The 72089-nt window shown below is 44.4% G+C and overlaps 1 protein-coding gene and 1 pseudogene across 1 annotated transcript; both read left to right on the top strand.

Moving 5' to 3' along the window:
- The first annotated feature begins 20683 nt into the window (after positions 1 to 20683).
- On the top strand, positions 20684 to 54189 carry SDC1 (syndecan 1). Its single transcript, XM_034766570.1, has 5 exons — positions 20684 to 20874; positions 48383 to 48464; positions 50016 to 50524; positions 50827 to 50950; positions 51776 to 54189. Exons 1-5 carry the CDS (start codon positions 20818 to 20820, stop codon positions 51940 to 51942), a joined length of 939 nt encoding a protein of 312 aa, XP_034622461.1. The 5' UTR covers positions 20684 to 20817; the 3' UTR covers positions 51943 to 54189.
- LOC117875676 lies at positions 32849 to 32902 on the top strand (annotated as a pseudogene).
- Positions 54190 to 72089: the final 17900 nt, after the last annotated feature.

Raw genomic sequence — 72089 nt, 5'->3', positions numbered from 1 at the left:
TATTGAATTCAAGGTTCTTCCTTCATATATTTCAGTTGTCAGCTTCTGGGACTTAATCACCTAGGCTCAAAGGAATAGATACAGTTTAAAAGAAAAAAAAAAGTGCCATTTGCGTAACAAGCAAGTGCCTTTTCAAAATTAAAAGTTCGTTTGACAGAATATACATACTATTGACAGGCTATTGTAATCACACTTTTTTGAATACTGGTGAAACTCAAGAACTTTTCCAACTGATCACTCAATTTGACGTAGAATTATGAACATTTTCTACATAGCATGATAATCAGAGTCTTCCACAGCTTTATATAACTTATATGGAGACTACTTAGGTCTGTTGGTTAAAAGTATTGAAGAATAAAAGTGAGATTCATACTAAACATAACTGTTTGTTAGGAGTTCTTTTCAAGGACCAAAACATAAATGATGTTGGTAAAATGCTTGGCAATTGATATTTTATAGAACCCTTGCTCAAGCACTGTAGTGTTTCTTTGAGAATAATGCTGGATGAAATGTATTGTCCAATGAATCCATCCATCTTTCACTTTGAAAATCCCACTGTTCTTAGACTGAAGTACTTACTGTACAGGATCTCTCTTAACTAGTATCCAATACTATGATGATGAACACCATAGTAAAAGCCCATAAACAAGAAAACTAGCACGAAAAGGTTCTGCTTCTGTTTGTGTATAAAGGTACTTAACCTAAAGTATTTCAGCCTGCGATTTTAAGTCTCTGGTTTATTACTAAGATTTAGAGGACACCATAGACAGTTTGCTCAGTTTTTTAGCTTTGCTCTGGTAATGGTGTTATGTACTGTTTAGGTTTTTTGAGTGATTGTCACATGGATTCCAGTTCTGGTGCACATGCAAGCTGATTCTCTTTGGCTAGTGCTGCCCAGTGGGCCCACAGCTGCACCCTACATGTTCTCCTGCTCCTTCAGCTGAGGGCATAAAGGTTAGAGCAGACCCAGCTGTCCCTCAGTTCCTTCTTACCACCCCTGGCAGCAAAGTGGAACCTCTGCAGTGTCCGCTTACTCTGCACACACTGCAATCTCGTTAGGCAGGTAGTGCAGTTAGAAGGGCTTTTTTGGTTTATTTGTATACACCTGGTTGGGAGGGGCAGCAGCTGCTTGATAATCCTTGTACTGGGCCACAAGCCAATATGATTGAAACAATCCCCAAGATTTAAAACTTGCCCCTCTTGTGAGGCTGCTATCCCACTTAGTGATGGGCACTCCAGCTGCCTTTTTAGTCTCTGCAAGGGATACATCCCTGACGGATGCTCAGATGTATCACTCCTCCAAGAGGACACAAAGTGAGGGCAGCCCACTTCAAGCTCTTTCTAGTGGCATCTTGAAGACCTGAGGCAAAGGATCGTGCCAAGCCTGTTCACTGATTTTTGACTAATTCTGAAAGCTGCATCTCTACACTGAGGTCCTGGGCTCGTTCTTCCTCAAAGATGAAACCTCTTAACTATTGACTCTGACAGAGCAGTCAAGACCCCTGCCAACCAGTCATCAGAAAGGATTAGAAGAAGCAAGACTTCCAGAGCAAGACTAGTCATAGGTCACCACCTTCAGTCCCTAGTCAATTGAGACAAAAGATCTATTCTGTCAGGACCACTTAGTAATGCTACCATTGAACCAATGAGCTTTCCTGCTCAAGGGAGGAGTGGGATTCGAGGACAGCATACAAGGTAGCTATGGTGTAGGGCGGTGCTGGTAGCCTGTGATATAGAGGAAATCAGACTAGATGATCTAGTGGTCTCATCTCGCCTTAAACTCTATGACCGTGACTCTAGCTCCCTGCTTGGAAAAAGTATATTCATTTTCTTTCTTCCCTTCAAAACAGCACTGGTTTCTCCAATCCATACATCTCACTCTCCTTAAGAGCTGAGAATGGGGAAGAACACCTGCAGAAAATGGAAGACCAATTGATCCAACTGCAATATCTTCCTCCTTCCCTGATGAGACAGTCATCTCTTCTACTACTAGGCAGCCACATGACTTTAAAATTTTCCAAGACCTCTTCTGATGCATGGCAGTCACAGTGGAAATTCTGGTGGAGGGTAGTGCAAGAAAAATATAAGTCACTGAACGTTCTTTGAGTGCTGGTCCCTCGAGCTGCACATGAGTGTGCACGCGTGCCATGCGCCTGAATCTGTAAATTCTAACAAGCTGTGTCCGTTAGCCTTCACATGCACAGTAGTTCTTCTCATGCCTCGGACCAAAGGCATAAGAGCAGTGTGGGCTGACACCTCTCCAGTTTCTTCTTACCACTGCATGGCCTGAGTCAGAATACCTGTGTCCACAGATTTCTCCAGTTTTCATCCTTAAGTCTGTAAATGCGTACATGGCTAGCTTCATAGTTTTTATAATCGTATAATTAGAGTTTGCAGTATAAGGAATTTTTTCCCTGTAACAGGGACTCCCTCCACCCAGACTGGGACTATGCCCAGAGTCCTAGGATTCAAGAACTGCCTCCCCTGCTCTCGCTCAGTCTCTGTGAGCAACAATCACCAATGTTGTCTCTGTTGCTTGGGGGAGATGCACATTGCTGCAAAGTGCAGCATCTGCCACTCATTTCCACCAAGAACACATGAATCTCATGAGCTTCGATTAAGGAAACACTTTATGGAGAAGGCTATGAGGCCTCATTGATTCAAGATGGGGAGATTACCCCCACCCATACATCAGCCCAATCAGACAAGCAAGCGCTTCTCCAAGCACAAGCTTAGGAGAGGAGTCTACATCTGGGCTCTTCTTTCCGGGAGTGTAGGAGGCACACTCGTGGTCGTAAGGACAGATCCCTGTCCAGATCTGCACGTAAAAGAAGGGATCCCTCCCTGAGCCCATCCATACCAGGTGAGCCTTTGTGTGTGGATCTGATGAGTCCAGGACTGCAAAAGACCCCCCAGGCTGGAGGGTAAAGCAGGTTGCTGTTTTAAAAAAAAAAAAAAAAAATCACACAAAAAAACCCAGGATCCATTAGTGGCTCTGGCTCCAAAACATGAGGACTGACACCTGCCAGCTCCATCCAGAAGTGTTGAACTGATACTTCCCTAGTACCAGATGGTCCTTCAAAGAACTGCCCAGCTACAACTTCCTGGGATACATTGGAACCATCGGTCCCAACCGTTGGAACACCTTTAACACCAGGTTGTATGGACATCTACACTACACTAGGGGACATTTTCCTCCTTTACCCTCAGTGGCCTCTGCTCTCCAGCCCAGACCTCCTGAGGGACATTGCCACACTGGAGGATGAAATTGCATCAGTGACACTAGAACTATCCCCTCTCCAACCCTTGGGCAGGAGCATCCACCCATCAGTACCATCAGACCCACCAATGGGGAGAGAGCAGTTCTCAGACTCAGGTGAGTCAGATGCCCCAGTCAGTCCATCTCCTCTTAGAAAGCTGAGTCCTGATGGTCAAAGAGATCTGAATGCCTTCCCCAGATATGCCTTCCCCAAGGACCAAGGGTACCCAGTGCAGTCGGGTCCCTCCTCCCCATCCAGCTGCTGCCTTATTGGGGGTCCCTGGAACCTCTATGAGATGCCCTGGATCCATTCATGAGTCATACCACACCTCTGCCTTATTGGGGGTCCCTGGAACCTCTATGAGATGCCCTGGATCCATTCATGAGTCATACCACACCTCTCTTATTTGGCGCCCACCAGATCTGTTGAAATATGAGAAGGAAGACGTTAACCTGGATCTCACGAGAATCGTCCTCCTCATCTCTGGATGAAACTGTCACTCCATCCTCACCATCTCCGCCAGATGAGCACAGTCAGTACCAGGAGCTGCTTCAGACAATAGTTAATGACCTCTACATACCATTGGAGGAGGTCCGAGACTTCCAACACTGGATCCTGGATATTTTGCAGTCTACAGGTCCATGCACAATGGCACTCCCAGTTAATGAGGCCAGCATGGAGCCAGCCAAAGTGATCTGGCATACTCCCACCCTATGTACCCCCTACTACTAAAAGGGCTAAGAGAGGTTATTTTATCACCGACAAAGGGGCTTAATGTCTTTTCTCCCACCCAACTTTCTGATTCTATAAGCAGCCACACAGACAGCTAGATTGCAGCATTCCAAGACCATGCTGGCTGACCAGGACACAAAGGTTGGACCTTTTGGGAAGACAGGTCATTTCTTCTACAAGCCTACAATGCTGTATCACTATCAGGTTTTGTTAGCAAAATATGACTTTAACAGATATTCCAGTCTGTCCAAATTTAAGGAAAAGCTTCCCCTGACAACAGAGATCCAATTTCACACTTTAATAGAAAAGGACCTGAGGATCAGCTGGGCGTGCTCTGCCCTTGGACAGGGGACACAAGGACATCCAGGGTGAAGGTGCAGTCCAAATGGATACTATGAGCCGAAAACAATCTGATCTCACATACATGTAACACTTGCATGTCAGAATTGGAATCCATGTGGACAATGTACCTCGAAAACCCCCAGTTTCTGTAAGGTAAGCAACCATCCTGTGATGAGGCTTATTCCCCACCATCTGCAAGGCAAGGGAAAGAATCCCAATTAATCATGTGCTGCAGCTGGGGGGTGATAAATAATTGCCTCGTGGCCAGAAGAGGTGGAACTCAGTTGCAGGGAGACTGCAGAGGAGACAGGTCTTCCTGGAGGAGAGATGTCCTGGGATAGGGTTTAACAGACAGGAAACAACATAGGAAGAACTCTACAGGAGCAGGTTAGGCCGCCTGCAGGGGAAGCCTTGAGGTAGGGACAACAAGATGGAGCCTGAGAGGTATTAAGGGGTATTTGGAGATTGTTTGTGTTGCCCTGAAAGGGATTTAGCCTTTCATTTGACTTGGCCAGAGAGCCAAATTACAGAATACTCCGAGGGGGAGCTGGGAGCAGATGAAGGGTGGGAAAGGCCATTGCAGGGATAAAGGAGAGCCCACGAGGGAGTGCCAGAAACAAGAACCCTGTGCAATAGTGTGACTAGAGATGAGGGGTGCCCAGGAGTTGAGAACACACTACTGCATATCCTTTTTCAGCACTGCAATTGTATTTATTATTTTACAACACTCATGACCGTGCTTAAGACATTCTTCCTCCAACAGGACTTCCAATTATTTGTAGTGCTTGGTTCACAGGTGCAATGTGGAAATTATAGGTTCTTCTGGCTGGGTGAAAAAGGGGCAGAGGATTCATTTCTCCCCTAGTTTCCATGAAGAGCCCCCAGCAGTCAAAAAAATCGAACAATGTTGAGAATTACTAAGAAAGGGATAGATAATAAGACAGAAAATATCATATTGCCTCTTTATAAATCCATGGTACACCCACATCTTGAATACTGTATGCAGGTGTGATTGCCCCATCTCAAAAAAGATATATTGGAATTGAAAAAGGTTCGGAAAAGGGCAACAAAAATGATTAGGGGTATGAAACGGCTGCATATGAGGAGATATTGACTGGGACTTTTCAGCTTGGAAAAGAGATAACTAAGGGGGTATATGATAGGGGTCTATAAAATCATGAGTGGGTGGAAAAAGTAAATAAGGAAGTGTTATTTACTCATAACACAAGAACTAGGGATCACCAAATGAAACTAATAGGCAGCAGGTTTAAAACAAATGAAAGGAAGTATTCCCCACACACACACACAATGCACAGTCAGTCTGTAGAACTCTTTGCCACAGGATGTTGTGAAGGCCAAGACTAACAGGGTCCAAAAAAGAACTAGATAAGTTCATGGAGGATAGGTCCATCAATAGCCATTAGCCAGAATGCGCAGGGATGGTGTCTCTGTTTGCCAGAAGCTGGGAATGGGCAACAGGGGATGGATCACTTGATGATTACCTGTTCTGTTCATTCCCTGTTGGGCACCTGGCATTGGCCATTGTCGGAAGACAGGATACTGGGCTAGATGGACCTTTGGTCTGACCCAGTATGGCCATTCTTATGCATACAGCTCAGCTGTTTGGACAATATTGATTTATTTGACTGCTTTCAGCTGAAACCTTAATGGAAGTTACCCCAGTTATAGACAGTGTTACAAATTCCACTTATCTGAATGTCTATGTAGGCTTAGAAGGATTAGATTTTTATTGGAAAATGTCAGCAAATGTCGATTTCACTGTACACACACAAACCCATGAACAAATATTTCCATCCATAATAGAAATTTACATAGACAAAGAAAAATGCTGCTCGAGAACTTATTTGTATATTTTGTCATGTGATGTTGACATTTTGTGTTTTAAAGGTTAAGTCTTTAACTTGTTGAATCTCAGTGTTGACTGTAATTAAATAATTGTCTGACACCCTAATTTTCTGAACATTTACACACATGAAAATGTAAATCAATAAAAATAAATGCTTAAAATTTAGTTTTGTGCAACTGTAAAAATTCAATAAAAATTAAAAATGCTTAAAAATAAATGATTTCTGCCAAGCCTGTTTAAGTAGTTCTTAGAGAAATGTTTATAGTCATCTGGAATGCAGCTGTCTTTACATGTTGAGCATTTGACCAGTAAAATCTCACTAAGAGTCATTCTTAGGTGCCTTTGCTGCCTCCAGATTATATCCACACAAGCAATTAAAACGTGATGTGCCAAAGTATTACATCAGTGATACAGCGGAAAATAACTGTGCAATTATTTAATAATGCACAGAAACACTACTGTCTTCAGTTGGCCTACAGAGGGAATTTTAGGTAAACAGATTTAGTTATTATTTAAATTGGAATTTAGCCAGGATCAGTTTTAATACTCTTACACTTGCAAGAAGTGCCATAATTTTAGAAGTAGATATTATGGTGGAGCAGTCACATAAAACCCATAGTTAAGGTTGTGTCAGAGAGCGGAGTTTAACGGGTTATTACTTAACTTGGAATTTAGCAAGGATGCCAGGTTTAGCACTTCTACTGTTGTACAAAGAGCCACAGCATTTTCAGCAAGCACAAGTGATCAGAACCTTGGTTTTAGATCTCATCATGGGTCTCCTAAAGAAACTGATCTTGGACTCATTTTAGGGTTTTGTTTTGTTTTGTTTCTTCTCATCCTTTACTCCTGCTGTTTATTGATGGTTATTCCCAAAGTCTGGTAAAGCATAATGTTTATGCATGTTCTCTTCCTAATTATCCTAAATGATGACTTACCATAATTATCATACTTCATTTATAATTTGGAAGGCACCTACTCATTTCCTTTACATAGTATTGCATGGTCTGTGTGGTAATACAGTGGTAATACAGTTTTACTTATATCTTGCCCCAGGGCTGTAGAAATTGTATCCCAGCCCTTTGCTGTCATCCTAATGTTGATTCAGATACCGCACATTTGGGCCCCCACCCATCCAGTTTTAGGGAAGTTTTTCTTTGTCAGCTGCTCTGCTTTTTATTAATGCCTGAATTCTGTCACAGCATCCGTTCCTTCTGTAAGGATACCTGAAACGTTAAAAGCTAGTCCTGTTCTATCTGATCAACTTCGTTATGGTTGAGAGGAAAGCAGTATAAGAGAGTTTCCTACACTGTAGTCAACACGTCACCGATGGTGTGGAGAGCACTTCTAGGAGATCCCTGCGGAATCTGCTTTCATAAGGGTAAGGTAACCATCAGTCACCAGAAAGGGATAGTTGCCATTAACTATGGGCCTAATCCTGGCAAGAGCTGAACACCTCCTATACCCATGAAAGTCACTGGCACTCAGCACCTTTCAAGATTGATGCATGAACACTGCCCTGATATTACTACTTCATCTCACCAAGCACTCAGGTTGCCACTGAGACTGGTAAAGTGGGAGGGGGGAATCTTGCAAGTATCAAAAGGTTTGAGCCCCACTAATATAATGTATAAAAGGAGAGGAAAACAATTTTGAAATAAAGCAACACTTTGTACCGAGACAGTGGCCCAGATTCTGCGCACACATGCATACCTGCTAACTCTAGGCGTGTGAGTCATCCCATTGAAATAAATGGGGCAAATTGGATGTAACCTCAAGAACACATCAGTTTGTGGGACTGGGAGGTGCTGGAGTCTTGGTCAGTGTTTTAATTATGAATCTTATTTTCTAAAGATTTATAATTGTCATAAAAACATGCTCCAGGCTGAAATGTAGCTTACGTAGTTTCTGTATAAAAGGAATTTTTATTTGCATGTTCATAAACAAAATATACACCCACTCCATTTGGCTGCCATGAAAGCACTGACACATTTCTGGAACTGTTGAATTGTTTGTGTTTCTGTGGCTTAAAAAATAAAGGTTGGTTTGTTTATTATTTAAATCTAGAATTTTGCCTTTGTTCAGCTAGTTCTTAGTCGGTAGGTACTACAATTATTAGAGCCATAGACCTATCAATCAATAAGTCAAATATATTTGCATTTATATAGAGTATTTGATAAGGTTAGGTGTTTGTTACAGCTCTTGCTAATCCCCCCAAAATGGAATAATTAATTAATTATTTGTACTAGAAGTGCCTAGGAGCCTGAGTCATGGAGCAGGACCCCATACTGCTAGGAGCTCTACAAACAATGAACAAAAGAATGGACCCTGCCCCAAAGCGTTTACAATCTAAGTAATAATTAATCATTACTATCTTGCACCCTAAGGCCCCAATCCTGCAATCGGTTCCCATACAGACATCAGTGAAGTCACTAGGCCTCCATACTGATGCAGGGATGTGCCCACACAAATCCAGTTATAAGGTCAGGGTTGCATAGTACTTTTTATCTAAGAATCACAAAGTGAATATATGCTGTTGTCCCTATGTTACAGATAGGGAAACTGAGGCACAGATACCTGAAGTTTCTTGCCCCAAGGTTGCACAGTTGCTGAGTCAGGAACAGAACCCAGGACTCCTATGATCTACCCTTAGCTAATTAATGACAGAAGCACTGCCCTATTTACTATATAGGATCAGTAGGGGCTAAACCCTCAGCCCAGCACCCAGCTGGACACTGAACAGATGCATGAGGGGAGGGGCAGATGGTAGAGAACTGTTGAGCCACCCTCTGAAGACTACTGAAGTAGGCCTCCACAGCCCCAGTGTGCCTGCCTTCTGCTCAGTGAAGCCCCTAGCAGCACTGCACCTTCTGTGCAATATTACAGCCTCCTCGCTGCAAAGCTGAATTGTGCTGTTTCATTGCCTGTGCAAATCCCAGTTTGCACTCAAATTTATTTAGAGCAGGGGTTCCCAAACTTGGTTCATGGCTTGTTCAGGGTAAGCCCCTGATGGGCTGCGAGATGCTTTGTTTACCTGATTGTCCACAGGTACTGCCGCTCGCAGCTCCCAGTGGCCGCAGGTCCCTGTTCCTGGCCAATGGGAGCTGCGGGAAGCGGCGTGGGCTGGGCTGACACTTCCCGCAGCTCCTATTGGCTGGGAACAGCGAACCACAGCCACTGGGAGCTGCGAGCGGCCGTACCTGCGGACGCTCAGGTAAACAAAGCGTCTCATGGCCCGCCAGGGGCTTACCCTGAACGAGCCACGAACCAAGTTTGGGAACCTCTGATTTAGAGGGATTATGACCCCAAAGGCTTGGTGATCATAAAGAGCAGGCAGATATTAAGGACTCGAGGAATTGCTCAGATCTATTTGATCAATTATTGGTGCATCAAAAATACACTAAATAGACTGGAAGGGGCCCCTTGGGCAATAAAACAATTAAAATGGCTTTCCATAAAGTGCTTTAATATTACCTCTTGGGTAAATCATACCTGGCTTCAACATTAGTGCCCAAGTACTCATAGGTCAGTGTGCCAACATGCAGTCTAACAGGGTAACCAATGGTCAGCATAATGGCAAAAGGCCTGACTAGGAAAGACACAAACAGTTCCAGAGGAGAGTTGGTCCTCTCTCATGGCTAATGCACACAGAGCCAGATCCAAAGCCCACTGAAGTCAATGGGAAGACCCTCGCCTTACTCATGTTCACTGCAACACCTCTGAAATCCAGCCACATTACAATTATTTATAGAGTATTATATGGGTGTGGAGTGCAGCTGGTCTTCTGTCAAGGAAGTTCTACTGGAATAGGAAGAGAACTGTTTGGCTAATGACATGGGAGCATATCAAAAAGTCACAACTATAATGGGGTTCAAAAAAGAATGAGGTAAGTTCCTGGAGGCTAGGTCCATCAATAGCTATTAGCCAAGATGATCAGGGACACAAGATGGTCTGGGTGGCCCTAGTCTCTGATTGCCAGAAGCTGGGACTAGATGACGGGATGGATCACTTGATGATTACCTGTTCTGTTCATTTCCTCTGAAAGCACCTGGCATTGGCCACTGTCAGATGACAGGATAATGGGCTAGATGGACCATTGGTCTGACCCAGTATGGCTGTTCTTATCTTCTTTATCACTAGTCTATGTGTCTCTGTACATATGTGATTTTCAGTGTTCACCCAGAAACTTCTTCAGTGCTGAAGGTCTCATCAGCAGGACCCAGACAAAGTCAATGGATACGTCTGAATTATCTTCCTCAGAAGAAGATACAGAATTGACACTGTCAGGATCTGAACTCATAGTATTTAAGGAGCTTAGTTAAGATACAGCTGAGGCTTAGCTCAGTTCACTATGTGTAAACTGAGAAGACTCTTGTGGGGTTTTACAAGACATCTGTGCTTTGAACAAGAACAAAATTTTCACCATTTTCCACCAGGAAAAAAGGAACAATATTCCACCCTAGAGCTAACTACACATTCAAACCCAGGGGAAAAACCAAACAAACCTGTTTTGCACTCCCAGGAAGTGAAAGACAAGCAAGAGACAGATGGAATTGCTCAAAGAAGGCATGACTCATTGCAAAGAGGGCTGGACAAAACAAGCCAAGGCAGGTATCACTATGGATAGGTCTATACTCCCAGCACAGGTAGACAGACTCACTCTAGCTGGCCTCAAGATAGTGTGCTAAAAATAGCTGTGTGGCCATTGCAGTTCTGGCAGAGACTCAAGCTAGAGATGCAAGCTCTAGCCTACGTGGCCCCCGTAGGCTAGCCTGAGTCTCCACGGAAGCCACAATATCCACCCAGCTATTTTTAGCACAGTGGCTCAAGCCTTGCTAGTGTGAGTCTGTCTACCCAGGCTGGGAGGCTTTCTCCCAACTGCATCATAGACATACCCTATGAAACCATAGTGGGGGGTTTCAGGTGATCTTACCCTAAATTGTGGTCTGCTGTTGAAGGAGTCAGGACTAGTTATATTGACATTACTGCACAATACACAAAAGGACCTCATTGTGCATCATTGCACAAGAGGACATTGTTGATTAACTGAATGACAGCTGCCAAGGCATTACAAAATGCAGAGAGTGCTTAATAGTCTATCTGGTAATCCCATCCCTAGCACATAGCTACAACAGAGCCTTGTTGGCCTGCTAAACTCAGGGTTGTGAGTTCAATCCTTGAGGGGGCTATTTAGGGAACTGGGGTAAAAATCTGTCTGGGGATTGGTCCTGCTTTGAGCAGGGGGTTGGACTAGATGACCTCCTGAGGTCCCTTCCAACCCTGATATTCTATGATTTGAGAACTGTGATAGCTGCAGTCCCCTAAGAACCAGCTCCAGAACTATTTTTTAACATCCACTTTACTAGAAAGACCATAGCAGAAAGTAACTACAGATCTTTTCCAGCTGGATAATGCAATCTAACTTCTAGTGATTGGCAACTTCTCAAGATTCATTGATAAAGATTAGTTGCTGACCACTACATCAAATGGAGTCATTGATAAGATAAAATCCTGGTTTAATCAATATGGAATCCCACTACAAGTCTTCTCTGATAACGGTTCTCAGTTTTCATCAGTGAATTTTAGAAAGTTTGCAAATACCTACAATTTCACCCATGTTGCATCCAGTCCCTGGTTTCCATGGAGCAATGGGGAAGCAGAATGCACAATATAATCAGTGACACAACTTTTTACAAAATCCACAGCTCCTTATCTGGCCCTGCTAGCATCCAGTCAACTTCTCTGACCAATTAATTCCACACGGCTGAGTAGCTGGTGGGTAGAAAGTTACGTCTGTGTCCCCTTCAGTGTTAGACTCTCATTGGCCTGACTTCTTGAAACAACAGAGGAAATAAGAAAAATATCAAAGCCATCTTATGAGAAATTTTGACAGACCCCCACAGAATCAAACTATAGCTGAATTGATAGACACATTTGAGTATAAGACTCTCAAGAAAAAGCACAGTACAAGCAGAGGCAAATAGCTCGTCATCTTACCAGAAATTGCAGGCTTGATGCAGAAAGTACTGTGTGAAATTCTACAGCATGTGTCATGCAGGAGGTCTGACGCCTGGTCCCTTCTGGACTTAAAGTCTATCAGTCTTACCTTGCTCAAGTGCCTGAGGTATCATCCATCAAAACCCGGTTGTTTCACCAGCTGAAGCATTCAGATCTCTTCCTATGATCAATGCCTCACCAACTCATGTACAGCAACCCACATGTCCTCCAGACTCCATCTGCAAGAGGACATACCCAGCTGGAGAAAGACAGCCCTCCTTGTTTCTAAAAGATTATATCAGACCTTGAGAAATCAAATAATTAAGTTTAGCAGCTGAGATCCAGATCCATAAAAGGACAGGTGCCTAAGTCCAAAATTTAGGCGCCACTGAGTTCCTCAAAACTCCTGCTCAGCTGCTACATAAACTTGTAGGTGCCTATTATCCCTTGACACCTAAATTTTTACTCTAAAAGTCCTCCGGGTGCTTCAGTTTCTGCCTCTGGGCATGCACACTTCTGCCTCACTCCAAGTATGGGTATGCCCATCTCACACCTAAGTCCGAGCAGGATCCTCAAAGCAGTGCAGAAAGTCATTCTCCTGTGGGGCCTGATCCAGTAGGTGTGTTCAGGGCATGCCTACCAGATCAGGGCCCATTCAAAATCCAGCTGCAGGAGAAACCACCTCCCTTATCGTTTGTAGGCCAGCAATAAACCAGGATGTAGGAGACCAAGGTTCAATTCTCCCGTCTACCTAATGGGGACAAAAGATGTGCACAGAGGTTTTCTTCCCTGACCACTGAGCTATGGGATAGTTCGATGTATGTGAAGAGGCTGGAGAGGAGGTCTCTCAGTCACTCCTGTTGAAGCTGTTCCACTTCAGATAAATACTTAAACAGTCAGTGGGCTGGAGATAGAGTGAGCATGATTCTACAGTCTGGTGGTTAGAGCACCCATATAGGAGACCCAGCGTCCAGTCCCTCACCTCCAATCACTATTTAATTATTTATAAAAATGGAACAACCTCAACAGGAAAGGCAGAGCCCCAGATCAGAATACCCCAGAGTCCAGGCACGCTCCGGGGAAGTGGGAGACCTCAGTTCAAATATTTTCTCCCATCAGGCAGATGGGGAAATTGAACCCCTGTTTCCCACCTGCTGCATGAGTGTTGGGCTAAGTTATATTTTTATATATATATATATATATATATAAAACTTCCTCCTTCATTAGTTGCAGAAAACATCTTTTAGACACTTGATACCAGGAGAGACTTCATGGCTGTCGATCCCAGAGGGAGGTGCCTATGTCCAACCCAGATATAGATGCCTAAATACCAGAGGGGGATTCGTGCTTAGGACACACCCTCACATCAGTATCTCCCATTGGCCAGCTCTGGGGGCTCCCCACCAAGCATGCTGGTTTTGGTGGATCCCATTCTAAGGCTATCATCTCTCCCCACTCACTGTACAGGGAGCATGGGTGCCTAACTCAGGCTTTGTGGATCCCAATGGTTTTCTAGACATCCAAGTCCCTTTGTGCATCTGTGCCCCAGTGTTTTACTGAGGCAGAATAGTCCCCTGAGAAAATACCAAAGGTTTGGGCAGGCTCCTTCCTAGCCTTGTTTGTTTATATTTTGTGTTGATGGTTAATGACTGGTTGGATTAGTGTTTTATTGCTGTTGACTTCAAAAGGGAGGATGTGGTTTTTGTGGTTGCCCCAAGCCACAAGAGAGGCCACTAGGGGGCCCGAAAAGGAGAAGTATAGAAGCTCAAGGCTAGCAAAAAATAAAATTTGCTCAGCTATAAACGCTCACCCTGATCTCCTGAGTCTCTTTATTCAACAGCTGCTACCCACACCAGTCCCAGCCCCCTCTCACTCCATCCTACCCCACCCCCACAATTCTCCCAGTGCTCCAGCCCACCCAAACTCTGGGTCATAGGAGACCACCTTCGAGCACACCATCTTGTGGCCCGTTAGGTGCGCTGCCCTCAGCTCCCTCTGGGTTCTTTCAATCATTTACTCAGACCTGAGCACTTCAGTTACCCCTGTTCGTGGGGGTCTGATGTATTAACTCTGACAGAGTGCAAACACCTCTTCTTTAGCCCCTCAAGTCCCAGCCCTTGTGGCAGGGCCCCCAGGGGGAATGATTGTAAAAGACAGGAGCGGGGTCAGTCCCCAGAGCAAGGCAAGGGCCAGGGGCAAGCATAGCAAGGTGTGCGGGGAAGTCAGTCCTTGAGTGAGGCAGGGGCTGGGGCAAGCACAGTGCGGTGGGGTGGGAGGATGGGTCTCCAGAGTGAGGCAGAGGCCAGAGACAAGCACAGCAAGACAGGGTGGGGGATAGGTCCCTGGAGCAAGGCAGGGGCTGGGGGGCAAGCACAGAGGGGCAGGGGGTGGAGGCATACAGTATCCACACACCCCCGCCCCCGCCGGGGCAGTGTGGAGCCGGTACCTACCTCTCTCCGCTGGAGCCAGGTCCTTGGGAGCCAGTTCTCTCTCTCTCCAGCTGAGCTTCAGCTCCTCTAGGCAGCAGCAGCTGCTCTTCCTGCCCTCATGGTGGGGAGGCTGATTGCGGTTACCCCTGTGACCAGACATTGCCAGGTCCACTTTTCAGCCTAACTTTCCAGTCGAAAACTGGACAACTGGCAACAGGGGAGCCGGAATGTGGGGCAGCGGGCAGCGGGCCATGGTCCCTTCATTTCCCCCTGCCTTAAGGGTGAGCAGCAGGGGGAGGCAGCGGAGAGGAGCAAGCGGTGGGGAGGGCCTCGGAGGGAGCAGAGTAAGGGCGGGGCCTCAGAGTGGGAGGGGCAGAGCAGGGGGTGGGGCCATGGTCCAGGCACCGATTCCCCCGCTCCTCCTCCCCCGTTCCAGGGTGCTTTTGGCACTCCTGCCTGGCAACCTTCTGAGTGTGGGCCTGGCACGATGGTACCATTGGCAACCCATTACTGCCTTCTGGGGTATATATAAGAGTTCAAGTAGGTTTTATCTCCAACATTCAGGTGTCCCCAGCCCAACCCAGCTCAGCCCAGCCCTCCACCTAGAGCTGAGTTGTAATTCAGGACAGCTAGCAGCTATGGCAGATTAACACACGGGCCCATGAGGCCCAGCTCCATGGGCCCCAGCCAATTTGAGGGCCCTGGTAGGAGCACCAGAACCAGGGGCACCCGAAGTGAGGGGCCCCACCAGTGCCAGAACTGTGGGACCACCCATGCTCCTCCTCTTCCCACTGGGCCCTGCTCCTGCTCTTGCTCTTCTCCCCGAGTCCCCGCCCCTTGGCCAGGTGGGAAATTGGAGCCAGGCCATAGTAAGAACTGCCCAGGGAGCCCGGGCTGCTGTGGAGAGCCCTCGACTCTCCATTGGCACTGGGCAGGAGGCCGGGGTGCCTGAGAGCAGCTCCAGACCTGGGTCCCCACCTTCCCAGGCCATGCTGCCCAGGGCGTGCGGAGGGTCCAGGGCTCCCCACAGCAGCCCAGGCTCCCTAGGTGATTCTGACCATGGACCGGCTCCAGCTTCCAGCCTGGCCAGGGAGTGGGGCCTCGGGGCATAGGAGGAGCAGGGGTGGGACCCATGGCAAGGGGGAGCTAAGGTCCACCCTCAGCCCCCCCCACCCTGGGAGGAGGCTGGTGCCGCTAGTAGGAGCTGTGCTTCATGGTGAGGAGCTGATCACCGCCACGAAGCACAGCCCCTGCCACCGCCGCTCTGTGTCTGCCCGAGGCTACTATGCCCATGTAGGGTTGCCAACCCTCCTGGATTGGCCAGAAGTCTCCCAGAATCAGCCTCAATCTGCTGGTTGCTATTGAAATCAATCCAGGAGATTTAATAGGCCAAAACTCCAGTCGGCAGCAAAGCGGGGTTAAGACAGGCTCTCTACCTGCCCTGGCTCTGTGCGGCTCCCAGAAGCGGCCGGCAAGTCTGGTTCCTAGGTGCAGGGGCAGCCAGGGGGTCTCTGCGTGACCCAGGAACCATGGCCAATGGGAGCTGTGGGGCGGTGCCAGTGGTGGAGCCTCGGAGAAAGGGAGGGGCAGCAGTGGGGCCTTGGGAAAGGGGCAGGGAAAGGGCGGAGCATCGGGGAAGGGGGCAAAAGTGTTCGGTTTTGTGCAATTTGAAAGTTTGCAACCCTAACCGACTCCCCACTGTGCTTCAGGCCATCCACCCCGACTCCCCACTGTGCTCCAAGCCACCCAACCCAACCCAACCTCCCCCGCACCGACTTCTCACCATGCTCCAGGCCACCCAACGCTTCCCCCCTGCCCCCATGCTCCAGTTCCACCCAGGTAATTGGTGGCCATCTTTTTAGGGCAGTCTCATTTCCACATACAGAGGGTGTAGGGAAATTGTGGCCATCTGGCCTGGCTTCAGCTTCATTGTTGGCAGTCTGACTAAGGGGAATACAACAAGATTGAAGCCAGGAATAGGAAGGGCATGTGAAAGTTTGTTTTGTTTTTCAAAGAAACAAACATTTTGCAGGACTTGCAACAAAATCATAGAAATGTAGGGTTGGAAGGGACCTCGATATGTCATCTAGTGCAGTCTCCTGCACTAAGGCAGGACTAAGTATTATCCCTGGCACGTGTTTGCCTAGCCTGTTCATAAAAACCTCCAATAATGGAGATTCCACAACCTCCTGAGGCAATTTATTCCAGTGCTTAACCACCCTGACAGGAAGCTTGTCCTAATGTCCAACCTAAACCTGTCTTGCTGCAATATAAGCCCATTGCTTCTTATCCTGTCCTCAGTGGTTAAGGGAAACAATTTATCACTCTCCTCTTTATAAAAAAACTTTTACATACTTAAAGACTATTATCATGTCCCCGCCTCAGTCTTCTCTTCTCCAGATTAAACAAACCCAGTTTTTTTCAATCTTCCCTGATTGGTCATGTTTACTAGACCTTTCATCATTTTCGTTGCTCTCCTCTGGACTTTCTCCAGTTTGTCCACATCTTTCCCAAAGTGTGGTGCCCCAAACCGGGGACGCTACTTCAGCTGAGCCCTTATCAGTGCTGAGTAGAATGGAAGAATTACTTCTCCTGTCTTGCTTACAACTCTCCTGCTAATACATCCCAGATGTTTGCTTCTTTTGCAACAGTATTCCATTGTTGACTCACATTTAGTTTGTGATCCACTATAACCCCCAAATCCTTTTCTGCAGTACTCCTTCCTAGGCAGTCGTTTCCCTTTTTTGTATTTGTGCAATTGATTATTCCTTCCTAAGTGTACTACTTTGCATCTGTCCTTATTGATTTTCATCCTATTTATTTCAGACCATTTCTCCAATTTGTCAAGATCATTTTGAATTCTAATCCTGTCCTCTAAAGTGCTCACAAGCCCTCCAAGCTTGGTATTGTCTACAAAGTTTAAGTGTACTCTCTATGCCATATTCAAATCATTTATGAAGATACTGAACAGAACCAAAACAAGGAAAGATCCCTGGGGGACCCCACTTGACATGCCCTTCCAGCTTGGTTGTGAACCACTGATAACTACTTTCTGAGTATGCTTTTCCAACCAGTTTTGCACCCACCTTATAGTAGGTTTGTCTAAGCTATTTTTCTCTAGTTCTCTTATGAGAAGGTCACGTGAGACCTTCAGTTTCGGCAACACTGAAATATACTCATGGGTCTATTAAGCTTTTGGATGACAGTTGTGGAAGCAGATTCTCTTTCTGTAGCAGGATACTTTTAAGAATGGACCTATTGGGTCAGACCACTGGTCTGTCTAGCCAAGTATCCAGTCTTCCAACAGTGGCCAATGTCAGATGCTTCAGAGGGAATGAACAGAATAAGGCAAATTATCAAATGATCCATCCCCTGTTATCCAATCCCAGCTTCTGACAGTCAGAGGTTTAGGGACACCCAGTGCATGCAGTTGCATCCCTGATTATCTTATGTAATGGCCATTGATGGATCTATCCTCCATGAATTTATGCAGTTCTTTTTTGAACCCAGTTATACTTTTGGCCTTCATAACATCCCCTGGCAGCAAGTTCCAGAGGTTGATTGTGGATTGTGGGAAGAAGTACTTCTTTATATTGTTTTAAACTTGCTGCCTATTAATTTCATTGGGTGACCCTTAGTTTGTGTGTTATTTGTTTATCCGTTTCTGAAAATCAACCTCAGAGCTGATCTAAGTTGTTGCAGGCATGGCTGGGAGACTAGCCCCCAGCCCGGTCCACCCCTTCTGCCTGAGGCCCCACCCCACCCCTCTCACCCCCTTCCCCTGCTCAAGCCTAGAGCTCCTCCACACGGCCCCCAGCCCCAGAGCACCAGGGAGGCAGGTGGCGCAGCCCCCAACTCCGGAGTGGGTGGATGGTGCAGCCCCCACCCCCAGAGCACCGTGTGGGCGGGTGACATGGCCTCTAGCCCCAGAAAGCCAGCTCCAGCCATCCGGAGTCCCTGACTGCAGGCCAGCCCCAGCCCAGGGCCCCAGCCACAGGGGAAGAGCCGCAGAGCGCGGGTGGGAAGCAGGAGGGGGTCTGGAGGCAGTGTGTGGGCAGGGCAATGGAGGGCTGTTTCTTTGATACCTGCCCGGGCTGCAAGGCTAACTTCTCCAGCCAGGGATCCCCAGATCACAGCAATATTTCCTCCACATCCCCTTTTCCTGGCTACCCTTCGTACACACCTCCTATGCTGGGGACTGTGGATGGCAAGGATGAGGAATTCCCCTCCCCAGTGCTATTGCCCTACCATCTCATTTAGCTTCACTTTACCTTACTGTAATATAAAATGTGGTTGTTGTGGGACCAAATTACCCTCCTTGAAATCAGTGAGTGTTTTGTTAACTTCAGTGGTAGCAGAATATTCCCCCCCCCACACACACACACACTTGTAAATTCCTTTAAGATTCTCAGCTGAAGGTTAAAAGTATTCTGTAAAGAGACACCATCATAGCACAGTAGTAGGTTTTGGATAAACAAGCTTTTACAAAAGCTTAATCCAGTAGAAATATTGTCATGATTAAAAAAAAAATCAAATGGGAAATAGGCTCTTTGAAAACATAAACATTCCCTTGCTATGTTTATGACCAAACTCTGCAACACTGTGCAGTAAACCTGTGCAATAAACCTGACAGGGAAATTGACTAGAAACAAACTGAAACTGACTAAGGCTCCAGTCCTGCAAACACAAATAGTAAGATTAAGCATGTGCAGGATTGTTTGCTGGAACCAAACCTTCTTTATTTTAACTGTCCAAGCTCAGAAAAGTGCAATAAAATAAAATAAAAAATACAAACAGCAAAATTAGTGACAAAATAAATTTGATTTAAAAGTTAATATTTAATAATGTACAATTCTCATCTTACACAGACCACTTTTTAAATAGAGTTTTTGACCTGGCATTTTTGTCACAAATCTAGTATGATTTTATTATTTAAGCACAATTTTAAAATGTATTAAAAACACGAAGTGCAGCCGCACAGTTTAAAATAAATCAAACTGATGAGACTACCTAATGAAAAGATGGTAAGAGAAGACAGTCCTGGGCAAACAGTGAAAGGCAACAGGTAGCCCTCTGAAAAGCACTGTATAAAAAAACATGACTTAATGAAGAGTTCTGTGTGAGCTGGAAAGCTTGTCTCTCTCACCAGCAGAAGTTAGTCCAATAAAAGAGATTACTTCATCCATTGTCTCACTAGTAAAAAACAATGCAGTAGCGGCTCTCAGGTTTTGCAGGAGAAAAAAAAATGATTACAGTTCAGCAGGTTTGTAATATCATTCGATCACATGATGTGGGAGCGACCATATATGATGACTGTTCACAACTAGATCTAAGGGGGGGGGGGAAAGGGAATTGCGGCTAAAATAAATAATTAAATTAAAACATCACATGGTAAAAGGATGATTAAATTCACTTCCAAGTTCTTAAACAGGAAATGCAAGATTCAAAATGCACACTGTATGGGGGAGGAAGGAGACTAACTTCTGTTGGTGAGAGAGACAAGCTTTTGAGCCGCACAGGGCTTTCGCAGGTACTTTCCCTCCATCCCTTGCATTAGTGTGTTGTTTCAGGTTTTGCTTCCCTCTTGCTACCATGTGTCAGCTTTTTTTAAAAAAAGGGAAAAAATGGGGGGGAGGAGAGGCTGGAGCGTGCTGGGATTTTCCAGATTAGGTCTGGGAAACTGGGTGTGTTTGTTTTTGTATCTAGAGAATGAAATGTTTGGGGGAGAAATTATTCTTATGCAAAGTAAAGCTGGGAATGAAATAACAGGCTAACTGGGAGAACAATGCAAACGCCGATTGCCCGCAGCTAACAGGACGTGTGAAATTAGAGGGTTGAGCAAGATCTTGCGTAGGTGATACAGGTAATGATGAGGCAGTGATTTCGTTAGGAAACAGCCCTTGAGGAAGCGCTATTAAGCGCTGATTGCTTAAAGGTGGTGGAGCGGGGAGCGGGGAGGGGCGTGGCAGGAGTGGGCGGTGCTCGCCCTGAGAGCGGTGCCTGAGGGGGCGGGGCTCCGGAAGAGGGCGGCGGATGGTGATAGGTGAAGGTTGTTACATTGGCCGTATTAGAAGCCAGGGTTGGGCTAGGTCGGCTCTTTGCAGCTGCGGGCGGCTGAACGAGCACGTGAAGCGGAGAACCCGGGAGCGCCCAGCCCAGGCTCCAGAGCAGCGGCGCCCGCCAAGGAGGGAGGATGATAAACGTGTCAGCAGTGTGGTTGTTAGCCCTCTTCGTGCAGGCAGCGTGCTCGGTGAGTCCGAGGCCTGGGATGCTGGCCCGGGGGGAGGGGGGTTATTTGTTGTGCTCGATCGCTGGCGTGCTGTGCCGGGGGGGGGGGGGGGGGGATGGATGTGCAGAGGAGTAACAGGAGCTGGACAATCTCTCCCCGAACTCCTCCGGGGTGGGGGGTCAGTCCTTTTACATCCTCCGAAGCCCCCCGCCCCCTCGGGCCAGAGCCAGGCGCAGCTTTGGCGCTTGGTTCCCCCGTGGGGGGAGCAGAGGCTGTGAGCGGGGCGGGCTCTTGGCGCTCCAGGCCCCTGGAAGCGGGCTGCGGGGGAGGGGAGGGCTGGTTGCTTCACTTCACCCCCTGCATTCAATTACCCAAAGCGGCTCCATATGTTGCGAGGCTCCCAGTCCCGCGCTGGCAGGAAGCGCGCTCCGGCTGCCTTGGCAGGAGCGGCTGAGTCTGACACAGCTGCCTCCTTTCAACAGGTTATTAGAGCCGCGCCGCACCCTCCCCTGCCCGCTCTGCTGGCTGGCACCCAGGGCTCCCAGAGCCTGCTGCAGCCCGCCCCGCCGGGCTTCGCTCAAAGCAGCGCCTGGCTGGAAGCTGCCCGCGCCGGAGCCCTTCGCTCCCCGGGCCCTGCCCCTCCTCCAGCTGGCTGGGTCTTCGCTCGTGCCTTTGGGCCGGTTTGCTTTCCGCGGCGGTGACAGGCTCCCGCTGGTCCCGACGTGGCCAAAGCGCCCCCCGAGCGCTCACCCGTGCGCTCTCCTCCTGCAGGGGCCTCGGGGTCCGCCGCCGGGCGTGGGGCTCGACAGGCGGCTGTAGGCTCCCCGCACGAGGAGAGACCTTGGTAACAGACCCCTCCAGCAACCGCCCAGTTAAAAATCAAACTCGGGGGGCAGGACGTGGGCGGGGACGACTTTAATCAAACGCCATGTCCCTCTGCAGAACAAGGGGGGAAAGCTCCGCTCCCTGCTCCCATGGGCTGGGCTAAGCGATAACCTAGTTGAGATCCTGGCTCGGAAATGGCCACTTAAAGCTAAAAGAAGAACAGGAGTACTTGTGGCACCTTAGAGACTAACAAATTTATTAGTCTCTAAGGTGCCACAAGTACTCCTGTTCTTCTTTTTGCGGATACACACTAACACGGCTGTTACTCTGAAACCTGTCACTTAAAGGTAGTGTGCGGATGGGGAAACTTTCAAGAGTGCTCCCAAATCAAGTTTTTTCTATCGTGTACTTGTGCTCATGCTGTGGCGCTAAAACAGAAAATCAGGTGGTTGTGGCTTGTTCCCATGCCTAGACCTTCTTGCGTGGGTGTCTTTCTCATTAATTTTAAATAAAATACTTAGTGGCTAACATGCCTATTTAAAAAAAGTTCCCTAATCTCACTGCTTCAGTCAATGTCCTAGTAGTAAACTCGCCTTCTGTAGTTCCTTGCTGACTTCAGCTTCTGCAGAAGGCTTAAATCAGGTTTCTACAGCAGTGAGTGTAGGGTTTATTCCGTTGAGTTGATAGTGCTAATCTCTATATAGATCATCATCAATTTATCTTGGCACCGAGTATGTGCCTTCCCAATGGTGGATTAATGAAGCCGTTTTAACTAGGCTCTCGAAGTCAACGCTCTCCTTACTACCCCAGTCAAAGCTTTATTTGGGCGTCAAAGAATTTTTTTAAAATCTTCCAAAAAAAACCTCACTGCAGCCTTAAAAATATTTTCAAAGTGGGCTCCAAACTTGAGCGGATTGGTGTAGCAGCCACTTAGGTTCTCCTTCAGATGGCTACCCATTGTAGCCACCAGATGTCAGCACTGAATAGCAAGTTCACTTCAGTGCTGTTCAGTCTCTAGTTGGCAAAATAGTCGTACAAAGCATTTTTAAAAAGTTAGGTTTTGCGCCTATGATGATTGCATAAGCCATTCCACAGTACACTCTGTTGGTCTAACTTGAATGAAATGGAAAAGCACTGACTCCTTTCATTAAAGTGATTGTAAACACTCACTAATCCATAAAACCCATCTCTCAGGCATGTGTACCCACTTCATAAAAGTCACTCGAGGTGACACAGCGAGTTAGTGGCAGAGACAGGACTAGAATTAAGGAATACCCAGCTCCCAGGTGCATATGTGGTCAATTATGCCTTGTATGACTTATGTGTGAACAAGTGCATTATTTGAGCATGACCAAGCCTATGTAGTGCCCACTTTCTCCCATCCTATAAATACACGGTATCTGAATCTGCACTATTTGTGTAGTCTATTCCTCCCCTTGGATATGCCATGAGGGGAAGGAAAGTGTAAATTTCTCTACCAGGACAGAGCAGTGTCCTTAGCTAAATGGCCTGTCCTGAAAACCAAACTGTCCCTCCCTGGTTGAATTTCAAAAGTTCCAGATTTAATATTAATAAATAAAAAATCCAGAAAGGGAAGGGAAATCTACAGTAAGGGGATGCTACAGAAATTGTGAAATGGGTGTTTGAAAGCCCTTCAGGGTAGGAGAAATCAGTACACTTATGTACAGGCAAAGTACTACAGAGTTCTCTTGATTATCAGAGAAATCAAAAACAAAAGGTTGTGGTGAGGAGACCCCAGGAGTGCTTTCAAATTTAGGTAGGGACAATCTCTGCAGTACAGCTGCTGTTGCTTCATATACGTTAATTTATGTGACTTGAAATCTAATCTGTATTAGGCCTCAGAACAGTGGATGGGCCCAAACTTTGGAAACTAACACTGCATTTTATTCCTGGGAATAACTAATCCTGTCCTGGCAGAGATGGCCTGGTAGAAGTGACCTGCATGACACCTGTTAACAGAACTTTTACTGGCAAAGACAAAGTACAGTTGGGGTCTATCCAGCTTTTGGGCCACCTTTGCTTCCATAGGTTCTCCCTTACCACCAGGCCCTTATCTGTTTATGCATATCTGCAGGTCGTATACAGGAATACTCTAAACTAGAAGACACTCAGGGTTTAAAGACCATTCACCAAAATGGGCAGAATCAATGAATAAATTAAGCAAAAAGCCTCAGGCAGCAGGCAACACATTGGTGACTCAGTACCTGAATAACTTCCCTTGTAACTGTTGGCCCATGCTTGCATTTATTCTGTTTAAATTAATGCTGTTTAGAACCACAGATCAAAGCTGGCTTTCCTCTCAAGCTGCCCTTGACTCAGAAGATGAAGTTTACTGATTTGATAAGATTACCTCAGGTAATGGGTGTAGAAAGCACAGCGTTGCTGTATAGGCCTCTGCCCGCTTGGGATCCCATCTAGTATGCTATGATCCCATCTGACATGCTTGTTGCTAGCAGTGTTCTAGCTAGTTCCCTCACCCGCTGAGGAGTGGGTTGTAAAACATGCTTGGGGTTCACCTGATGCAACTGTGCAGCCATGCGAACTGCTTGACAACTTGTCTCCTTGCCATGTTGCTGCATGAAGCCACAAATTCATTTCCTGTTGGTATGTTGCCTGCTTTTTTGAGCTCTGCCCACAAGGAGAGAGCAGGGAGTTTTCTGCCCTCCTTGGAGGAGGGGGTGGTTTGTTATTCAGGACAGTAAGATATGAGCACAACCTGCCCTGCTCACTCTCTGAAGTGATGGGGTGGAAAGTGAGAAGGGCCTGAAATTTAGATGGACTATGGAGATTGGTACCTTCCTGGGTTCCTAAGCTCTGCAGAAGTAGAAGACTGTTCCTGGCATTGCTTAAGGGGACTTGGGCCAGTAACTGTCCCTTTCTGTAGGAATGGACATGTCTGTACATGGCTCAAGAACCCAGGATGGGTCCATCTCCCTATTGGCTTTCTGAGACTGTGCTTCATGTTACTGCATGGCCCATGCTCTGCTTTGCCTGGCCACACATTTGGAAAAGACTCCCCTCTGATAGAGCCCATGATCACAGCAGCAGTGTTCCTGTCCAGCATGCATGGGTTGTGGTCATCCTGGGTTGTTAGCCTATGATATTTTAACTGGTTAACATTGCCACCAATCTTTAGAACTGCTGCATGAACAGTGTATCCTTACAGTGTAATATGCTTCATAGGACCTTAGCAAATCTATAGCTGTGGCTAAAGGAGGGCATGGTGCAAGCTCTCTCCAGCCGAATTAGGGGAAACTGCATTAGCAATGTCCATTGTCTAAAAACCATGGCTTCTAAAGATGGATAGCAAGTTTTGATTGGTTCCCTGGTACAGACATGCTGAATGCTACAGTGGAGGCTAGCAAAAGACTGGTAGGGGCTGGCAATGAGCCTGGCTTTGCTTTGTATTCAGTGTTGAAAACCATTTCAAAGGTGAGATCGTTCTGAGCTGCATGTAAGCTAATGTCTTATAAGGAAACTAGCTAGTCCAGCTTTCCCATTAAATCTCTGTGTATAAGGAGGAATCTCTGTTACACAAACTACCCATCATAAATGGGGCTTTTCCATGTGAAGGTCCAGCTGCTGATGTACAACAGGTGTAAAATGTCGGGCCTTCTGTGGTCTCGAGTTCTTTCCAGGTGAAGGACACCAATGTAAGCATAGTTCTTAGTCTTTGTTCTAGGATGACTTACCTGGTACTACTGAATAATTAACACTTCTAATGGCAACCCTGGGAAGCTGCTGGAAGCTCAACGGTTCTCAAACAGCCTGAGACAAGTTACAGCAAGTGTAACAAACCTGTAAATCTTCTCAAATATGAATCTGAAATTCTCTGCTTTTAAGTGCACTAACCTGAATTCTAGCTAGAACAAGGCTTGTATATAGTCCACATTAAGCATGTCTTTCAGTGTGTGGGACTCATTACTATTGAAATAATTGTCCTTAACTAAATGCTGTAGGGACTCCTCCCATACGAATCAAGCTTGATGTGACTCCTGGTGTCAAAGTTGGACACTTTCCTCTCTGAGGACACTAACATTAATGGACTCCAATAGTCCCTCCCTATGTGTTAAGCCTTCATTCTAGTTTAATTCAAACTTTACTTTGACTAAGTTTTCTAGAAAAAGGCTGATGTAGGTTACTGTAAGATCCATGATAATTAACACTCTCCTATGAATGGAACATCAAATGAAACTTTCAGATTACTTCTGTGCAGAAAAACCTAATCTGAGCTGTAAACATAGCAGTTCCCAACCATAATTAAAACACTGTTCCATCTTAATGTACACAGGACCTAATGCTAGCAAACAATGCTATAGTCTTACTAGGTCTTGTAGCATGACTTCAGGAATGTGGTTGTCGTGTCTATGCACCCAGGTGGAACAGGGTTTTCTGTGGAGAACTACAGAGTACCTAACCATCCTACCCACATAATTAATATGCCGTATAGGCCAGGTCACAACTCTTCCATATCACTGACCAATCCAGTTGCAGATAATTCTTGGAGAGAATAAAGTTGACACATGAGCATTTCACTTTCTATCATCTGAGTCCTGGTCATAAAACTTGCCTTCATCAGAGACATATAATAACAAAGTAGTCAAACTTTTCCAGTACTACATGCTAACCTTTTTCAATAAAGCCTTGTGTTGACCTATTTTTTTAATATTGGATTTGAGAGCCTCATCCACTGTAGAGCTTCCTTGATTTGAATTTAACAGACAGTGACCAAAACTTTCAGTTGTAAGTGATCTATGATGCCTTTTGAAGTTGATGAGCATTCTGAATGCTGAGCACTTCTGGATATTGGGCCACCTACTTGGTGTGTAATATGGATTCCAGTAGCAACTCTTGGCCTACTGTAGAAGCACATTGTTTCCTTAATATGTTTGGTATCTGGACTGGCTAGTCAATCTGGAAAGCTATCTGGATATGCAGAGTTAATCTTTATCTGAAAAGCTAAAATGTGGCTTCTATGTGTTAACACTTCTAATGGCATGTGTAAAGGATGTGTAGCAAGATCAGCACAGACCTCTCATTACCAAGTTCAGAAGCAAAGTGATGGAGGCAAACATATGACTAAACTCAGATCTACAGCTGAATTTCAAAGTTCTGAAGTTGACTATTGGGGTCTGAAGTGCTCTTACATTACCCCTCTCTCCCCCCCCACACCTCCCGATAACCTTTCCTAGTGGAATCTCTGGCTCATTGGATCAATGTGTAGTTGGGAATGTAACTTCCTGTTGAGTCACTGAGACTGTAGTCACAACTGAATCCTCAAAATGTTACACTTTTATGGCTCTTCATCCTCTGTCTAAAACCTGGAAACCCCTCTGGGGCTGTCCTGGCTTAAATGAAGCAATAAAAACGACTTGCCTGACTTAACATCTGGGTGTACTGCTCTTAGTAAGGTCAGTCTCCCCCCCCCCTTCCGCTTTGCGAAGTGATTCACTTACATCAAAAGATGGCTGTGTTCCCATGGCACATCATATCTTCCACTGTTATCTTCTGGTCTGTGGTGTCTGAAAGCTTTCCAGAATGAAACTGATTATATCCATTTACAAGAGGAACAGGACACAACTCTGCAGTTGATGCACTGGCCACCTTCCAGTCAATGCTGGGTTTTTTGTTTCCCTTTTTAAAAAGGGTTCCAGAGGTCATCCTGACTTTAGTAGTAGGCAATTGGGAAGAACTGTAGCAAGGAACAGAATTATGAGAGCGAAATCTAATTTGGGGAAGAATCAACACTGCTTTTGTAAATAGTGAGGAATTCTTTGAGGGTGTCAATCGTGGTTCAAGGTGATCCAATGATTTAATGGGCTTTTTTTAAGAAAGCCTTTGACATTGTCCCTCACCAAAGGCTCTTACAGAAACTCAGGTGTCATGGGATAACGGGAGTCATCTCCTGGATCAGTAACTGGTTTAAAAGACAGGGAAACAAAGGGTAGGAATAAATGCCCCATTCTCAGAATGGGGAGAGATGAACAGCTGGGGTCCCCCAAGGATCTGTAATGGGATCAGTGCTGTTCAACATATTTATTAATCTGCTGGAAGGGTAAACGGGGCAAAATTAGCAAATAGCAAAGTCCAAAACTGACTGAAGAGTTATGGGGATCTCACACAACTAGGTGACTGGGCAAAAAAGGCAGATAAAATTAAACATGAAGTACAAAGTAATGCATGCTGGGAAAAAATCCTAGTACACACGTCTCATGGGTTCTAAATGAGCTGTTACCGCTCAAGAAAGATCTAGGAGCCACTGTGGAATGTTCTGAAAGTCAGCCCAATGCACAGCAGCGGTCAAAAGGCTAACCTTCTTAGGAACTATTAGGAAAAAGAGAAAATAGGACAGAAAAATATCATAATGCCACTATATCAGCGTAGTCAATAGGCAGACCATGGGCCAAATCCAGACCACCAGATGCTTTTGAACAGGCCGCAACATCTCTTTATTTACTTAATATTGTTTGTGGGGGGCCAGGGGAGGCGTCTTGCTCTGGAGTTTGGATCTTGACAATACCTTGACCAAGAAATTTGGACCCTGACAAAAAGACTACTTCTGCACTATATAAATCAATGGTCCACCCACTCCTTGGGTTCTGGACATGTTCTGGTTGCCCCATCTCAGAAAGGAAATAATGGAACTACAGAAGGTTTAGAGAAGGGCAACAAAAGATGGTCAGAGATATGGAACAGCTTCTGTATGAGGGACTAAAAATATGGCTGCTTAGCTTAAGAGGCTATTAAGGAGAGAGGTGATGGAGGTCTATAAAATCATGAATGAGAAGTGATTACCCTTCTTGCTATACAAGAACCAGGGGTCATATAATGTAACTAATAGGCAGCAGGTTTAATACAAACAAGAGAATAGTTTTCACAATGCACAATTAACCTGTGGAACTCATTGCCATGGGATGCTGTGATGGCTGAAAGTATAACTGTTAAGCTGGATAAGTTAATGGAGGATAGGGCCATCAATGACTATTAGCGAAGATGGTCAAGGATGCAGCCTCATACTCGGCTCCCTAAACTTCTGCCTGCCAGAAGTTGGGAGAGGAAGACAGAGTAGCTCTCTCCATAATTGCTGTGTTCTGAACACTCCCCCATAAGCTCTAGTAATGACTACAGCTGGAGATGGGGTACTTGACTGGGTGGGCTATTGGTCTGACTTGGCATGGCAGTTCTTATGCTTCATCTCTTGTGGGTCCCTTTATTACTGAGACTTCTGTCTCTCTTTGGGGAGAGGGGAAAAGACTGTCAGATCAATTGGTTTTAAGTGATCTTTGTCCTAGTACACCAACTTAAGGCACTGGTGAAAGGTGGGGGACAAGCTATCTGACAGCAATGGCTTGCTAGCAGGCTTGTAATACTCTACAAATCTTTCTTTACCTTTCACTGAGGCTCTGTCAAATGCCACTCGTTGCCTTAAGTGCTTAATGGCAGGAACAGCTGTCTTGAATTCTTTATGAATTAACTCCTGGGGAAGCTAAGGTGGTTCTGGATTCATTGCATGATTATGGCATGTCTACAATGCCCTGCTGTGGAAAAACTTGCACTACAGATCTTGGCTCAGATTTTTAGACCAGGTGATGTCTGCATTAGATAGTGCATGTTGCTCTACCAACCAGCTCTCTGAAATATACCAGCCTACCCATAGCACAGAACAGTAACTTCTCTTTAGTGGACTAGCTTTTTCTCATCTGTTCTTGGAAATCACACTTTGGCACATGTAATTATAAACAGGCAAAAACTGACAAAGGACCCTGCCTCCTAGACAGAAGAGAATTTGAATTGTTTTTCTCTGAGGATATGCAGAACATGGTTGTTTTAATGACCCCTGATTTTCCTTTCCCTACCAACTGAGTCTGCACTAAGTTCAGAGGCTGCTTTAGCTTTCTCTGACTTAGCTCAGAAAGCCTACTGTGGGAAAGGCTGTCCCAACTGACAGACTAATAGCCCAGACAGCAATACACATACCAGTTAGTCAGGCAGTAACACTAACTCAAGTTGCATCCAGAGATTACTGGAGGAACAGGCTATATAGAGGTCTGGGGGTGGGTAGGGAAGAATGGAGGCAGTTTACCATATGGAGAGCAAATGACTGTTCATCTGGAAATGTTTAGAGTAAGATCTCTTGTAATGCTGCTACTTACAAAACTACAGTGACTTTGCTGGTGTCTGCATGAACTCCCCTGGGATTGTGTGGTTGCTAGTCCTTAGAAGAAAAATAACCTGGTTCTTTTGGTCTCAAAGCAAATTCATAACCTACTAACAATCTCTACTTCAGGCAAAGTAGCATCTAAATGAGGCACTAATCTGTCAGTCCAGTGTAGTTTTCCAAAGTGTGTGGAGCAACAGAGCCAGGTTGCAAGCCACATCTTACTAAAATAGTGTCAATTCTACATACGAAACCTAATTTTATTAGGATTTTGGGCCATTACTAGTCTCTTCCATTAAGAGATGCAAGATGGTACGTGCTGGAAGCATATCTGTTTACTGTTCATCTTGCCTTATTTCTTGTCATACCTCATTAAGTCCTACAACATGCATAGGAAGGCAATTTTAAACTTATTCAGGTCTTGTGCCTGCATGATATTTGGAGACTGACTCTCCAGTTGCAAAATAGGAGCTTGGGTAACTTGCAGCTCTGTGACAGCATATTTCTGTGGTAAGAAACAAGCTAAAAATACTCCCCTCTCTTTCCCCCCATCTGCTTTGTATTTCTGTAACTAAGGAAGTATGTCCCCATTTCAAGAACAATGGGTCCTCACAATTGGGTCTCTGCATTCTTCCTGGTTTCAGTTTGCCTGGGTTAGGGGCAAGTCTCTTCATAGAGAATAGCACACATGGCACAATTAAGTGTTGGCAGCACATATAGGAACCTTCTGTCTTTAAAAAGCACTATGTTATGCCCTTTGAAGTCTTAACTGTGGACGCTGCTGTTTCTACACTTGTATGTAGGATGCACAGCAAAAATCCAAAAGCTAGTTAGGAATGGGACTGAAGTGTCTGAAGTGTCCTGGGGTGCCTACCTGGAGCTTAGTGGACTAAAGGGATGTTGAGTAGGGTCACTCTTGTTGCACTCCACACTATAGTCAAGGTGGCCAAACACTGACTATCTGAGCTGCATATGATCCTCAGAAGTTTGAGAGCTGGGGTATGCCAGCTGGAGTGGGGCTTCAGTCCCATGGGGCAATGGGCTTAAACTGCAGCAAGGGAGGTTTAGGTTGGACATTAGAAAAAGTTCCTAACTGTCAGGGTGGTTAAACACTGGAATAAATTGCCTAGGGAGGTTGTGGAATCTCCATCTCTGGAGATATTTAAGAGTAGGTTAGATAAATGTCTATCAGGGATGGCCTAGACAGTATTTGGTCCTGCCATGAGGGCAAGGGACTGGACTCAATGACCTCTCAAGGTCCCTTCCAGACCTAGAATCTATGCCTGCCAGGGCTTCAGCCCCACTCCTACTGAAGCCCAGCACCCTGGGAGGCATGCCATGTAGGGCAGAAGCCCAAGTTTCCTCATTGCCCCCCTCACCCCCAGTCTGGTAAGTGAAGAACAGGGGGTGTTTTCAAGCCACACTTTCATTGTAACAGAGCCTCCTGCCAAACCTGCTATAGCCAATAATCTGTCATCGGTAGGCACTTAAGTGGAAAAGCCCCATAGGGTCATCAATTTAACTATCTACAACAGATCAATGTGCTTAAGTGGGGCCTGTGGGAAAGTATTCTGAGCTTGCATAAAACTCATCAATTAATGTCCAACATGACACCATAGAACACCAGCTTTTTAATTTACAGAAGTGGGAATGGCGAGCTTGCCAGCTGTCTGAATATCAAAACGGTTGAGCCAAAGGCTGATTCAAGATAAACCTAAATCTCTTGGGTTCTTCCATTAGAGTAGGACAATTGTATTTTGGCTCTTTCCACCTGAGTATGGAGGCTCAAACAAGGGCTGTATCCTGGAAAGCTTGGGCAGGGATGAGTGGTCTTCTAGCTCACTCTTGCATCAACTGAGTCATGGCCTTTAACAGAACAGCTGATAGGCTAGGTTTTTTTAAGCATTAAGCTCAATTACTCTTCCCACATGGAACTCAATTATGTGGTCATACCTTTCAGACCCTCTTTACACAGTTTCTATTTTTAAACATTTAAACTCCTTGTGCTCAATCCCCATGTCCTATCTAAATCCTATTCAGTTGTTAGATGGACACTGGTTTTTGGCCTGTACTGTCACATCTATAACTAATAGCCAACCATCTGTGCTGTCTCAAGATGGTTGCTATATGTAGCCATTCTAAATGACCTCATCTGGACTGTGCTATGCTCTTCCTGGGAGCCAAAAATCCCATGTCTAGGCCAACACATTAAAATACATAACTTTGGTGCTATAACTACAATATCTCCTAAGATTCTTGTTAACATGATATTGAACCAGGGATAGCAATTTAATAGTGATTATGGACCTTGCTGTACTTCCAGAGCACTGACTTAGTCACTGAGATGCTTGGATCTTAATTAGCCAAGCCTTACAAATGCCTCTGGAAATTGCTTGATTGAAGCTTAGTGTGGTCTGTTTGTGGGGCTGTGTGCTGAGCCTAGCAGCCTGCTAGGCAAGGCTGAGAGCTTAGCCTGCCATCCTTTGATCACTAATCTTTGTAGGATCCTTGACAAGGGAGCAGAGCTAACTCCTGGAAAACAGGGATTTAAAAAGCCAGCTCCTAAGTGACCTGAGGTGCTAGCGAATAAGGGAGTCTTTTGAGGGAGTTTAGCAAGAGAGCCGGGTACTTAATAAACATGCTCTAAAATTAGGCCAATAAACTCCCCCTCAAAAAACCCAACCAACAAAACCCCCAGCAAGAGTGGTGCTGGACTTCTGCCTGCATTATTTTTTTTCAGAGTGTTGGCTATCCAATCTAATGCACTGACTGCATCATGTATGATTGATTACTTGTGGTGTGGGCAAGTAGTGTGTGTGGATTTGGTTCAAGCAGCTCATGGCCCTCAGACGGAGTACAGGCTTGAGACCAGAATGCAGAGACCGAGGTATGTAGAGACTTTCTGGGGCACAGTAGAACAGTGCCACACCCAGTCTGAAAACCTCTGTGCTGTTGAGGAAAGTCTGAGGGGAAGGAGAAAATCAAGCTGTTTCTCTTCAGATCGTATAAATCTTTCGCCTTTTACTAAAGATTTCCGTGGAGAGGGGAACTGTTAAGGTATCCTATTGCAATAAGGACACCTCTCTGGGGGAAGGACCCCTGTTAATAGGAAGACCATAATGGAGGATTTGATTATTAGAAACAGATAGCCAGGTTTGACTGGGAGAATTGCATGGTGAATTGCCTGCTGAACTCAAAGTTTGTGGACTTGTCAAGACGTCTTGACAGACTTGTGTGCAATGCTGGCATGGAGCTAGTGGATGTGGTACTTGTAGGTATAAGTGACCTAGGGAGAGGTAGGAGAGAGGTCCTGGAGGCCAAATTGGGGCTGCTAGGTCAGAGATTAAAGTCCAGGACCTCTGTGGTAGCATTCTCTGAAATGCTTCTAGTTTCACACACAAGGCCATTTACAGGCAGAACTGCAGGGTCTAAATGCATGGATGAGGTGGTGATATTCAGAGGAGGGATTTAGGTTTATTAGGAACTGGGGAAACTTTTGGGAAAGGAGGAGCCGATACAGGAAGGATGAGCTCCACCTAAACGAAAGTGTAACCAGATTTCTGGCATGTAAAATTAAAAATCTGACCTTTTTTAAACTAAGAGCTGGGGGAAGGCTGACAGATGTGTAGGAGTTTGTCCAAACTATATGCTCCTACCTTAGAGCAGGATTTATTGTAGGGGATACTGTATATCATAAGGAGGAGGGGTAGGGTGACCAGATAGCAACTGTGGGGAAAAAACTGGATGGGGGGTAATAGGTTCCTGTATGAGTCCCAAAAAACAGGACTGTCCCTTTAAAAACCAGACATCTGGTCACCCCAAGAGGGGAGAAATTAACCTTCAAATGAGTCCTAGTCAACTACATCACATGAAGACAGACCTAAAATGTATCAATATTTAGTGAAGTGCTGGAGTACAAATGCTAAGTCTAAATGCAAAGATGGGTCAACTTGAGTACCTGGTATTAAATGAGGATATTGATACAATAGGCCTCACAGAAACTTGGAGTGATAGTGGGACATGGCAATACCAGGTCATAAAATGTATAGGAATGATAGAAGGCTGGACTGGTGGGGAAGTGGCACTATGTGAAAAGTCCTAATCAAATACAGTAATCTTAAATTAATCAAAGCCTACCATACAATCTCTATGGATAGAAATTCCATGTTTGAACAGTGAGTGTAGAAGTAGGAATATACTACCAACCAGCTGACTAGGATGGTGACTGATTTGTGAAATGCTCAGGGAGATCAGAAGCTACAACAACAGAACCTGATAATGGGGGATTTCAATTCCCTATATTGACTGCGAACATGTTACCTCTTCGTGAGCTGCAGAGAATTTCTGGACACTATAAATGACTGCTTCTTGGAGCAGCTAGTTCTGGAGAAGGCGGGGGGGGGGGGGGGGGGCAACTCCTGACTTACATTCACCTCTTGGACCACATCCTGTGTGTCCCTTAGGAGTAACTGAACTGCTGAGTAAAAGCAACCATCATGTAATATCCTTTGGGGGAGGGGAATACCAAAGAAACCCACCACAGTAGCATTTAACTTCAAAAAGGGGAATTACACAAAGAGGAGGCTAGTTAACTGGAAATAAAGAGGAACAGTCACAAATGAAATGTCTGGAAGCTGCATGGAAACTTAAAAAAAAAAAAAAAAAAAAAAAAAAAAAACACCCAACAGGCTCAGATTAAATGTGTGCCCAACATAAAGTAAGAGAACCAAAAAGGCACCAAGGCTAAACAGTAAGAGGCAGTTAAAGACTTCCTTTCTACTTTTCCTCAGTAGGATTTGACTTCCAATTTTTAAAGGAACAAACTTAGGCAAGTCCAGTGTAAATGTATAATTAGGCATGCCAAAAAACTTGAAGAGCAACAAGCAAATAACACATACTAACAGCAAAAAAGGTTAAATATATCAGAAGCAGTAAGCCTGCCAAACTGGGGCCACTAGACAGATGAGAAGCAAAACAAGAACTTGAAGAAGACGGGGGGGGCAGGGGAGGAGCTAAATGAATTCTTTGCATCTTCACTGTGGAGGATGTGAGGGAAATCCCCACACCAGAGCCATTCTTTTTAGGTGACAAATCTGAGGAACGGTTCCAGTTTAAGGTCTTGGAGGGAGGTTTTGGAACTAATTGGTAAACTAAACAGTTTACCATCTGTGTAGTTTACTGCTTAGTCTGTTTAGTTTACCAATTTGTTGGTATTCACTCGAGTTCTGAAGGAACTTAAATATGAAATTGCAGAACTACTAACTGATATGTAACTTCTCACTTAAATCAACCTCTGTACCAGATGACTGGAGGATAGCTAATGTAATGCCTTTAAAAAAAACAGGCTCTAGAGCCTATCCTGGAAATTATAAGTCAGTAAGCTTAACTTCAGTACCAGGAAAATTGGTTGAAACTATAGTAAAGAACAGAATTATCAGACTGAGAAACATGTTCTATCAACATGGCTTTTGTAAAGAGAAATTATGCCTTTGAAGGGGATCCCAAACACGTGGACAGGGGGCATGGATATAGTGTACTTGGACTCTTAGAATATCTTTTGACACGTTCTTCACCAAAGGCTGTTAAGCAAACCAGTCATGGGATAAGAGGGAAGATCCGCAAGGATCAGTAACTGGTTAAGACAGGAACCAAAGGGTAGGAAGGGTTTTCACAGTGGAGAGAGGTAAGTAGTGGGGTCCCCTAAGGATCCATATTGGAAGCAATGCTGTTCAACATGTTCATAAATGATCTGAGAAAAGGGGTAAACAGTGAGATTGTATTGCCTGCAAATTTTGCAAAATTACTCAAGATAAAGGCCAAAGCTGACTACAAAGATCTCACAAAAGCAGGTGAGTGGGCAAGAAAATAGCAGACGAAATTCAATGTTAAGTGCATAGTAATGTACTTTAGGAAAAACAATCCCAGTTCTACACACAAAATGGTGGGCTCTAAATTAGCCATTTCTACTCAAGAAACCTGTCTTGGAGTCATAATGAATAATTCTCTGAACATCTGCTCATTTTGCCACAGCGGCCAAAACAACTAACTATTTGGAACCATTAGGAAAGGGATAGATAATAAAACAGTAAATATGTCGGTATATAAATCCATGATATGCTTACACCTCAAATGATGCATCCAATTCTGGTCCCCCATCTCAAACATGATAGATATTGGAATTCAAAAATAGAGATTGGGGGTGGGGAGGGGAATTTGTGTTATGGAACCTCTTTCATATGAAGAGGGAAAAAGACTAGGCTGTCTCTTCAAGAGATGACTAAGGGGAAATATGATGGAGGTCTATAAAATTTTGAATGCTATAGAGAAAGTGAATAGGGAAATATTATTTTTCCCCTTTGCATAATACAAGAACCAGAGTAATCCTATAAAATTAATAGGCAGCAGGTTTAAAACAAAATACAGGGAAGTGTTGCTTCACACAATGTGCAGTCAACCTGTGGAACTTGTTGCCAGCGGCTGTCTTGAAGGCAAAAAGTATTTAAGTTCATGGAGGCTAGGTCCAGCAATGGCTATTAGCTAAAATGGTCAAGGATGCAATGCCATGCTCTGGGTGTCCCATAACCTCTGACTGCCAGAAGCTGGGACTAGATGATGGAATGGATCACTCAGCAATTTCCTTATTCTGTTCATTCCCTCTGAAGCCTCTGGCACTAACCATTGTTGAAAGACCAGATACTGGGATAGATGGACCACTGGTCCAACCCAGTATGTCCATTCTTATAAGTGGGTTTGAAACAGTACTCTGTCAGCTAGTCTGACTAGCTTGAGTACTCTTCTGCCATAAAGTTGCATAGTTTACCTTTAAAGCAGGGAGAGACCTGCACATGAGATTCTATAGTAGTATAGTAAGTAAGCCTGGTACTGATTGTGCTTAGCTGTGAATGAAAACTGAAATGGGAAAGGAATATTCCTTACCAAGATCTGGAAAAATGCTACAGTGAGCCCTGGTCTATGTGCACCCTTTGTCCCAGTATGACTCATGCTTACAGGTGTGACTAATTCTTACACTGGTACAATATACATCCTGATATAGGTGCCGTTATAGCTTATTCCCATAGTGGAAAGGGAATATTCCATACTGTAGAAGCACCTTATAATTGGGCTACATGGCAGGATGGATACAATGGTACAATTGTGTTGGTATCCCATTGGCTGTCTAGTGGCATGGGGAAAGGCTTCCTATTTTGTGTGTTCCATCAACTATTTTATTGTAGCACATCTAAGCATCTTTCAGCTGCACTGCTTGCCTTAGTTAAGCTAACATTTTAATTATGTAATGGAAATGCATCAAACATGGCTGTATTGGAAATTTTCAGAAAGATTAACACGTTCTTGTCAGGAGGTTAGTAGCTGCAGTATGGGATACTGAGATGAAACTGTAGGCACTGCTTTTGTTGTGTGTTCGGTTTTTTCTTTCTTGCACAGACTTTAGCTTGTATTTCCCAGGTAAATGGTGAGGTCAGTAAGATTCTGAAAATAGAAGTCTTAAAACTCTGTATAGGACCGCTAGTGGTCCCAAATCCTGCTGTGTAAGAGCAGTAGGACTTCTTCCTGTAATCAGGAACGCCTTCCTTGTAGCTGCCTGCAAACAAATTGGTTTCTCAAATGCTAGACTCTGCTTCCTCCACTTTCTTGAAGCAAATCATGGTGGAAATCTGGATGTCAAAGACTCAACTGTCAAAGCCGGCCTTTGCTATTGCAGCCTGGCAACTAACTGCATCCATGATCAGGTGGTTGAGTACAAACAGTTGTCCCACAAGCCTGCATGTAAATGTGATATTGTGAGGGCAATACCTTGCCTGGGTGATAATCTGAGATGCCTAAATAAACAGCTGTTCTTTGAGGCTATTTGGAATGGGGCTGTGGAGGAGGTGAGGCAGGCATTGTCAAAAGACGGTGACAGTGCAGGCTGGAACTCTTCAGTTAAAGGCCACTGACACCTGGGTTGTATATTCAGAGATGAGGAAGTACCAAAAGGTGGCTTACCAAGCATTGAAATACAGCATTTCACTTATTTTAGAAACACTTCAACAAACTGGATTGCAAAAGTACTCATAAGTGTTCTAAAGCACTCTAATATTGCATGTGGGCCTTGGTTAAAGGGCCTGAAGGACCCTTTATATTGGACACCGTTGGGTCACCCTAGAGCAGTGGCTCTCAACTAGAGGTATGCATACCTCAGGGGGTACACAGAGGTCACTCCTCTAGATATTTGCCTAGTTTTACTACAGACTACATAAAATGCACTAGTGAATACATACAAACTAAAATTTCATGAAGATACAATGAGAAAGTAAGCACATTTTCAGTAACATGCATAAATGCTGTGACACTTTTTTATTTTGTCTGGTTTTTTTTGTAAGCTAATACTTTTAAGTGAGATGAAACTTGAGGTACACAAGGCAAATTAGACTCCTGAAAGGGGGACAGTCTGGAAAGTTTGAGCACCATTGCCCTAGAGATCATGATGAAACTGAAGGGAAGACTTAAGATCAGGAAATTCTTAAGATGTACTGTTGTAGCTGATGGGTAGGGCTACAGTTTTGTCACAGAATCCATGATTTCCTGAGAGCTGCAGGGTCCCCCCCCCCCCCCCCCCCATTGTGGCCAGGAACTGCAGGGCTCCCAGCTACCTCAGGCAGGGGAGGGAGTGCCCTGGGCACCCCTCAGGGTTACCCATTTTGTCATGCATATTTTTAGTAAGTCATGGATAGGTCACAGGGCTTCCATAAGGGTTTTTTCTTTTTTGCCCATGATCTCACACTTCGTGGATTCTTTTTAAAACTAAATCTTAGCTTCACTTATGGGGTGGACTTATGATGCCCCACTGCTTGAGTAACTTAGAACTAAACTTGATACTTAACTGGACAAAACGATCAACATACAATAAGTAACAGTGCTGCATGTGTAGGTTTAGATGGCACATCCATAACATTAGTGACTGAAGTTGTGTTTGGGGAGTGAAAATTCTAGATTTCAGGTTTAACTATATGCAAAGTTAAGTAAATTAATTACTGATTATATATGCAGTCTTTTAACTATGGAAACTTAAACTGATGCAGGATATCGAAGTCCTTTACAAGAAAGGTAACTACCAAAACAGTGGCTGACTTGGTTGGAGACCTCCGTGGTAAGCCTTACTGGTTGAGAATTTTGACAGTGTCCCTGAGGCTCTGAACTGATTAAAGGTCCTGTCTATCACTGAATACTCTGATATACCCATTGTACAAAAATCTAAAAATAGCCTTAATGGTTATAATCAAATGACCTGTTAGATGACTGGCAGTGAGTAAAGTAAAGGGCAGGTGAAGAGTTTGCCGTAAGGTGAATTTGCCCAGAGGCTTGATAAATGCTAGAGGACCTAGATCACCCAGGTAGCCCATTTTCTCTCCCCCCCCCCCCCTCCTCAAAGGTTACTGGCATGCATTCCTTTTGATCTGGAGAGTCTCTTGATAGAGACTTCTTGCTAACTTTCTCTCTGCAGCTGGCAGTAGAGAGAAAGTTAGCAAGAAGAGACAGATACTGAGTCAATACTTCTAGGACCAGAAGGGACCACGAAGTTCACCCAAACTGGCCAGCTGCCTAGCACAGGCCAGAGAATGTCACCTAGGAACTCCTACAGTGAAGGGGGACTTGCATGGCTGTGGCTTTTGGGATGTGTACATGGTTTCCAGCAAGGAACCAGCCTGAGACTTCAGTTCACACCTGACAGGCTACATGAAGTGATCGGAGTTTGCTACCAAGTGGACCCCAGCCTGAATTTGAAGAAATGGAGAAACTCTAGCTACTTTACCATAGACCCCCGAGATGGGAGGTCTCTGAGCGTCATGATCAGCTAAGTAGGGTAAGAGATTGGGTTAGATGGAAAAGTCTTCCACAGTATTAAGTGATCAAATTCTGTGAATGTGGGTGACTCACAGCATGACTCATCAGTAGCGGTGACACATGAATTGCACTGCAGTTGACCTAGCTGTGAGTAGACACTGTTTGCTAGGACAGACTTTCCGGGTTCTGCAATGACTAGCAAACATTGGTGGTCCTCTCATGCTGGACATAGCATGCAGGAAGCATGGGCTGCTGGCAGCAGGAGAACAAAGAGGCACAACATTATTTGAAAGGCTGACGAATTGAGCAAAGTTGTCTAATGAATGCCTGTAAAAGTCATCTCCTAATGGCTGTAGTCATGGATCAGGGCCCCCATTATGCTAGGCATTGTACAAACATGTAAGGCATGCCATATGTAAATTAGAGTACCGTAAATAACTATTTCTGATGCAAATGTTACAGCTTGTGCCCATTTCAGGTGGTCTCTCCCTAGGCAAGCCAGGGAGGAAATAAATCCTTACAAGTCATCTTGGTCATCTTCCTCATGCAATCTCTTGCTCGTGTCCAAGCTAGATAAATAAAAATATATTCTGCTCTAGCACTGGTAGTCTGCATGGTCTACTCTCCCTCCCCAGGGTGATAGGTAGGGGTAGTGCACTTCCTTGAGGACTTCTCGACACTCTCCAAAGTAGAGGATGGTTTCTACGAGTAGCAGTAGCCTAACTGCAGAGACTTGATGCATCAAGGTGTGGCTTGTATGACTTGACCTGACTTATTTCACCTATTCTGTAGAAGGGGCACTGGATTAAACTTGGGTCTAGCATAAAGGGGTGTAACTCCCACCAATTTCAACAGATGCTGCAGCCATTTCAGCCAAGGCCAAGCTTGCTCTCGTTCAGAGACGCATGAAAACCCTGTATGGAAGGGAGAACTGCAGATATACTCCAGTTCAGCACCTGTAACTTAATGTACATCCCCTATCTGAGGGCTGGGAGTGTCTTGCAGTCCCAAAGCATGCACACTATGGCTTCAAACTTCCTAACTGCACAAAACCAAACTTCCTTGCCCTGCCCCCTTCTCTGAGGCCCTGCCCCCACTCACTCTATCCTCCCTCTGTCACTCGCTCTCCCCCACCCTCACTCACTTCCCCTAGGCTGGGGCAAGGGGTTGGGGTGTGGGCTCCAGTTGGGAGTGCAGGCTCTAGGGTAGGGCAGGGGCTTGAGGGGCAGGGTCCAGGTTGGGGCTCAGGGCTGGGGCAGGGGGTTGGGTGTGGGTTCTTGAAGGGAGGGTAACAGTTTAACTGGTGCAACATGCAGTGGGAACATTGCTCTCTGGCATATGTGGCTTATTCTGGTTTAGCTAAACCTCTTCCTAGTTAACTTGAACTAAATTGACTTGGTGTAAGAATAGCTCATTTCAAACTGGTGCTAAAAGCCATGTGGACATTCTGAACTCCAGTATAACTGCAAGTGTGTACTTAAACCAATGGTGTGGCTTTCTCATCCTATCCAAACAACCTACTAATAAGAAGTGAGCCAGAGGGTTATAAGAGGTACAATCAAAAGATAAAACACACTGTATGGAAGATGCTGCTGATACTCTGGGGATGTCTTTCTAGAAAGGCATTCTGATTTCTCTTCCTCCTGAGCTACTTAAGTCTCCATGTTGCAGTGACAGTTTCTCATTCTAGTTCATTCTTAAACATGCAGGTTCTGCTGCTTGAATCTGGCAGTAAAAGGCAGCCTGCATGTCCCACCATAACAGAGCAGTCCATGCCCTTCTCCTGCAACTAGGAACAATTTGGCACCTAGTCAGCTTCAAGGGCAAAGCTAGCTCAGGCTTTTGGGTGTTGCCTTAATCCTCCCCATCTACTCTCACAACTCTCTCATATCCAAGTTTGTTGCTCTTACCCAGGCTAGCTGGCCCAACTGGGGGTATACAGGTTAAAGCCTGGGTGCTGCTTTCCCTCAGGTTGGTGACCCACTCATTGTAGTGAGAACACAGGTTAAATTAATCAATGATGATGCTAAAATGCCTTCCTCACAATTTTGCCCACCCGCCCAGGACAGAAGTTCTCCTACAACTCAGAGCAACTCAGCATACTGCAGCTCAGAGAACCCTGGGATGCACTCAGAAGTCCAGGTGACACACATGGTCTTCACGGTGCCATGCTCCCATAACTAGGGTAGGATTTTGCATTATAGCTGCGGTCACCGGGTTAATCTGAATGCCAGTTACTCCTGTAGTGAAGGCGTACCACAAAGAAAGGCAGCGTTTCAGTCACCCTTTCTGAATTAAGGGAGCTGCATCCACATTTGACCTCTAAAGTCCAAGAGGAATGGAGGTGGGTGGGAATAGACTGTATGTGACTAAGTAGCTCTGGTTGGCTGGAAAGCCACAGAGGATCTGAAGGCAGTGTCTGGATTATGTTTATCTTGTGTGTGCTGGATTGAGGATTTAGTTTTTTATTAAAAGAATACTGCCCTTGGAATCCCTCTGCTCATTTGTCTAAAGCCATGTGCCCCTGAAATAGCTACTGACTCATATGTAATGATTTGTCCGCTGGTCTGACCACCTCTGATATTCGTGCATGCTACGTAGTGTGCCACAAGTTAATCTATTTTGTGACCTAACGGCTTAGCAGTTAAACATTAAACTTGCTAGTTCTTGGCTCACTGATAATTTCCAGTAGGTAAACATAATACTGATCAGACCACAATGTCACGTGTAACCGCTGAAGTATGATTCTAAAAATGCTGACAACCAGCTAGAAAGAGTATTTCTATTATAAGCAGAGAATAACTGGATGGCCAGTCCATAACATCAGTCTTAGAAGCCATAGCTCATCAATTCATACCAAACTGGATGATGTGGAAAACATGACACTTTCCCTTTGCACTGCCTCTTGTTTGTAAGGCAAGCCAAATCCTACTCTCCTCTCACCATGCAACTGCAATTACTTGGGTGTCACTAGTATAAATGAAGGCAGCCTGACCCCTTTTTACGACTAAATCACTGGTGGGCTGGCCTGCCTACATTGGAATAGGTCCTAGGTCCTCTTTGCTGTCTTAGCAAGATAAAGACCACAAACCCATGCTGTCGTCTCACTGACAGAGTTGGAATAGTGAGTACATTGATGGAAACACCCCCCAAAAAATCAACACTGCTCACAGCCACAAACCTGAAACATGAGATGTTACTTTAAATAAGAACCTCCCCTCAATAGAAAGGGAACAGTTCCTACTGGAAGGCCACTATCAAAAGTGGAGATGGGGAGTGAGGAGTTAAGTGTTTATCTGCTAGTGCGGGGGGAGGATCCAACCCTTATGCAGGGATTTCTTGGGTGACTTCCTGTTTCCAAAGCAAACAGAAACTGCTTCAGGTGGCAGTGTTTTTTTTTTTTTTTGGTTTGGTTTTTCCTTGTATATTGTACAGGATAGGGACCTTGTCAGCCCTGGAGCACTACTGATAACAGGTAAAAGTTGATGTGACCTAAAGCAGAATGATCAGGGACTCTGTAGAGGGCAGACTCTCTCCAGAGACCCAAGTCCGTAAACCTGTGTCTGCCCTATTGATTCCTGGCCCCATTTACAAACTCTTTACATCCACATCTTGACAGTGAAGATGCTGGGATTGTCTTCCAGAGCTTTACTGGCTTCAGCACTCAAAACTAGCTAGTACTAAATCAAACTCTGGAGCCAAGACTTATTATCCAGCACTTAAAGGCTTTGATTCTTCCAAAGAGCTCTCAAGAATGGACTTAACTTTTGGAAACTGAGCAGGCTCATAGATCTTATTTACTTAAGGCCAGCAGGGACATGGGATCATCTAGGCAGACCTGCATAACACAAGCCATAGAATCTCATGGTTAAAGCATTTCTTGAAGAAAGGCATCCAGTCTTGATTTGAAATCTGTTAAGTAATGGAGAATCACCACTTCCCTTGGTAGCTTGTTCTAATAGTTGCAGCACACTTTGGACAGTGAGGTCATACCTGCTGTGAAACAGTGCATACATTCACTATCTAGACACTTACTTCACTGTTCTCCAGTGCAAGTATTTGTACACTCTAACTTTCATGGTGAGCTAAAGAGCAGCTCTGCCTTCTCCAGTAGCCAAAGTAGTAAGGGGCACAGGGAGAGCTGCATGATGCCTGCCCCTTTCTCCCTCCCACAACAACCCCAAAAGCAACCACCCATGGGAGCCTTGGCCTTGCTGACATGTAGGAAACTTGTAATCCATTGGTGCTAGTAGTGGTGGAGGTGCTTGGGTAGCCCAGGCATTTTTAACCTTTCTGTTGCATTTAACCTCCAAATGCATCTTGTCTCTCTTGCTCACTTTATAGCAGTTGGTAGAGACAAGACAAAGTGCTACAGTTGCACATGGGTTGTCTCTGAAATGCTCTTCCGCTTAGTTCTCTGGAAAACAGACTGGATTGCTAATGCAGCTCCCTTTAACCTTTTGGCTGGCCCAGGTTTGAGTGTCTTCCAAATGAGCAAACTCATAGCAGGTGAATGTAGTAATAGCTAATAGGTCAGTCAGATTTGATATTCAAACCCCATACTGGTGCTCACGTACCATCAAACCTGGGCCACATTGGAGCAGTCTGGCTAAAGCAGCCACAAACTGGTGCAGCAAGATCACACAATGGCCAAAACTGTCTGATTTAGACACATACCTTCACTATTATAAGTAATGACTGCACACAGGCCACCCTTAACCCCTGTGGGAATAACTTCAGTGCATAACTTTGTGTACCTTCAAATAAGCCTGAAGGTGGCTGACAGTGTTAGATGGCAGAAAAATAATCTGAAATCTCCCCATACCCATCTGAGCATCCTGCAGGCCTGTGGCTTTGAGCAGCGGAGGGTGGAGTTGGTCTCACCTGGGATATTAATTCCAACATCCCACTATCTCTAATAAACCCCCACTTCTTAGTGAGTGGGATGAAGATAGTCTTCCACTAGTATCCATGTCAAGCTAAAAAGCTTTTCAAATAGCTGTCGTACAAAGCCGATCTTTTTCCAATGAAGTTATTGCCCCCCAGCATTTGTGGATGAATGACTGATCCACTCTTTCATGCAATTCAACTATTTTTGTGAGTTATCTGGAGTAGATTGAACAGTTAACTCCTTTTGTGAGTGATGTTCAGTGTGCAAACTGGAAACCGCTAATAGCAAATGTTCCTGTCTGTTTCCACTAGCCTGTCTGATAAGATAGGAATTAATGGTCTTTGTCAGTAATAGACTAGCTGGGTTTTTCAAGATACGGTGTGGGTGCAAATGGGACCGCAAGGTGGGAAGCCACAGTATGCGGCAGAATTTTATAAATTGGGAGAAACAAACATGTCAACATAGCAGCATTACTCCAGGTAATTAGGCCTGGCATAATTTATCTTTTTGTAGCTGACAGATATTAATAAAACATTAATGCTTATTTTTAATGTAAACTTTCACAGTTGTAGGAAATTATTAGGAGTGTCAAATTTAATGACACGTTGAGATTCAATTTAACTGTAAAACATTTCAACCTCATGTCAAAAGATCACTACATTCTCAGGCAGCACTTTTCTTTCTTTGCCTGTCTGCAAATTTGGACTCTAAACATATTTTTTCCTTGGCTTGTGTATGGTGGAATTGACACTTATTGGCATTTAACAATTAAATGTAATCCTTCCATGCCGACAGACAGTGATGGATCTTTAGTGCTCCAGTAAGGCTTACTCTGAAGAGTAACTTTACCAGACTGCTATAATACTGATCTCCACTAGGGTGTTATAAGAATGGGATACAAATAATCCTTAATCTAGTTAAAGGACTTCTATGAAAACTTGACTCCACCATAAGCTGCTACAAACTAGTAAAAATCATTGAGTTACTGCACCCCCAAAAGCCTTTTTGCTCCTGCATGTGTAAAATCCTCACTTTCCCTGATGTGTGGGTGGGGTGAGTTCACCAACTGTCTCCGGAACTCTAGCCTCTACTTCTCACAATTCATTTTAAGTCTAAAGTCTGTATTCTGGCAGGTTTGAAGAACTCTGTAGCTGCAACTTGTAAGTGTCTTTGGCATAATGGTATGAAAGGGAACAGTAATAAGCACTGTCTATTTATCAAGATAAGATGTACTCAGTTTTAAGGTACTCTATTGGGAAAGCAATATTCTGACCCTTAAAGGCACTAGGGTGTTTGGGTTTGTGTAAGATTGGCAAGCTTTGCTCACAAACTAATGTGAGCTGGTGCCATGTGTGTTCAAAACAAGAATATAGCCACTTGGAAAGGTAGTTATAAACTATTTGCTACTGGCCTTTTCTGTGACACTGAATCATGACCTCTCTCAAAGACAATAGCTTATTCAACTACTTCATTGTAAACTGTATTAATGGGGCTATAACTGTGGCAATCCCATTACCAAAAACATGCATGCATTTAAGATGAATAGCAAAAGATCACTTCAGCAGGATATCGTGCACACTAATGGATCAGTGTTATGATCATAAGCTTCCATCATGTGGTTCGTCAAAGGCTGTATTAGGTACTTTTGGAGCACAGTGGTGCCATGTGAGTTCTGACAGTAACTGAACTACACTTTGGCTACAACTCTTCTGGTGGAGAAGGAGACTAGAACACACTTGTGCCTGGCCTGCCTCTGGCTCCAACTGTAGCTGAGTAGCAAGCAGTGTCTGTAATGACTGATGGGAAGTACTCAAATAGTAACGTTCATGATCAAGTACTTCTACTGTGGCTGCCAGAAAGCAGTGTCCTGTGCTGCTTCAGTACACAGATGGCCCCACTGTCTGTTAGTAACTTATTTTCGGCCTTCAAATACAGCTGTGTAACTCAAACTACGTTGTGCTACTCTGATTAGTCAGTGAGATTAAAGGCTTCCTGTTTGGGTATAATCTAACTGCAATTAAAAGGTCATGGAGAAACCTTGACCATGAGGTGTGCAGTGTCTGAACAGTGTAATCCCTTGATCAAAAACTGAACTAGTCAATGTCTACAGACGCTCTTTGAATCAACATGCAGATTAAATGTCTAACTAGACTTTGCTGTGTCTGAAAAGGCTGGCAACTCCTCGGGTAGCACATCAGTACAGAAAGCTGCATTTTCTATTTGTGCTACTTGTCTTGTGTTCCAGGGATGGCCATTGTCTACCAGATCTACTGAAACATTGTGGTCGTACTTGGGGGCAGGAATGTCATAACTGGAATACCCTCATATATAACACTCCTGCTCTTGTAATAAATTGTTCCTTGTTTAATTTTGCTCTCAGGCAAACTCTTGGCTGTGCTTTAAGAAGCTTTCATGTTAACTTCATAGTGTCATAAGTTTTTAAAGTGACCGAAATCCACTAGTCACCTTTGCCACAACTGCCTATATGCCACAGATTCGTGTATCTACCTGCATATTGAGCCTTCTGTAGGAAGGTGACCTCTGAACACCTGTCTGGGCAAAAACTTTCCTCCAATACATTCAATAGTCTGCAAACTAGTAGTCTGCTATTGTCCCAGGGAGACTAGGCAGACTGGTACTTTCAAAGCATCAGGGTGGGTTGATTTAATTCAAGGCAACTTTAAATCACCAAGTGGGAAGCCTCAATAAAAAAATCTATTTTAATTAACTTTTCCATTTGTACTCTCCTCTAAAGAGAGGTGCAGTAAAGCATATTGACTTACAACTAATAGAGTCTTTACACTAGATTTGGCACATCTTGCTACCTAGGAGGGCCAATTGTAATTATAAATGTTTACTTAAGCAATTTTAGCTTAATGTTTTCATATTCCTGTACACTTAATGTTAGAAAATAGTTAATATTGCCTATTCACTAAATCAACTTTTTGCTCACAATTTGTCAAGTTGCATTAGGATGGTAACTGGAATTTAATTAAACAGCATATACATGGTTTTGTTTAATAAAATAAAACCTTAAGTATGTTCAGTACATAAGTGCTCATCAAAACATGCTTCATATTTACAACTATTTATAACAAGCTTAGGCCTTAACATATTGTATTAAATTTTAATTTCATTTTCAACAGGTTTATTTAAAAAGCATGCAGAATCCAATTTTTTTCAAAACTTTTGTCCATCTGGCAAAGCATGGTGGGTGATATAAGGGAGATCTCAAAGAATAAGTAGGTGAGATCTTGCATGGAAATCACAAACTCAATGAACAGCATTCATTTAAACAAGTCTGCCTTGCCTAGCAAATGTTTTCCCTGTCTTCTGGAAGGCAGCTCAAAGTACTAGTTGATGTTCCTCAAATTAGTCCATTTCTCTTGGGTTGGAAACCAAGCACTCTGCTGCATTTGCAGGGTAACTATTGTACAGCAATCCACCTAGATCAAGAGTAGTGGACTGATGAATCTGGTTTTGATTGTCCAAGAAGAATGGAATCTTCATTCAGGATGCATATTGCACTTGACTTGCCTCTAGTACGATGGGCTCCTTCATGTAAGCACCTGCAACTGAATAAAACCCAGAACTAAAGAGGCTATTTTGAGTCTGACTATATGTAGTAAATAACCCAGAAAGTGTGGCCATCCTTATGTACTAAATGGCAACAAATGCTTGCTTTTGGGGGGTCCTAATGGTGCACTTTTTTTGTGTGGAGTATCTTTTATTTTTATTAATCACTCTTGTGCTACTCTGTTCACTAATGTGGTCCTGTCTCTTTAAAGCAAACTACAAATCTAAACCTTCCTCCTGAAGACCTGGACTCATCTGGCGATGATGAAGATGCTTTTTCTGGCTCTGGCGCTGGTGAGTGGACTTGCACTGCTGCTCGGTTCTCATAAATTCCTAAAGGTCATGACTCTTGGTGCACAGCTTAGCAAAGATGTGTCCTGGCTGCTGTTTCCCTAGAGCAAGGTAACTTGATGTGTCCCGTGTCTTTCCCTTCAGGAGCACTGTGCTCCTAACAGTCATTTTAGGCTGTTTTACCTCTTAAGCACAAGCAGACACTTTTTTTGGAAACCCACTTCAATTCTCAATTATCTGTTCCTGGTGGAAATAAACAGGATCCCAGAGATGTCTACAAAGACATCCTACCCATATCTGACTTGTAAGGCCACTAATGTGAAAACACTGTAGTTGTTCATGGAGCAAGTGAAGGAAACAAAGTAGAGGTGTTAAAGACGTTATCCCATCGATCTGTTTTGGATTATGAGGGAGGGAAGGAGCTGGATGAGAACTTCTACTTCACAATTCCTCTGTCATAACTCACTCAGGCTGCCTAGCTCTGGGCTCCTGACAGACCCCACTAGACTATCAACTTCTAGTAGTGACTTCCCATGGGAGGCAGGACTAACTATATACCCCATAGTGTCAAAGGAGGCCTTCAATGGAATTGGGCTCTGGTATGCATCTTCCATGCTGGGTTCTATTTCTATTGTAGCAGCTCCTAGACGCCCGATGAGGATCTCAATTTATGCTAGACTTGTCCAAATAAGGCAGTCCATGTCCCAGAAGACTTATGATCTAGGTATTAAGCAATGGTTAAACTTGCTGTACAGTGATACAGTTCATAGAAAACTGCTAGGGACCCTAACTGGGTGCAATTTTCTATATACCACTAATGCCTATTTAATCTGATCCAGACTTTGGCTCCCCCCAAAAGAAATAAAACTTCCTCAAACTGGTCCATGAGGATGAAATGACTTGCCATCCTTCTGGTATGAAATGCTAATCCCTTTCCTAAATTAAGATTAATCTTCACTATTAACTTCTGATGTCTGGCTACTCTGTCAAACTTGGTGTTCCTGCCTATACTATTTCTCCCTTTACTCTTCTTCCCATTCCCAGCTACCAGCTTTAGATGGGATGTCCTCACTGGTAGGGTTGAGGGTAGGAGAAAGGTGGGAAGCAGTGCTGAACAGTCTTCTGTCTTTGAGTATTGGGATCAATTTAGTGATGGGTAAAATTAGTTGGGTTTTATCAGACTTGCATTTGACTCCCTGCCCCACAGGGCAATTCTAAGTTACTAGCAGATCAAAAGTAGTTAACACTTGCAAACTTACAGGTCAGTGTGTTACAAAAAGGAATGTTTGGCCTTGATAAGTGGGCTGCTCTCCCTCCTTGGCACAAGTTCTAACAAATAGAGTACTGACTTGGTGTAACCAGCACATCCAATCTTGGGATGATTTTGGGGGTGACAGGGCACTATGAAGCAATCTAATTGCTTTTGGGTCTAATCCAGGCCCTACAGTAAGTTGCCTTTTAATAATAAGGCTGGCACACCACTTACTGAGCTGCTTGTACTTGTCTGCTATTGAATCATCTGTACATCAGTTAATGCTTAACATTCTTGTGTAGGTCCCTTGACCGACCATCCTGTGGTTGCCTTCAATATCTCCTTAGAACATGCAAATTCGTCATCAAGGTCAACTACGTCTACTGGAGCAACTGTTCACCAACCTGCAGTTCATGGCACTGAAAACCCAGCTGAAAAGGAAACGGTATCATCCCCCACTAGTGATGTGGTGCCAGATAAGGCTGTCCTTTCAGATAAGGATGAAACTCACAAACTGGGCTCAGCTGCAGAGAAACCTACAACAAATGAGGCAGCCCTAACAAGAAGTCCAACTACTCACAGTCCTACTGTCAGAGTAACCACTGCACAAGCCTCAAGCACAGTCCATGTAATTGAACCTAGTATCCATAGCTCTAGTTCATCTGGTGTCTCTAAAGAAACATCTGATCCCAACTTCACCACTATTAGTGAGCAAGATGTTCACTCCCCAACTACAGCAATTCTACCCGGGGGTATATACCCTATAGATGAGAAGGAAACTACATTTCCCGAAGAAAGCTCTGGGGATCAGGTAAGAACTAACTTTCAATCTCAAATGTAGATCTTTGCCATATCCAATGCTACAGCCATACAACAGTGCTGGAATGTAGTAACTTTGTGCCACTCCACATATGAAGCTAGTTTCTTTTTCTTCCACACTATTATGATGCATCATAAGCAGTTAACTGCTGGGTGTGGGGAAAATTCTTGTGCTATCAGTTGAAAGGAAATATTAAAAACTACAAATATAACAAAACAAGGTCAATGTAAAGTTTCCAGTAACTCCATCAGTGAGCTGAAATGTGACTGACTTGCACTGTATCTTTCCCACAGGGAGACTTTATCTTTAGTGAAGAACGAACAATACTATCGGAATCTGAACTGGTTGACTCTTCAAGAGATGCTGAAGCTGCTGGAACTTCCCAGGGGTTAATGGACAGGAAAGAAGTTCTAGGAGGTATTTCAAAATGCATTGAATGCCATAGAAGGTCCTGTGTAGTCCTCCTAATGGGTGGCTGCCTAATCTAGGATCCACCCAATAATGCAGAACCTCGACTCTCTAGTTATCAGAGCTCAAGATATGTTTGGAAACCTGAAAACACTAAATCAAGGTAGTATTGCACAATATATAGATGCCAGATCCTCGAGCTTCTTCTAGTCCATATCTAGATTAATGCATTGCTAATAAAAACAGGCATGTTGCAAATTGAACGTGGGAACAATATAAAAATCAAACCTGATATAGCATGTAGAGACTGTCCTTGGTATTGTAAATGAAGCTGCTGCAGAACTGCTCTAGCACCAGAGTGCTGCAAAGTTTCGATCCAGTTACTCTGAGGTACATGTTCAAGTGGGTGGTAATACACGGAGGGAAAACTTCCCCATCCTTGCTTGGGAGTAGTAAAAACCTCTTGCAGTACTAGAGCATAGCCTGTTGGTAGGAGTCATGGCTTAGGTACAGTGGGCTCCAGGTAATGGAGGAAGGAACATGAAAGTTTGAAGATGCAGTCATTCATTTTTGGGAAGAATTGAAAGCCTCGGTAGGGGAGGCTTTCAGAGGACCGCTAGGTGCTCAGTTCCCATTGAAAGCTTAAAAAGTGAAGTACCCAATTCCCATTTGACTTTGGAAACTCTCTCTGGATCCTATTAAATCACTTGATTTATGAAATGCCTTTATAGTACTGGTCTCTGCTCCTACTAGTTAACTCTGGAATAAATTTCAGTCAGAATGTCTCTCTCCTGCATAGTGTCTAACGTGACTTTTTCCCCCCCCCACACACAGGTGTCATTGCTGGAGGACTAGTAGGCCTGCTCTTTGCAGTGTTCCTAGTTGGATTTATGCTGTACAGAATGAAGAAAAAAGATGAAGGCAGCTATTCATTGGATGAACCAAAACAATCAAATGGAGGATACCAAAAACCACAGAAACAAGAAGAATTCTATGCATAAACACTAGTCTTCAGAACACTTCCCCTCTTTCTTGAACTCTTCTCCTGTCCCTGCATACAACCTGCTTGTGGTTTTTCTGCATTAAACTCAAGCCATACAATCATCCGATATAACCCTTGCCACTGGAAAATAACTACAAATTACATCTGGATTCCTGGAACCTAGCCAGCTTTCTTGCACAAATGTACATTCCTTTTTTAAAAAAGGAAGTGGAACATGGGACTGCAAGCCACTAAGCTTGCTTTGGCTTATCTAAGGACTCCTGGGAGGGAAGGAGATGAGGGAGAGCTGGAATGTATGTATATAACTGACCTTTAGGAGAACAGCAGGAATTAACAGCTAACAAGGCCTAAATTATCTGTACTAAAGATCCTTGTTAAACTCTCATGGCCTCCACTGTGTTTATAGTGTATTAGAAAGTCTCTACTGCATTTTGACAAAGACCAACAGCTGGTACCTCATGGTTCTTGCACTCTTTCTAGTTGCCATGATCATAGCACTTAATAGTGGCCATAAGATGCCAACTGGGAAAAGGAGTGGAGGGGCAAGGCAAACAAGTATTTGATCACTGGGTTTGGGATTTTTAAGAGTACTAGGAATGAGCTCCTTTAACAGTTGGATGCATGTACTGTTACCATTTAAATCCTAGGTTAATTTTATCTGAGCATCATATCCCCACTGTGCTCCTTTTGAAGTTTAAACCAAGAAATGACTTTTGGGAACAAACCATATCTAAACCATCCACATAAGTGCCAAGTCAAGACTAGTCTTACTGGCTCAAATATGTTCAAGTCTTTATATGAGAAATACTTTACTGTGTTCCACACCAATGTGGGACTCTGATGGGCAACTGGTGCCATATCCTAGCTATCTACCTCTCTGCATTGTCTGTTTGTAGTGGTGACTTTGAACTAGGTCTGCCATGAGTGCCATCAGACCTGTGTACAGTACATGGCACATAAGGTACGAAAGACAGAGCAAACTAAGTATCTCTGGCTTTTTGTACTGCCAAAGACCAGGGAGCAGAGAAGCATATTAACTAAACTAATCTTTCTTGCAGCTTAGAATGGTTGTGGTGTTTTATTGGCTCTCACTAATATCTACTATACAAGTGCTTAGGTCTTTAACTTCAGACCCAATTATGTCAGAATATTATCTTCAGTTTTAGTATAGAGGTGAGTGTTAGCAATGGATAATTGTCATCTGCACAGTATCACCCAGCTAGCCTATGGAGTCAAGTCATTAGGTTGCTTACTGATTAGAATAGGCCTAAGAACAGGAACACTTCCCCAAAGTCTCTTGTTTGGATGAAAGTACAGTTGTTTGAATGGGTTTTTCAAATACAATAGTCCTTAATGTAATATACTAAGAGTAGATGCATTCAGTTGTAGCTTGTACAGGATCATTCACTTCAGTGTCTATCTTACACCACACATTTTTAAGAACTTTGTTTGAAGGAAATCTTAATTTCAACACAGACCTTGCCTCTGCTTTGCCAGCTAGATTGATTGTTTTTTTTATTTTTGGTAGCCTGTTTCAAATTGAACTTTTTCTGCTCATAGTGAAGGTACAGGGGAGGGAGAGAGTGTTTACGATGTAAATATTTATATTGCCAAGCCAAAGGAAGTGATCCAAGAACACTTGCTGACAGAGGCACATGTGTTGCATGTTCAATTTGGATTTTTTTTCAAAAATTTAAATGATGTGCAGGTCATTCCTGAATTGCTAATTGAGTAAATTGGTGCCTTCTCAATTTCTCAATAAAACTAAGAAAATACTTGCTTCATTCCAAACTCTCTCTGGACAAGAGATTGCCTTGATGTATGAATGTAGCTGAGTTAACCTTCTTAAAGACAAAACTGAGATGTCCATTACTGCCTTTATTTTTACACTGAATTTTTATAAATTAATGCAACAACCAGCCTGTGTTAATTATAGCTGTAATTCTTTGCTTTGTATAGGAATGTAGAAATGCTGTTAACAGGCTTTTCTATGAGAATTCTTCTCATAAACCACAGGAAACTATATATTTAAAAGGGCAACGTCAGTTGTATTGCCAACCTTTCTACAGGCCAAGAATAACTGTATATTTTGGTAATCTAAATGGATAACTAGAGTTATTGACATACAGGAAGTTTTGTATTTAAGTGGTGCAATTAAACATAATTTTAATGGAATATACTTCAGTTGGTTATCTGTACACATGCAATAAATGGCATTTTTGGCAAATAACTTGTGGTCTGTGTCAGCCTACCTGGGAGCACTCCTATTTTCCCACTTTCAGAATGTCACACGTAGCCATAAATCCTAGAGTTCTTTGAACCTTGTTCAAGGGCATAGAGCTACACAAGCAGCTTCAGCCCTGAAAGAGCATTTGAAGAGTAGGCCCTGGAAGTCTAGCATGTTCTCACTTCACAATAGCAGGGAGAAGCACTTTCTTAGCCAGAAACACAATTCAGAGGCAGAGCAGTTTAAGTACTGAGCAGAAGTTGGAACAGAGCCACCTGAATCTCTGGCTGTCAAAGGCCAACAGCTGCTCAGACAACCAACCTGCTGTTTCAGATTCCTTCTCCATATTCTGAGTTGTGCTTTTCTATCAGTTTCTGGATGTTTGGGCCACAGACAGAGCCAGACATTTTGAGGTTTCAAATAGACTGCTCTTGCCTGAGTGGGGATTGCTAGCACACAGGAACTGGCTTGGATTTGAGGATGGCGAGAAGTGCTTGGCTTTAGGAGCAGAAGGAGTTGAATGGGTTTCTACATGTGACTCTACACTGAGCCATACAAATGTGGGGTCTAGGTCTGGTTGGGAATCAGTTTTCCTGCTCCCATGTACTCTTCTGCTTGTGCTAATCTTTGATTCTTCAGTAGGCATCGCTTCAATAAAAGGACACACACTAATGGAAGTCTTGTGTAGCAGGAGTATCCCACTACCTAATCTCTAATTCTGTGGTCTAAAGTGGCTCTTGCAAGCATTGGGAGGGTGAGAGGACTGACCACATGTCCCAAATACTGATGGGATGCATAGTGGAACTTCTATCTTGTCCATAAAGTATCTTTCTTTACTACCTTTGTGGGTAGGGGATGGATCATGTGGGTGTCACCACACCAGGGACAAGATCTATTGGGTTTGAATGACATTGCCAAAGGACTAAAATACTTTGCTACAATGACCTGTTAGTGATAGAAGGGAGGGGGGGAAGGGAAAGTGGATTGAAGATCTACTGTTCCTCTCCTACACAAGGATCAGTCAGTCCCAACTAGTGGGGGAATTGGTGAAGAGTAAGGCTGGGTCTACACTACCCGCCTGAATCAGCGGGTAGAAATTGACCTCTCGGGATCGATCCCCGAATCGATGCTCTTACTCCACTAGCAGAGGTGGGAGTAAGCACTGTTGATGGGAAGCTGCAGAGGTAGATTTTTGCCGCTGTCCCTACAGCGGGGTAAGTCAGCTGCGATACATCAAATTCAGCTACGCGTAGCTAAATTTGATGTATCTTAAATCGAACCCCCCCCATAGTGTAGATGTAGCCTAAGTAAAGGTGGGAGGGGAAGTCAACTTTAGACTCTACAAGCAAGAGGAAAGTAGTGAGGCTACCAGAGCCCATGACCAGATGTGAAGTTTTCCATAAATGGAAAGGATTGGATGCCATTTGTGGGTGTGCATAGATCAGATACTTTCTACCTAAGAAAGTATCTACCTAAGAAAGTATCTGCTTGTGTGCAACTTGGCAAATGATAAAGTATTGCTTATTTCCTCCCCTCCCACCCAAAAAAAAACCCCAAACCAAACACACTGGTCATTGCTGCTTGTACCCATATCAAAACTAACCTGGAGTAGGTCATTGCCTCTATCAAATTCAAGAGGGGCTGTTACCCTCTGGGCTCCTCAGTCTAGTGGGAATCAGTTGTGTGTATATACTGCACTCCACAGGAGGGCTGTCCAGAAAGGATTTCTTTGCAACAAGGCTTTGGATTCCTTACTAGTGTAGAAGAATGGGCTTTAATCAGCCAAGACCATTCAGAAGAAGTTTGGCAGAGCAGTTAGTAAAAGGGCCATTGAACTGTCTCCAGATTAGACTGACAAGGTGGGTGAGAAATCTTTTCTTGGACCAATTTCTGTTGGGGTGAGTAGCTTTCAAGCTTCCACAGAGCTCTTCTTGGGGTGTGGCAAACTATCTCAGGCTCCAGCCCTATAAGATTTCTTGTGTAACCGCTCAATGCCGACAGGCGATTGTCTCCTGCCAACATAGCTATGTCCACACTGGCCCTTAGGTTGGTGTAACTTATAGCACTCCGTGGCTTGTTTTCACCCCCTGAGTGACATCCATTATACTGTAATGAGTGGTAGTGTGTACCTAGCTTAAATCATGGACTGAATAGCCATTGGTTTTATGGCTTATTACATCAATCTGTAAACCACTAACCAGCCCAACAGCTGCTTTTCCCTCTTACCCTGCTTCCTTTCCTCCCTGACTGGAGAGGTGTTAATGGGCCACTTCACCTGGAATGATCCCCTGAAATGTCTTAACTAATTATGCTAACCAATCTGTTCCACCTTGTATTTAGCTGTGACACCACTATGGCCTTGGCTACACTTGCAGATGTACAGCGCTGTGAGTTAAACCTGACTTCATGCAGCTGAGTAGGGAAAGCGCTGCAGTCTGTCCACACTGACAGCTGCCCAGTGCACTGTTGTGGCCAAATTTGCAGCTCTATTGGGAGCAGTGCATTATGGGCAGCTATCCCACAGAGCACCTTTTCCCATTCTGGCACCATGGGTTGTGGGAAGGGGGCACAGGTGCGGGGGATTCTGGGTCCTGTCCCAATGCCCCGTGATGCATCGCTTTGCATCCCAGAAATCCCTTTGTTTCTGTCCACCTTTGGCACCATCTTCCAACTGTTTCTGTGCAGCATGATCTGTCTGCGGGAAATGGAATCCGAACTGCTGAGGCGTGTGCTGGCAAGTCTCGCCAGCACGTCACGTTTGGCTGTCGAACTATTCCTTAAGATCCAAAGTGAGAGTGAGGGGGAGGAATCCGACAATGCTATTGAGCTGCATAACACGTATGACACAAAATTGCTTGTGGCATTCATGGACATGCTCAGCACCGTGGAACGCCGCTTTTGGGCTCGGGAAACCAGCACTGAGTGGTGGGATCACATCGGCATGGAAGTCTGGGATGATGAGCAGTGGCTGCAGAACTTTCAGATGAGAAAAGCCACTTTCATGGGACTGTCTGAGGAGCTTGCCCCCACCCTGCGGCGCAAGGACACGAGATTGAGAGTTGCCCTGCCAGTGGAGAAGTGGGTGGCTATTGCAATCTGGAAGCTGGCAACTCCAGACAGCTACCGGTCGGTCGCAAACCAGTTTGGAGTGGGAAAGTCAACCGTTGGAAGCGTGTTGATGCAAGTTTGCAAGGCCATTAATCGCATCCTGCTCAGAACCGTGACTCTGGGTAATGTGCAGGAAATAGTGGATGGCTTTGCACAAATGGGGTTCCCTAACTGTCGAGGGGCAATAGATGGGACGCACATTCCTATTCTGGCACCACCCCACCAAGGATCTGAGTACATTTAGCGGAAGGGGTATTTCTCTATGGTTCTCCAGGCGCTTGTGGATCACCGTGGGCGTTTCATTGATATTAACACAGCCTGGCCCAGAAACGTGCGTGCCGCACACATCTTTCGGAACACTTGGCTGTTCAGGAAGATGCAGGCCGGGACTTTTTTCCCAGAGGGGAAGATCACGGTAGGGGAAGTTGAAAGGCCCATTGTGATCCTTGGAGATCCCGCTTACCCGTTAATGCCGTGGCTCATGAAACCCTACACAGGGAGCCTTGACAGCAGCAAGGAATGGTTCAACTACAGGCTGAGCCAGTGCCAAATGACTGTGGAGTGTGCCTTTGGCCGTTTAAAGGCCCGCTGGCGATCTCTGTATGGGAAGCTGGACTTGGCCGAAAACAGCATCCACGCGGTTATATCCGCGTGCTGTGCCCTCCATAATATTTGTGAAGGGAAGGGTGAAAGCTTCACTCAGGCATGGACCTCTGAGGTTCAACACCTGGAGGCTGAATTTGCACAGCCAGAAAGCAGGGCTATTACAGGGGCCCAGCGTGGGGCTGCAAAGATTAGGGATGCCTTGAGGGAGCAATTTGAGGCTGAAAACCAGCAGTGATATCTGGTGCCCTACCCAGGAGTGAAGTGCAGTAGTTCCAATCTTTAGGAATCCATGTTTGCTAAGCAGACTTGCAGTACCTGTTTATTTCCTGGGCTAAGGAGTCTTTTACTTTATGCAATAATAAAGAATGTTTTCAAAGCCAAAAAATCCATTTATTGAAAAGAAACAAGGGGGTGGAGTGGGGAACGGTACAATCACAGATTTGCGTATGTCCTGTCTGGTGTGCTGTGCAGTGAGTGCTGCACTTCAGGACAGCTATACTGCATGGTGATGGGGGTTGAGTGCAGAGGGTAAGGGTCGTGGTTTTCAGGGCTGGGTGGTAAAGATACTGGTGTTGGAGGCAGCGGGTGGCGTGAAGAACACGGAAGTTGGGGAAAGTGGGTTGGAGGTGACAGTGGGGCACAACGGAAAGCGTTTTGGGACAAGGGCTGTAGGGGGCGGGGGGGTGGCGTTTGCAGTACTGCTCCTCTTGCTGCATGGCTACCAGCTCCTGGATAAAAACAACAAGGAGTCTGGTGGCATCTTAAAGACTAACAGATTTATTTGGGCATAAAGTTTCGTGAGTAAAAACCTCACTTCTTCGGATGCATAGAGTGAAAGTTACAGATGCAGGCATTATATGCTGACACATGGAGAGCAGGGAGTTACTTCACAAGTGGAGCTCCTGGATAGCGTCTGCTTGGCGCTCCAGGATGCTTATGAGCCTATCAGTGCTTTGCCGCTGGTGCGCTGCATTTTCCTGGCGGATCCTGTTTTCTCTCTTCCTCCAGTCCTGTGCCTTCTCGTTCTCTTTAATAGATTGCCGCATCACTTCTTGCAGCATGTCTTCTTTGCTTTTTCGCGGTCTCTTCCTGAGTCTTTGTAGTCTCTGAGCAGGCGATAAGAGGGATGGCTGAGGTCTCAAGGTTGATGCAGCTGTATAGGCAAAATGCAACATTTAACAGAGGCAGCATTGTTTATAGCAGACAGAGTAATGATTCCCCCCACACTTAAGGAGTAGAAAACACACAGGGTCTACACAATAGCATAATTTTCCCATCTGAAACAGAGCACACGCATCCCACGGGAGCCTCAAAATGGTGAGTAAGTGGGACTGATTGTTTCAGGGCTGCACTGTCCTCTGGGTTTCTGTGCCTTGGGGAGAGCCAACAGCTTCAGGGGGCACCTACACTGAACACTCTCCCAACATTTTCCACAGGAGTTCGGCCTGGATGATATCTCGCTGCTGAGGGTGACCTGGGAAGCAAGGGAGGGTCTTCTACTGCAATGCGGCTTCTGCACTGGCCCATATGCAGCTTGCCTGTGTGCAGCAATGGTCCCCCTGCCCCTCATGGCACAGTGGCGCGGATACGTTGTCCTGGCTGGGACAAGTACCACGGTGGCTCTCCTGATAAACCTGCACAAGCGCATTGCATGCGTTATGCATGAGACATTCGAGGAGATTACCGAGGCCGATTACTGCAATATGATAAACCACATCAATCCACTATTTCGCATCTAGGCACGCATGCCTAACCCTCCTCTCCCAAAGAGCCTGCACCGAAAAAATTCCTTCCCTAAAAAAAAAAAAAAAAAAAAACCCGCTTACCGGGAAGCTGCTCTTCTGTTTGTTGTCCTCCACCACGTACCAGCTGCTGCGACTGGCTACCTTCCTCCTGGCTCGAGAAGAGCTCCTGGCTGCATGGCTCCAGGGATTCTGGGGTGTCTCTATCCGGCCCACCACCATCACTCCTGTTTTCTTCCTCCCTTCTCTGCCCCCCCCCCCACACACACCGGCTCTGAAGTGTCCATGGTGGTGCTCAGAGTGGAGGTGGGGTTAATCCCACGTATTGCATCCAGCTCTTTGTAGAATTGGCAGGTCACGGGGGGAGCATCCAAGCGGCCGTTTGCGTCGCGGGCTTTGAAGTAGGCACTCCACAGCTCCTTCACTTTAATCCTGCACTGCAGGGCGTCCCGGTCATGGCCCCTTTCCATCATGTCCTTTGATACCTTCCCGAAGGTATCGTAATTCCTATGGCTGGAGCGCAGCTGGGACTGGACAGCTTCCTCCCCTCAAACACTGATGAGGTCCAGCAGCTCGCCATTGCTCCATGCTGGGGCTCGCTTGGCATGTGGAGGCATAGTCACCTGGAAAGATTCGCTGATAGCACTCTGCACCACGCCGGACTGAGCAAACAGGAAGGGGATTTTTAAAATTCCCCGGGGAATGTAAAGGGTGGGTCACATGGTTAGTTACCTGAGGCCAGGGCAATAGAGTTTGAACTGATGACCAGAGTGGCTAGAACAGGCATTGTGGGATACTGCCGAATAATTCTGGAGGCCGTTCACAGCACATTGGGTGGCCACACTGGCGCCGCAGTGCTGCAGCGGCAGCGCAATACTCTCTATTCCTCTCGGAGAGGTGGAGTACATGCAGCGCTGCAAATGCCTTGCCAGTGTGGAGTGGGAGTGAGTTACAGCGCTGGGGGGAGCTTTTACAGCGTTGTAACTCGCAAATGTAGCCACGGCCTATGTCTACACTAGCAGTTTGTCTCTGATCAGGGGTGTGAAAATAACCCCCTGACTGACATAAGTTTCACTGATCTAAGTGCTGGTGTAGACAGGACTATGGCAGTGGGAGATGCTCTCCTGCTGACATTGCTACCGCCACTCATTGGGGGTGGTTTAATTATGCCAACAAGAGAGCTCTTTCCCATTGTCATTGGCTACACAGGACACCTTATAGTGGCACAGCTCCAGCAAGATCTGTAGTATAGACACAGCAAAATTATGAATTTTCTCCTAGGCTCCACTTCTGAAAGTGGTATACTAGTTCCCCTTGAGGATGAGGACTGAGAGCAATTGCTTTGTGAAAAGTGTTTGCCAACAGGTGTTTGCTCTTGAAGGAACTCATGATAAAAGACATAGTGATTATCTGGTTACACCCACACAGTTGCTATATGAACAGAGATGCTGTATTTATGGCTTATTACAACAATCTATAATCCATTTAAAAAGCTCAGTTGCTTTCCTCCATCCCTCTTCCTTTCGTACCTATGACTGGAGAGGCATTAATAGGCCACTTCACCTTGAATAGTCCCTTGCACCTGGAATGATCCCTTGTAAAGTGTTAAGTACTTGTGCTAAACAATCTGTCCCACCTTGTATTTAGCAGTGGCTTTGAGTTGGGCCATGTCTACACTACCACTTACATTGGCAAAAACTTATGTCACTCAGGAGTGTGAAAAAACACCTCCCTGAGGGCAGGTCTACACTTACTTCCTGGTCCGGCCGTAAGCAATCGATCTTCTGGGATCGATTTATCGCGTCTTGTCTAGATGCGATAAATCGATCCCGGATCGATGCCGGAAGTGCTCGCCATCGACGCCGGTACTCCAGCTCAGCCAGAGGAGTACGCGGCATTGACGGGGGAGCCTGCCTGCCGCGTCTGGACCTGCGGTAAGTTTGAACTAAGGTACTTCGAATTCAGCTACATTATTAACGTAGCTGAATTTGCGTACCTTAGTTCGAAGTGGGGGGTTAGTGTGGACCAGGCCTGAGTGACATAAATGTCACTTGCATAAGTCAATGCAGTAATGTTGCATGAGGCATCATCAATGTATGATGGAACTTGCAAGCCTATTGCTGATGTCTGTGGTGTCTTAGCCAGAACTAGTAGGTTTACAGGCTCAAGACTTAGCACAAAGTGATACTTTGATTCAGGTAACCAGGCAGCCCATGCCTCTCTTTAAGGCTAAGGAGGAGGTGGTGTAATCCCATTTTGCTCAAGTTGCTTATTCACTGTCTTGGGGTGCATCCATCTCAGCAAATGGCATTATTGACAATGGGGATTGTTAGAGAAGAGGTCATAGTATCTATCTCTGAGATTTGAGTTTGGGTCACATGCCTTATTAAATCAAAGATTTCTCTCCCTCCCTTTTTCCCCTCCCCCCCCCCCCCCCCCCCCCCCAAAAAAAATCCTCAGCTATTCTAACTCTGTATTCTAGATCTTCTGGCATGAAGAAAAGGATCAGGGTTTCTCTATCTTTATAGGTTTCAAAGTAGCAGCCGTGTTCTGTATCCGCAAAAAGAACAGAAGTACTTGTGGCACCTTAGAGACTAACAAATTTATTTCAGCATAAGCTTTCGTGGGCTACAGCTCACTTCTTCAGATGCATAAAGTGGAACACACAGACAGAAGATATTTATACATACAGAAAACATGAAAAGGTGGAAGTACGCATGCCAATTGTAAGAGGCCAATCAACTGAGATGAGCTATCAGTAGCAGCAGAAGAAAAAACTTTAAAGTGATAATTGAGATGACCCATAGAAGGTGTGAGGAGAACTTAACATGGGGGAAAAAAAATTCAATTAGTGTAATGACCCAACCATTCCCAGTCTCTGTTTAGACCTAAGTTAATTGTGTCTAATTTGCATATTAATTCGAGTTCAGCAGTCAAAAGCCAGAAGAGTACCCAGAAGCCACCTACTACAGGACAGCCCCAACAAAGAAAATAACAACTCCTCTAGCCGCCACCTTCAGCCCCCAACTGAAACCTCTCCAGCTCATCATCAAAGATCTACAACCTATCCTGAAAGATGATCCTTTACTCTCACAGATCTTGGGAGACAAACCAGTCCTCGCTTACAGACAGCCTCACAACCTTAAGCAAATGCTCACCAGCAACCGCACACCATACAACAAAAATACTAACCCAGGAACCTATCCTTGCTACAAAGCCCAATGCCAGCTCTGTCCACATATCTATTCAAGTGACACCATCATAGGACCTAACCATATCAGACACACCATCAGGGGCTCGTTCACCTGCACATCTACCAACATGATATGTGCCAGCAATGCCCCTCTGCCATGTACATTGGCCAAACTGGGCAGTCTCTGCGCAAAAGAATAAATGGACACAAATCTGACATCAGGAATCATAGCATTCAAAAACCAGTGGGAGAACACTTCAACCTCTCTAATCACTCAGTGACTGACTTGAAGGTGTCAGTTTTGCAACAAAAAAACTTCAAAAACAGACTCCAAAGAGAGACTGCTGAACTTGAATTAATAAGCAAATTAGACACAATTAACTTAGGTCTAAACAGAGACTGGGAATGGTTGGGTCATTACACTAATTGAATTTTTTTTTCCCCATGTTAAGTTCTCCTCACACCTTCTATGGGTCATCTCGATTATCACTTCAAAGTTTTTTCTTCTGCTGCTACTGATAGCTCATCTCAATTGATTGACCTCTTACAATTGGCATGCGTACTTCCACCTTTTCATGTTCTCTGTATGTATAAATATCTTCTGTCTGTGTGTTCCACTCTATGCATCTGAAGAAGTGAGCTGTAGCCCATGAAAGCTTATGCTGAAATAAATTTGTTAGTCTCTAAGGTGCCACAAGTACTCCTGTTCTTTTATCTTTATATTCACTATGCCTCATGCAGTAATAGCTCCCTGGCTTCCTACTTCCTCAACATTGGAGTGACTACCACATTGGTCCTGACTACAACTGAGAGGCATGAGATGCAGCAGGAAGAGAATCTTTGACCTTGTGTCCAGGCCCCGATGAGGGGAAAAATGGTGGGGCAAATGTGCGTGGAAATACAGAAAATAGGGTGGAAGAGGGTAAATGATAATGAGGAAGCAGCAAAGAAATCTGAGCCTGGAACTATGATTGAAGTAAAGAATACAAGGGGAGCTGTCTATGGGGGATACTGTACTTACATCTGCAAAGAACACAGTCCTAGAGAATAATTAGAAAAGTCTTCCCTTTTCATTCCAATACATTTTTTCCTTAGTTTTTTTCTATTTAGTAATAAGACATAAAGCCCTTGACCTTCTGAACTATGTCAACTATGTCATTGTCATCTAGGAAGCAAATTCTCTTGCTGTCTAGTACAGCTGGACTACATTTCTAGGTGAAGGCTTCTGGGATGTCCTATTTGTAGAGGCCAAACCAGATTAGCTACTAACAGTACTGCCACTATTGGAAGGCAAAATAAATCATCAGCAAGACATCATGCCCAGCCCCATGTAGCTCATGGCATTAAAGGAGGAAAGATTTCTACTATTCTCATTACAAATAGGCATCCCCCAATAGGATGACAATACTGATTCAGTGCTGAATTTTCTGTAATGAATATTAAATTATTGTCATTGTCCACCTGACACCATCCTATCTCTACTATTATTTATACAGGGTTGTGGATGTGCATGGAGCTTTACAGCATGAACACAGCTCCTGGACCAGAAGATCTTATCCTAAATTAGAACAGGTGATAATCTCACAACAGGGAGGGCATGGTGTAGGTACAGTGCCTAGCACAATGGTGAGCTGGTCCACAACTCGGGCTCCTAGGTACTATGATTATACACATAATAAAAGACAGTCACTAGGAAGAGACCTTTTGGTGGATGCTAAAGAGAGCAGGATTAAGAAATGCTTTCCTCCCTTGTGAACAGGTGTCCGGTGCTAGTGGGTTGGTCTCACTTTCACATACTGATTCATTCTAGTCTGTTTTCCCACTCTACTTCCTCTAACTTTTTAGCACAGGCACCGCAGATGTGCCACTGCTGGGAGCCATGCTTCAGGAGTTGGTAATCCAGCAACTTGGGTTATTGTTTGTCTGTGTACATAATGTAGTGGTAACACATGCAGGCCCCAGCATGATACGATAGCTAGATATAGATATACATATACATATATTAGGCCTGATATGATCTGTACCACTATATAAATATATATACATACATGCTGTATATATGTTTAAGATCAACCAAAACAGAAAATAGACCAGGGCAATCATTTTTTAAAATCAGAAAATGTACAATGGTTCAAAAAGCAGAAAAATAGAAATTAAAGGTCATGAGTCTGAGCAAAATAAAAAGTAATAAATAGCTAAGGATTAAAAATAAACTAAAATTAGTAAATTGCAAAGGGAAATAATGAAAAGTATCTCTTATATCAGCAAATATCTTGCTTATTATTAGTAATCATGGTTATTCTGGTACTGCCTAAGGGCCAGTCAAGAATGAGGCCCCATTGTGCTAGGCACTGTACACACACAATAGTAGTTGGTTTCTGCCTCAAAGGGTTTACAGTCTAAATAGACAAGACAGACACTGGCTTCATACAAACTGCATGAACAATGTCATGCAGAAAACAGCATATTAATTCCATGACTGTTTTTTGTGGTGGGGGAGGGGAGGAATCACTTAGGTGGGGATAATCTAAATAGAAAGAAATGGGCAGGGAAGAATAGGGTGAAAGAGACAGGTGTGGAGTGAAGCGACTGTGAGGAAGGGAGAGGATTGGAGCAAACAGCCAATCAGAGCAGGGCAGTGAAAGTCTAGTCAAAAGTATAGAAAGTATTCTGAATGTCCAAAGGTCCCTGCTTCGACTGCCTCTGTCCTATTGGCTTATTGCCTCCTCTCTGCCATTTTTCCTGTCTCTTGCCATTTTAGATTGCAAGCTCTTTGGGACAAGGATTTGTCTTTCTTATATATCCCATAGCACAATGTCTGTAGTGTGTATGTGTTACCACAGGATATACATACATAAACAACACCCCATCAACACAGAGCATCTCATCTGTGAGTCTCAGGTCTCATCTGCATGAGAAAGTTACAACAATTTAACTAAATAGGTCTAAAAACTGATTTGAACATAAGAACAGCTGTACTGGGTCAGACCAAAGGATCCAGGCCAGTATCCTGTCTACCGACAGTGGCCGATGCCAGGTGCCCCAGAGGGAGTGAACCCAACAGGCAATGATCAAGTGTTCTCTCTCCTGCCATCCATCTCCACCCTCTGACAAACAGAGGCTAGGGACACCATTCCTTACCCATCCTGGCTAATAGCCATTAATGGACTTAACTTCCATTAATTTATCCAGTTCTCTTTTAAACCCTGTTATAGTCCTAGCCTTCACAACTTCCTCAGGCAAGGAGTTCCACATGTTGACTGTACACTGTGTGGAGAAGAACTTTCTTTTATTTGTTTTAAACCTGCTGCCCATTAATTTCATTTGGTGGCCCCTAGTTCTTATATTATGGGAACAAGTACATTTGGGTAAATCACCACAACAAAGAGGTTGTTCCAATTTACCTAAATCAATACAACTCTCTTGTATAGACAAGACCTCAGAGAGAAGGCCTACTAGACCAAGAGAGACAGCCATCAAGGTCACCTACATATTCCAGTTAGTAGAGAGCTGCACTGTGAGATGAGCCATTAAACGAGTTATATTTGTGATTTGAAATACACCTCTACCTCGATATAACGCTGTCCTCGGGAGCCAAAAAATCTTACCACGTTATAGGTGAAATCGCGTTATATCAAACTTGCTTTGATCCATTGGAATGCACAGCCCCGCCCCCCTGGAGCTCTGCTTTACTGCGTTATATCCGAATTTGTGTTATATTGGGTGGTGTTATATCGGGGTAGAGGTGTAATTTAATACTTTTCTGTTCTTCAAACGTAAAACAAAGATCCTGACCACCTGTGGGCATTAACATTTTAAGGCACTTTTCCTGTAGAGGTGTTAGCCCTGATTTTCTGGCCAAATTCCAGTGCAGGAAATAATATTCTGCCTTCCTACATTCTCCCTGATGTGTCCATTGGATATGGGATCTTTTCCACATTTTTTTGTAGACCGTTGTTGATGTTACTGTGCAGTGCAAATAGCAAGCATGTATTACCAAAAAGATGACTGAATTTCTGAGGAGGATAGGATGGTTTTAGTATTTTACTTACTTCACAAACACGTGGTGAGGCAAATGTTTTGGCATGGGGACAGGGGTGTCAAATAGTAATTAGCTAAATATTGGAAGTATAAATACCAAACCAAGGAAAACCATGCATTTAAAAATATACACCCTCATTATATACCCTGTTCAATGTGTAACTGCTCCAGCGTGCACCCGTCAGATGGCCACATACTTTGTAAGGCTGCATGGTGCAATATGTACTTTGCACAATGTTTATTGCTCAGATGCAAACGGCCATGGTAGGGAAGCACCTGGCCAGGAGTAACATGTGGAACAGGTGGGTTGGTCTTTGAAGGAACAGAAGGAAATTTACCTGCAAGGCAAGAGGTCTGCTACAGGGAATGGGAGTGAAGAAGCCACCTATGGAGATGGGAAACAACGGGGTCCGTTCCTGCATATATTACAGGTGCTTCCAGCATTCCAATTCCTTACAAGGCCCACAGAGACTCCTATCACTGAACAATTTTTTTTTTTAAGACCTAAGGAAATTCCCATGCAAAAAATTAAACTGGAATGAAGGTTAATGTAATTTCAGCCAAGAAAATCCTCAAGAGAATGTTGTAATTTTCCCGTAACAACCACAAACAATAGAAAATCTGGACATTCCAATTTAAGGTTGCACTTTACTTTCTGTCCTCTATTTGGTAAAAAGCAGGTGATGTGGTTATATCAGATGATACCACTCCAGAAGCCTGGAAGAAAGCTAACGTTGTGCCACTATATAAAAAGGGTAAATGGGATGACGCAGGTAATTATAGGTCTGTCAGTCTAATGATCCCAGGTAAGATAATGGAGTAGCTGATATGGGACTCAAATAATAAAGAATTAAAGAGGGTAATATAATTAGTGCAAATCAACATGGGTTTATGAAAAATAGATCCTGTCAGACTACCTGATAACTTTTCTGATGAGATTACAAGTTTGCCTGATAAAGTTAATAGTGTTGATGTAATATACTTAGACGGTATTTGACTTGGTACCACATGACATTTTGATTAACAAACTAGAATGATATAAAATTAATGTGACACACCATTAAATAAAATAAAAGCTGGCTGGTAGGTCTCAATATGTAATTGTAAATGGGAAAACATCAAATGGATGAGTTTCTTGTGGAAGCCTGCAGAGATCGGTCCTTGGCCCCATACTATTTAACATTTTTATTAATGTTCCAGAAGTAAACATAATATCATCACTCATAAAGGATGATACAAAAATTGGGGGAGTGGTAAATAATGAAGAGGCCAGGTCACTGATACAGCGTGATCTGGATTGCGTGATAAGATGGATGCAAGCAAACAATATGCATTTTGATATGGCTAAATGTACATCTAGGAATGAGGACTGTAGGCCATACTTACAGGATGGGGGCTTCTGTCCTGGGAAGCAGTGACTGAAAAAGATTTGGAGATTGTGGTGGATAATCAGCTGAACATGAGCTCCCAGTGTGATACTGCAGCCAGAATGATCAAGACAATTCTTGGATGCATAAACAGAGGAATCTTCAAGTAGGAGTAGAGAGGTTATTCCACCTCTGTATTGGTACTGGTGTGACTGCTGCTAGAATAGTGTGTCCAGTTCTGGTGTCCATGATTCAAGAAGGATGTTGCTAAATTGGAGAGGGTACAGAGAAGAGCCATAAGAATGATTAAAGGATTAGAAAACCTGCCTTATAGAATCAAAGAGCTCAGTCTATCTCGCTTAACCAAGAGAAGGTTAAGGGGTGACTTGATTACAATCTATAAATACCTACCTGCAGAACAAATATTTAATAACGGGCTCTTCAGTCTAGCAGAGAAAGCTGTAACACAATCCAATGGCTGGAAGTTGAAGGTGGGCAAATTCAGACTGGAAATAAGGTGTAAATTTTTAAAAGTGAGAGTCATTATCCATTGGAACAACTTACTATGGGTTGTGGTGGATTCTCCATCATTGACAATTTTAAAACCAAGATGGGATGATTTTCTAAGAGATATGCTCTAGGAATGATTTTTAGGGACGTTCTATGCCCTGTATTATACAGGCGTTCAGACTAGAGGACCACAGTGGTCCCTTCTGGCCTTGGAATCTATGACTTTATTAAAATAAAAGTATTTTAAAAGTGTGCAAATACACAGTTAGGGTCACCCACTCAACCATACCTATTTGCCTACATATATCCCCTCACTAAAGGATTTGAGCATCAGAAAAGCCACTATGAGGACAGTAGGAAGTCTGAGACAATCTTATCCATCCATCACACATGCATTTCATGAGTGATCAAATGCCAATTGTACTTGAGTCTTAATAATCTTATCTGATGGATAAGGTTTCCTTAGAGTTTCTGATTGTCCTCAGGACAACACTGCAGAGGGCAGCATTAAAGTGGCCTGGCTGCCCTTAACTGCCCTTCTACAGACTTTTGAACATGTGGTGTGGTTTGTTATTATTAATTATTGTTATTTTTATGATTATTTATTATTGTTTGTTATTTATTTATTACACTGGATGAAATGTTAAGTTGCATACAGCTGATGGAGACTTTAGTAGGGACTGCTCTTACTGCTGAAATATTGCAGTTAATATTTGATGGCAGCTGCCTACAATCAGAAGCCTTTGACCTGTTTACTGGTCTTGTCAGGTGATTTGTCTTAGTTATTTTAAAATATGAATTGAAGTCTAATTGCAGCAGTTTGCACATTCACAATGGGCCAGTGCACAAACTTTCAGAGGAGTTTTGAAAAGCATTGTTGTTAATCTTTTTCTGCAGTCACCATTTGTACTTTAAAACAAACCCTACTAATGAAGTTAAGTTCCATTCTGTATCACAGCTCTAAGGAGTGGTTGTGTGGTTACTCCACAGTAAGCATTAGTCACACATTAACCACAACTGTAAAAACATGTCTATGGGAAAATCTCCTAGAACCCACGGCCTTTAATTCTGCAGCTTGTTACCTGAAGAGGCGGCTTTCCACATCAATTGCACAACATTTTGGAAAAATAATCTGCCTGACTTGTTTACCTTGTTATCTTGCTGCATTATGGTTTTTCCTTTGCCGATCATTTGTTTCCAGATATATGGCACATATTGTTTTATAGGCAGTGCTGATTCAGCCCAAGTTTCCAAACATGCAGATGCCAGGGGTATCCATGTTTCTTTGATACTTGAGGTGGAGCAGGAGGTATTAGATGATGACTTAGAGCTCTGTAGTGATAATAATTTGAAGCCCCTGAGGAATTAGGACATCTGCCCTCTTTATCAAGTTTCTGGTTAAAACATAAAGCAAGTTCCCTCACTTCTTATTTAATAGGAAACCTCTATCCTTCTCCCCCTAATTCCCTCTACAAACACCCACATCACTTCCATATAATCCTTTATCTAGGTATTACCTTTGCTCACATTTCAGAGCATAGGCACTGACTATGTGGGTCCTCTGGGGCTGGAGCACCCATGGAAAAAAAATAGTGGGTGCTCAGCACCCATGAGCCACAGCTGTTTGGCGGCTCGGGGAAGGGCTTGGTGGAGGGTGGAGAGCACAGAGCGGCAGGCGGGGGCCTCGGGGAAGGGGGTAGATTGGGTGCGGAAAGAAGCAGAGTGAGGGCGGGGCTTCAGGGGAGAGAGCAGAGTGGGGGTGGGAAGAGGCGGAACGAGGGTAGGGCCTTGGGAGAAGGGGTGGAGTGGGGGTGGGGCCTCGGGGAAGAGCGGGGGTGGAAAACTAGGGAAAACTAGGAGTTGGCACCTACGTTTCACAGTTCTATTCTCCCCCCACCCCGGACCTCCTAGAAGCTGGCAGAGCACAAGACTTTGGAGCACAAAGGAGAAGAAGGTTGGGCATTGAATCAGGGACCTTTCAACTGGGGACCCCAAATCCACTGGGTCCCAGATTTGCCTGAACCAACCCCATTGGTAGTTACATTTCTTCTTATTATTAAATGCTTCTCAAGAAGAGTGAATTATTTTTAAAATGGAGTGATTTTGGTGTGGTGGGGGAAGGGCAGTAGAAGAGAGAAAATACACAAATGAGAAAAAAGAACAAGTAGTACTTGTGGCACCTTAGAGACTAACAAATTAATTTGGGCATAAGCTTTTGTGGGCTAAAACCCACTTCATCAGATGCATGTAGTGGAAAATCCAGTAGGAAGATATATATATATACAGAGAACATGAAAAAATGGGGGTTGCCATACCAACTCTAACTAGACTAATCAATTAAGGTGGACTGATATTGATTAGTCTTAATTGATTAGTCTCATTAGAGTTGGTATGGCAACCCCCATTTTTTCATGTTCTCTGTGTATATATATATCTTCCTAATGGATTTTTCATTGCATGCATCTGATGAAGTGGGTTTTAGCCCATGAAAGCTTATGCCCAAATAAATTTGTTAGTCTCTAAGGTGCCACAAGTACTCCTCGTTCTTTTTGCTGATACAGACTAACACGGCTACCACTCTGAAACCTGTCACAAATGAGAAAGTTTCTCCAAAGTTGCCTTGGGGAAAGACAGAAACCCAGCAATCATGAAGTGTGTGTAATTAACACATACTCTTGCCTTCTCAAGAGAAAATTATATCTGTAGAGGTTACTCAGACTTTTGAATGTATTGGTCGGCTTCAGGCCCATGTCACATGACCTCTTGCAACACACAGTCGACAAAGCTTCTTTCATATAAACAAGAGCAAGATTCTCTTAGAAACAAATATTTTTTTGTACCTGAGGGACAAATCTAAGCCTTTGGAATAAGGATGTGCATCACATCTCCCCTGGACTTCATGGGAAGTCATGCCCACTTACTGCAGGGCTGAATGTGAATCTATAGCCAACCTTCCCCAGTGTTCAGATTCAGGGATTCAGTTCCTCCTGCTCTAGGAGCAACCACTGATTTCCTGGTCTAGGTCTGGATCCAAACTTCACATTTTGGGGGCAATTTGGGTCTGGGGTTTTGTGTCATATGAGAGTCCAACTGAATTGGATTAGTACAGAGATTCTCAACCTGGGAGTACATGTACAGCACACAAAGGGTCATGACTACCCTGCTCATCCCATATTGCTAAATAGGGGAAGATCCCAACGAGGCAGGACTGGACAGGACAGGGAGAGGCCGGTGTCAGGAAGGAAGGTCCTTTAGTGTACTCAGTTTGAAAAAGGCCAAGAACCAATGCGTTAGGCAGGGCTGGCCTCAGATACATGTTAAGTGTGAGACCACGCATTTTTTGTGGGGGCT

Source organism: Trachemys scripta, chromosome 3, assembly GCF_013100865.1.
Source record: "Trachemys scripta elegans isolate TJP31775 chromosome 3, CAS_Tse_1.0, whole genome shotgun sequence".
NCBI lineage: Eukaryota > Metazoa > Chordata > Testudines > Emydidae > Trachemys > Trachemys scripta.
Note: the sequence above shows the minus strand (reverse complement) of the source record. Positions and strands in the feature narration are given on the sequence as shown.

Coding starts and splice junctions, on each gene's coding strand:
- SDC1 (XM_034766570.1), top strand. CDS start 20,818: ATGATAAACGTGTCAGCAGTGTGGTTGTTAGCCCTCTTCGTGCAGGCA. Junction 48,465..50,015: donor TTTTTCTGGCTCTGGCGCTG/GTGAGTGGACTT, acceptor ATTCTTGTGTAG/GTCCCTTGACCGACCATCCT. Junction 50,951..51,775: donor CAGGAAAGAAGTTCTAGGAG/GTATTTCAAAAT, acceptor CCCCACACACAG/GTGTCATTGCTGGAGGACTA.